The 72,089-nt window shown below is 38.0% G+C and overlaps 1 long non-coding RNA gene across 1 annotated transcript; it reads right to left on the minus strand.

Moving 5' to 3' along the window:
• Positions 1-1,818: 1,818 nt before the first annotated feature.
• LOC113631191 (uncharacterized) lies at positions 1,819-37,341 on the minus strand. Its single transcript, XR_003437211.1, has 3 exons — positions 36,416-37,341; positions 36,119-36,177; positions 1,819-2,245 (listed from the first exon to the last, which is right to left on the minus strand). It is a non-coding gene; the product is annotated as an uncharacterized LOC113631191 (long non-coding RNA).
• Positions 37,342-72,089: the final 34,748 nt, after the last annotated feature.

Raw genomic sequence — 72,089 nt, forward strand, 5'->3', positions numbered from 1 at the left:
GGTGCACCAATGTGATAAGGCTGGTCCCTGGCACAAGTTGCCCTTCTTGCCCTTCCCTGACTGTGACCTTGTGACATTCAAAAGCACCAATTAAACCCCCCACCCTGACCTCCAATAAAGATACATACCCATGGGTCCTCATTCAACCTGAGTCAGATGAGTTCCCTCCTTTGGCACTCCTCCCATATGGTCCCTGTGTGGCATGCGTGCCACCCTCTTATAGGACCCGAGAGTATAACACATCTCTTTCCCTTGTGCCTCTCCATAGTGTTATTCCATGTCTGCACCTCCTAATCATCAAAAATTTTTAAAGTAACATCATTATTCCTTACAACACACATAAAACATCTTATAGTTCTGATGGCATTTAGAGCTAACAACAGCTTGACTTCAGTCACATACAGAAATTCTACACTTTAACTTCCCCACCCCCACCCGAATTTCATGTTATTGATGTTACTAAATAAATAAATAAATAGCTCTTGCAGAATGTACAGGACTCAATTTCAACTGTTAGGACACCTTATGTCTTGGGTAGTGCTTTTATCTGAGGATTGTAGTTGGGGAGATTTCTCCTACCACTTCTGAACCAGCAAAGTAGTACTGGGCAGATTCAGGTGGTGAGGTTCTGAGAACCATTTGTTATTCAATCACTGAGGGAAAATTGGTAGTAAAATTGGACTTGCCATCAGGGCTGAGTATTTACTTATCTGAAAATATTTATTTAATGTCTCTACTGTGTTACCAAATTTTTGTTAACTAATAATAACGAATACCAGAAATACAAAAATAACTAGGGAAGTATCTTTGCTGTTATTGTTGAGTTTTGTTTTTTTTATTTTATTTGTTTTTAAGCACATAGGAAAGTTCTGTCCTCCAGAGATTCTGGTTCTATTGACCTGGGATAGTTCCTTTGCCTACATATTTGAGGCAGTTCTACAAGTGACTCCAATGGCTACCCCTGGATAGACACCACTGATTTAGGAATATATGTATAATTAGGCATACTAGCAAACATAACAATAACAAAAACAACATATAAATCAGATTATTCTAAATCTTCAAAATGTGATCAGTCATACAAAATTTGTGTTAAACAAGTAAAAGTGTCAAGAATATTCTTTAAATACTAATTTAGTCTGATGTTCAAATGAGAATGCTGTGTGAAAAGTTATATGATATGTGCTTCAGCAAACCAAGCCTATTGGAAGCACGTCTAATGGTCCAGCCACAACTACCCATTGGTGAAGTTTTTCCCTTTACAAATTTTAAAGCCTAGGAAGAAAGGGTCTCAGGCCATTAGGGCTGAAATGTCAATAACTGCAAATGTCTAAGGTGGGCCAACTGAAATTTTCAGAAGTTATTAATTTCACAAATTTTTGTTGACAGTAGTCCCTAAAGAGAAAGCTACTATTTTTCTCTTTTGATCTATATTAATTTCCTTTCTTTTTTGAGCTTGAAAGTATCTACAAGCTTAATTAAAAGATAGAGGGCTTCCCTGGTGGCGCAGTAGTTGAGAGTCTGCCGGCCGATGCAGGGGACACGGGTTCGAGCCCTGGTCTGGGAGGATCCCACATGCCGCGGAGCAACTGGGCCCGTGAGCCACAACTACTGAGCCTGCGCACCTGGAGCCATGCTCCACGGCGAGGGGCCGCGACAGTGAGAGGCCCACACACCGCAATCAATAGTGGCCCCTGCTCGCCGCAACTGGAGAAAGCCCTCGCACAGAAACGAAGACCCAACACAGCCAAAAATAAATTAATTAATTAATTTTAAAAAAAGAAAGTTAGAATTAAAAGGTACACATTTGGATAGAATTATTTATTTTCTACCACTTTCACGCTTCACAATATAGTAAAAATCACTCAGACTACTAATGTTGGGTGTTTTTATTTACAAGATAAGGATAATATTTGCCTTACATAAATCACAGAGATTATATGAAAAAAATTACATGTGAAGGTTATTTTCAAATTGCAACATATTAATACAAATACACAGTTTTAAGAAAAACATGATACGTTGATGCTATTACATTATAAGACAAAAAGGAAATTTCCAAGTTCAGCTGGTGTACATGTTTTCTTCTCAGATAAGAGCAATTGTCCTTATATCAGAAGAAAATTTTCTCTAATAAAAGTAGATACTTTACTCCATATGGTCTAATCATTACTGCAAATTTTCTCAATTTTCATCATTCACTTGTTTTTCAGCAGTAAGTCTGTTCATTCTCTATATTTTAGAGCTGTAGGAAAAGGAAAGACAAAGATTGCCAAGTGACATTAGGGAAAAAAAAACTTAATTAGAAAGAGAGGCAAGGACTTGCAAAATTGTAACCTCACAATCCAGAGATTTGGATTTTCTTAAGCTTTGGGGGAAGAAAATATGCAAAAAGTTGCTCAGAGCTGACCAAATCCCAAACTTCCTCCTCTAGACAAAATATTTCCTGTATATTAACATATTTCAAATCCTCTTTTTTGAGGTTTTCCATTTCAATGCAAGCTTTAAAAAAGAATCTCATTTTATCAGTCAAGATTAAGTCAGGAAAGAAGAACTACTTGGAGGGTTATGGGATTAAGGGATATATTACAATAAGCAGATATTACATGATTCTAGGATGAGATGGTGATGTGTAAGTCCCCAGAATTCCAACAGAATTGGAAGATCAAAGCAAAGATAACACTAACTAACCTTACTGAAAGAGAACAATTGGAGTGAACAATTGGAGCTTGCAGGGAAATTCTGAGAAGCCAAAGAATCTCAGCCTCCAAAGTGGGACCATGACCAGGAAATTGTGGAGAGGTCTATCGGAAGCTGTTACCTTTGTGTAGCTACCGTTTCTGTGGGTTTGTTGCCAAGTATCTGAGGATGGGCATGGGGCTGCCATTTGCCAAGCACATGCAAGGAAAGGCAAGGCCAAGGCCATGGCCAGTAAAGGTACAGTGAATCACTTTTAGATTAAGATAGTTTATTACTGGCATAGACTGTAAAAGGAAGACTAGCCAAAAGCACCAGCTCCCTTGTCCCCACACACCCACAAGGATAACGTGAAACAGAAGGACCCAGATGACTGCAGTGCAGGTTGTGGGATATATCACTACCCAGGAACCAATAAAGAATGGCCATCATCAAAAAATCTACAAATGATAGGGACTTCCCTGGTGGTCCAGTGGTTAAGAATCCACCTGCCAATGCAGGGGACGCAGGTTTAAGCCCTGGTCTGGGAAGATCCCACATGCCATGGAGCAACTAAACTAGTGCACCACAACTACTGAGCCTGCGCTCTAGAGCACTCAAGACACAACTACTGAGCCCGCATGCCACAACTATTGAAGCGCACGCACCTAGAGCCCATGCTCCGCAACGAGAGAAGCCACCACAATGAGAAGCCCGCGCACTGCAACGAAGAGTAGCCCCCACTCGCCGCAACTAGAGAAAGCCCACATGCAGCAACAAAGACCCAAAGCAGCCATAAATAAATAAACAAATTTTAAAAAAAGAAATGAGAGGAAAAGGCAAACCTACTTTGCGAAGTTTTGGTAAAATAAAAAACGACAGTATTCTGTAAAGCCAGCATGAACAGTGGGGGAGAGAAGAAGGTGAATGCTAGAAGCAGCCAGAGGGAATGTATTCAACTTAAAATTAGTTTCTAGAGACTTTCTGAACAAATGTGGAGTTTTCTTAGCAAGCTGACCACCCCCCTCTCCCAACTGTGATGACTGAGATTAGGAGAATGATAGAGGTGTTATTTTGTGACTTTTGTGTCCTCGGGCTAGTGTAATGTAGGAATTATCCAAGCTTTTCTTTTTCAAAAAGAATAAATTAGGCCTTAGAAATGTTAAACATTGAAAGTAGCACTTGAAAGCTTAAGTAGACATTTTTATTCAATGTTTACATTATCCATGTAAATTTATGATTATTAATGAGTGGATAAAAATAAGGGCATAGTTGGTGAACATGAGTACAACGTGTAAATGTGTGTTTGTGGTGTAAGTAGGTGCCAACATAGTTCTTTAATTTGAACAAAAAGCTGTGAAGATTAAATAAGCATAAAGTTTAGAGTTCAAACCAAATAATTGTCTCAAAGTTAATTAGCTTGAATTTTAACACAGAGCTCAACTTTAAAAGAATTTTAGGCATTAGCAAATGGATTTTGTAGTAACAGCTTTAGCTCGTCCTGACCAGATACTTAACCACTGCTACTTAGGATTAGTCTTTGTTTACTACAACCTTCCCTACTCCTTACGCTGAAAGACTGGATATACAACCAGACAGTGCCCACAACTCTGACCCGCAGCCTGCAACAACCAGCAGGGGAAGTCAACCTAAAATCTGTGGCGACCAGCTCAGGAAGTCAAACCACAACCTCTGTAGGACCTGATCCCAAATGGCCAGGACTTGATCAATAACTGACAGCTTCTCCTAATTTTTCCCTACTTCCAACTAAACCAACCAGAGAAAGCCAAATGCACATTAATGAATCACACAGGATGACTCACTTCTAGTCAGCTTGCCTCCAGCTTCTCCCTATCAACAGCCTCCAATCAGAAAATACCTGAATCTTTCCTTTTGACCACTCTACAGCTCAGATGTTTGCACACCCATGTTCACAGCAGCATCTTGACTACAGCCAGTGGAAGGTTCTGAAACAGAGGGTCTGGTTAGCTGTGTGCAGATTACTGTCCAACAGAAACGGCGAGATGATAATTGCGTATTTTTTTTTTTTTTACTCCTCAATTTGTTAATATGGTGTATCACATTGATTGATTTGCATATATTGAAGAATCCTTGCATCCCTGGGATAAATCCCACTTGATCATGGTGTATGATCCTTTTAATGTGTTGTTGGATTCTGTTTGCTAGTATTTTGTTGAGGATTTTTGCATCTATATTCATCAGTGATATTGGTCTGTAATTTTCTTTTTTTGTAGTATCTTTATCTGGTTTTGGTATCAGGGTGATGGTGGCCTCATAGAATGAGTTTGGGAGTGTTCCTTCCTCTGCAATTTTTTGGAAGAGTTTGAGAAGGATGGGTGTTAGCTCTTCTCTAAATGTTTGATAGAATTCACCTGTGAAGCCGTCTAGTCCTGGACTTTTGTTTGTTGGAAGAATTTTAATCACAGTTTCAATTTCATTACTTGTGATTGGTCTGTCCATATTTTCTGTTTCTTCCTTGTTCAGTCTTGGAAGGTTATACCTTTCTAAGAATTTGTCCACTTTTTCCACATTGTCCATTTTATTGGCATAGAGTTGCTTGTAGTAGTCTCTTAGGTTGCTTTGTATTTCTGCGGTGTCTGTTGTAACTTCTCCTTTTTCATTTCTAATTTTATTGATATGAGTCCTCTCCCTCTTTTTCTTGGTGATTCTGGCCTATGGTTTATCAATTTTGTTTATCTTCTCAAAGAACCAGCTTTTAGTTTTATTGATCTTGGCTATTGTTTTCTTTGTTTCTCTTCCATTTATTTCTGCTCTGATCTTTATGATTCCTTTCCTTCTACTAACTTTGGGTTTTGTTTGTTCTTCTTTCTCTAGTTCCTTTATGTGTAAGGTTAGATTGTTTACTTGAGATTTTTCTTGTTTCTTGAGGTAGGCTTGTATTGCTATAAACTTCCCTCTTAGAACTGCTTTTGCTGCATCCCATAGGTTTTGGATCATCGTGTTTTCGTTGTAATTTGTCTCTAGGTATTTTTTGATTTCCTCTTTGATTTCTTCAGTGATCTCTTGGTTATTTAGGAATGTATTGTTTAGCCTCCATGTGTTTGTGTTTTTTATGTTTTCTTCCCTGTAATTGATTTCTAATCCCATAGCATTATGGTCAGAAAAGATGCTGGATATGATTTCAGTTTTCTTAAATTTACTGAAGCTTGGTTTGTGACCCAAAATGTGATCTATCCTGGAGAATGTTCTGTGTGCACTTGAGAAGAAAGTGTAATCTGCTGTTTTTGGATGGAATGTCCTATAAATATCAATTAATTCTATCTGGTCTATTGTGTCATTTAAAGCTTGTGTTTCCTTATTAATTTTCTGTTTGGATGATCTGTCCATTGGTGTAAGTGAGGTGTTAAAATCCCCCACTATTATTATGTTACTGTCGATTTCCTCTTTCTTAACTGTTAGCAGTTGCCTTATGTATTGAGGTGCTCCTATGTTGGGTGCATATACATTTATAATTGCTATATCTTCTTGGATTTGATCCCTTGATCATTATGTAGTGTCCTTCCTTGTCTTTTGTAACATTATTTATTTTAAAGTCTATTTTTTCTGATATGAGTATTGCTACTCCAGCTTTCTTTTGATTTCTATTTGCATGGAATATCTTTTTCCATCCCCTCACTTTCAGTCTGTCTGTGTCCCTAGGTCTGAAGTGGGTCTCTTGTAGACAGCATATCTATGGGTCTTATTTTTGTATCCATTCAGCAAGACTGTGTCTTTTGGCTAGAGCATTTAATCCTGTCACGTTTAAGGTAATTATCGATATGTATGTTCCTATTACCATTTTCTTAATTGTTATGGGTTTGTTTTTGTAGGTCCTTTTCTTCTCTTGTGTTTCCCACTTAGAGAACTTCCTTTAGCATTTGTTTTCTAGCTGGTTTGGTGATGCTGAATTCTCTTAACTTTGGCTTGTCTGTAAAGCTTTTGATTTCTCCATCAAATCTGAATGAGATCCTTGCTGGGTAGAGTAATCTTCTTTGTAGTTTCTTCCCTTTCATCACTTTAAGTATATCATGCCACTCCCTTCTGGCTTGTAGAGTTTCTGCTGAGAAATCAGCTGTTATCCTTATGGGAGTTCCTTTGTATGTTATTTGTTGTTTTTCCCTTGTTGCTTTCAGTAATTTTTCTTTGTCTTTAATTTTTGTCAGTTTGATTACTATATGTCTTGGCATGTTTCTCCTTGGGTTTGTCCTTCCTGGGACTCTCTGTGCTTCCTGGACCTGGGTGGCTATTTCCTTTCCCATGTTAGGGAAGGTTTTGACTCTAATCTCTTCAGATATTTTCTTGGGTCCTTTCTCTCGCTCTTCTCCTTCTGGGACCTGTATAACGCAAATGTTGTTGCGATTAATGTTGTCCCAGAGGTCACTTAGGCTGTCTTCATTTCTTTTTATTCTTTTTTCTTTATTCTGTTCCACAGCAGTGAATTCCACCATTCTGTCTTCCAGGTCACTTATCCGTTCTTCTGCCTCAGTTATTCTACTATTGATTCCTTCTAGTGTATTTTTCATTTCAGTTAGTGTATTATTCATCTCTATTTGTTTATTCTTTAATTCTTCCAGCTCTTTAACAAAAACATTTCTTGCATCTTCTCAATCTTGGCCTCCATTCTTTTTCCAATGTCCTGGATTATCTTCACTATCATTATTCTGAATTCTTTTTTCTTGAAGGTTTCCTATCTTCACCTCATTTAGTTGTTTTTCTGGGGTTTTATCTTTTTCCTTCATCTGGTACGTAGCTCTCTGCCTTTTCATCTTGTCTCTCTTTCTGTGAATGTGATTTGTGTTCCACAGGCTGCAGGATTGTAGTTGGGTGCTTCTGCTGTCTCTGTATTGTTTAAGCCACTGAATTTTGAAGTTATTTGTTATGTAGTAGTAGGTAACTAACACAAGTCACCTACTCCTACACAGGGTTAAATCTCAACCTGGGATCCTGGGCAGGGAGTGAAGATGGTGTTAGTTTTAACAGGGATTGCTGAACAGGTCATCACTTTGGACAACTGAATAGTACTCTGATCCTCTAAATCGAATATTTAAAGCCAAAGTGAGAAGACACCTAATGTGTCTTCTCAACAGATTCAATAATATTTTTGATCAGGAATATTTTATGTCTTTTCTCCCAACATAGAAATCTTAATAAATGATGTTGCCATTTCTTCATGTTGACGTTTTATGTACCGTTTCTTACCTTGTATGTCAGGTTAAGGAAGAAGAAAAGAGTCGAATGTATAGAATTTTACAAATTCTAAGCCTGTACAAGTTCCTGTTCATAAGGTTTGGAGGGCTGTTTAATAAATTCTACAACAAACACCAAGACCTGAAAGTAAGGGCTATTTTGTTCTCATTCTGTTTTATACAAGGATGATTCAAGGCAGATAACAGAAGACAAACTTTGGCAATTTGGTCAATTACTGATTGACCTTCAAAAAGTTACTCCCATTGGGTTTGTCCTAGGTCTGAATCCCTACTATTGGATTCCACTCCTTTGATTTCTATGATGCTATGTCAGCACAGTGGAAAAAAGAAAGAAAACAAACTGCCAACCACATCAAAGGATTGTGCAGACGAACTGGGGGCCCATCATTGTAGTCTGTTCTTAAAGTGACAGAATGAGTGACTTCCCATGTGACATTGAGAAATCTCTTTGATGTGATTGGAGAAAGAGTCAGAAAAGTCCTTCTGACAAACTTGCATCTGATCTGATCTGATCATCCTCTGCTATTTTGGGTGCTTGTTTTTGAATCCTGAAGCCCTTTATGGCATCTCCTATTAAAATGTAGAGGTACCTGGGAGGAATCTTATTATTATTTGTTATCAATAAAAAGTAGAAAGTAACCGGAATGAGTTATCAGAAAGTCTTCTAGGACATGTCATCAGAAGCAGCAGATACATAAACGTCTCCCTCTAAGTCATGGCCATAGGCAAAGGACTGTCATCAGCTCTAACAGCACACAAAGTGTAATGAGATCTACTAACACAGTTCTGCTGATAGGGATTTTGCAACCACATATAAGGTGAAGCCTACATTCACATTAAATTCACACTTGAATGCGCATGAATGATTCTTTTTGTTGTCTCATTGCTGTGAATTCATTTACTGCCCCAACACAGAGCTGCAGAGTTCTTTAAAGGAATGGGGAAAATTGAAAATATGGCAGCATTGATTGTTGTACCCAGAATCGGGTTCTGAGAACTCAGTAAGGCATCTATGATAGGAAAAGGTGTGTTGCCCCACTTCCAGCTTCTCCATTCTCAAAACTATGGTAAGCAGACAAACTTTGTTACTAATTACTCTTATGGCTGAGAAGTGATCTGTGGCTCTAAAATATAAAATACTAAGTTTGAAAGTGATTCAACTGAGTGGAAAGAAAGTCCACATCATCATTTTTCAACCCCTTAGAGTATCTACCTGTTAGATGAGTCAGGATTTCTATAACCCAAATGTTTATTACGGACTAGTACTCTACTAAAAATTTCCACTGAGTAAGATGACATGTTACAAAAAACAATCTCATAAATGGATTCCCTTGTTTTTTTACTGAAATATAATTGACATACAATATTAGGTTAGTTTCAGGTGTACTGCATGGTGATTTGACATTTGCATAGATTATGAAATGATCACCACAATACATCTAGTAACCATCTGTCCCCATAAAAAGTAATTACGGTATAATTGACCATATTCCTTATGCTGTATATTCCATCCCCGTGACTTATTATATAACTGAAGTTTTGTACCTCTTAATCCCCTTCACCTATTTCATTCACCTACTCCACCCCTTCCCCTCTGGCAACCACCAGTTTGTTGTCTGTTTCTGTGAGTCTGTTTTCATTTTGTTCTGTTTGTTTGTTTTTTTTTAGATTCTACATATAAGTGAGATCATATAGTGTTTGTCTTTCTCTGTCTGACTTGTTTCACTTAGCATAATGCTTTCTAGATCCATCCATATTGCCGCAAATGGCAAGATTTCATTCTTTTTTATGGATGAGTACTATTCCATTGTGTATATATGTAGATCTATGTATACATACATACGTTCATACATACATACATACCACATCTTTATCCATTTTTCTGTCGGTGGGCACTTACATTGCTTTCATATCTTGGCTGTTGTAAATAATGTGACAGTGAACATAAGGGTAAAAAAGCTTTTCAAATTAGTGCTTTGTTTTTTTCAGGTCAATATCCAGAAGTGAAATTCCTGGATCATATGGCAGTTCTATTTTTAATTTTTTGAGCAGGCTCCATACTATTTTTCACAGTGGCTGCACCAATTTATAATCCCACCAACAGTGCACAAAAGTTCCTTTTCTCCATCCTTGCCAACATTTGATATTTGTTGTCATTTTGATTATAGCCATTCTGAAAGATGTGAAGTGATGTCTCAATGTGAATGTGATTTGCATTTCCCTGATGATCAGTGATGTTGAACATCTATTCACGTGTCTGTTGGCCATCTGTATGTCTTCTTCGGGAAAATGTCTGTTCAGGTTCTCTGCCCACTTTTTTTTTTTTTAATTAATTAATTAATTAATTTGGCTGTGTTGGGTCTTCATTTCTGTGCGAGGGCTTTCTCTAGTTGCGGTGAGCGGGGGCCACTCTTCTTCGCGGTGCGTGGGCCTCTCACTGTCGCGGCCTCTCTTGTTGCGGATCACAGGCTCCAGATGCGCAGGCTCAGTAGCTGTGGCTCACGGGCCCAGTTGCTCCGCAGCATGTGGGAACTTCCCAGACCACAGCTCGAACCTGTGTCCCCTGCATTGGCAGGCAGATTCTCAACCACTGCACCACCAGGGAAGCCCTCTGCCCACTTTTTAATTGAGTTGTCTGGTTTTTTTTTTTAACACTGAGTTGTATGAGTTCTTTGTGTATTTTGGTTTTGAACTCCCTATTGGTGATATGATTTGCAAATACCTTCTCCCATTCAGTAGACTGCCTTTTGGTTTTTTTGATAGTTTCCTGCACTGTGCAAAAGCTTGTTAGTGTCATGTAATCCCATTTGTTTATTTTTACTTTTGTTTCCCTCTCCTGAGGAGACAAATCCAATAAAAAAATTGCTAAGATGGATGTCAAAGAGCTTACTGCCTATGTTTTCTTCTAGGAGTTTTATGGTTTCAAGTCTTAAGTTAAAGTCTTTTATCCATATTGAACTTATTTTTGTATATGGTGTGAGAAAGTAGTCTAGTTTCATTCTTTTGCATATAGCTATCCAGTTGTCTCAACACTATTTATCGAAGAAGAGGCTGTCTTTTCCTCATTGTACATTCTTGCCTCCTTTGTCACAGATTAATTGGCCATAAGTGTGTGGGTTTATTTCTGGGCTCTCTATTCTGTTCCATTGATCTCTGTGTGCATTTTTGTGCCAGTACCATACTCTTTTGATTACTGTAGCTTTGTTATTGTTTGAAATCAGAAAGCATAATACCTCCAGCTTTGTTCTTTCTCAAGGTTGCTTGGATTATTCAGGGTCTTTTGTGTTTCCATACAAATTTTAGAATTATTGATATTTGTTCTAATTCTGTGAAAAATGCCATTGTTATTTTGATAGGGATTGCACTGACTCTGTAGATTGCCCTGGGAAGTATGGTCATTTTAACAATCTTAATTCTTCCAATCCATGAGCACAAGATATCTTTCCATTGTTTGTATCTTCAATTTCCTTCTTCAGTGTCTCTTCATTTTCAGAGTACAGGTCTTTCATCTCTTTGGTTAGATTTATTCCTAGGTATTTTATTCTTATTGGCACAATTGTAAATGGGATTGTTTTCTTAATTTCTCTTTTTGAGAGTTTGTTGTTAGTATATGGAAATGCAACAGATCTATATTAATTTTGTATCCTTAAATTTAACTGAATTCATTTATATAAGTTCTCATAGCTTTTGGTGGCGTCTTTAAGGTTTTCTATATATAGTATCATGTGCAAATAGTGACAATTTTACTTTCTTCTTTCCAATTTGGAGGTCTTTTATTTCTTTGCCTTGTCTAATTGCTGTGTCTAGGACGTCCAATACTATGTTGAATAAAAGTGGCAATAGTGGGCATCCTTGCCTTGTTCCTGATCTTAGAGGAAAAGCTTTCAGCTTTTCACCATTGAATGTGATGTTAGCTATGGGTTTGTCATATATGGGCTTTATTCTGTTGAAGTAGGTTCCCTCTCTACCCACTTTGTTGAGAGTTTTTATCATAAAGCAGTGTTGAATTTTGTCAAAAGCTTTCTCTGCATCTATTGAGATGACCATATGATTTTTGTTCCTCAGTTTGTTAATGAGGTATATTGTGCTGGTTGATTTGTGTCATAAATGGATTCTTATGGATCTGTTCTTAATTGGTTTGCTGAGTTAAACTGTGCAATACTTTCTCTGCATAATCAATGAGAAAGCTGTGATTTTTTTTTCCAGCCTGGGGAAGGAGGTCTGGGTGAAGATTCAAAAATTCTGTCTTTACCTTGAGGCTCTTCTACTTTTTATATAGCCAGCCTTCCAGGAAATATTAATATAATCCATTTGGGAAGTCTTTATGAAGAGGGGATTCAGTAGGAAAGAAACATTTATCCTTTTATGGGAAAAAAATTTTTTTAAGTATAGGTAAATTAGGAAAACACTATACTGGGTAGTATAGGAGAAAAAATGTCTGGTTTAAAATAATACAAATTATCATCACAGTGCTAGCAATAGATCAGCAACGGCAAAATGAAATTAAAGCTGCAAACTCGGGAGCTAAAATAATATCAAATTTATCTTTTTTTTTGAGGCTTTCTACTGAACTCCAGAGTTTCTACTTTGATAACTGCTTGGGTAGCTAAGGACAGAAAATAAACCTATGACTCTCCTCAAATGGGCAAGTTATAGAAGAACCCTGCATAATTCTGAGTTCCCAAAGGAGTATACCTCACACACAAAGGTCAGGATACATGTCTAAAAATAAATGATAAAATTTTTTTTAAAAAATTTAACTTTATTAAAAGAAGGCTAAAAAAGGCATTTTGCTTGTCTGTAACTTGTTGGGCAGAATAGAAAAAAAAAAAAATCTCCCATGATAATCTGTCACCCCAAGCTAGCATGTGAGTTTCTGGTGTGAATTAATGTTACTCATGAGATCCAAAATAATCTCAAATGGAAAATTTAATTTAAAGTGGTCTCAGCTTATCAGGGTCCTCGGGTATCTAGGAGGCACAACCTGAATCTTCCCCAGAAGAACTCCCCTTTAACCCAGGTCTGGAAGCAAACCCAAAAATTCCAAGAAAAATTACCTCCCAGATTAAAAGCAAATTCTCAAAAAAGCAAACGAAGAAAAAGAAAAATACTCAAGGAAATAATGCAACGTGAGTGAGAGCTAGCTGAAAAAATCAGAGCAGTAGAATCAGAAATTAAAAGCCTTAAGATATTGAAATTATCAGGCACAGAATATAAATAATCTTATGTAAGTTGTTTAAATAGAGAAAAAAGAAACTTGAAAATATGACCAAGAAACAGAAGTATAAAGAATCAATATGCAGACATCAAAAAATAATAAAACCTGTAGAATTAAATAAAGCAATCTCCTTATAAAGAACCATACGTATAAGTCACTGGATATGAGGCTGCAGTGCAACAGGAAAGGATGGGTTTTTCAATAAATGGGACAATTGGTTAATCGTTTGGAAAAAATACGTATCCAGACTCCTTCCAGACATAATAACAAAACAATTTCAGATATTTAGTAAATCCAAATGTGAAAGGCAGAACGATAAAACTCCATGGCCCCAATTCACAACTGTTTGGGCAGCTTGGCCTCCAGCAAGGCTCAGACTGCATGATCTCTATTGTCCTAACCCCTGGCAATTCTTAGAGTAGGAGGTTGCCTATCATGATTAACACACCATTATAATTTCCTCCACCTCGTAACTTCTAAGTGCACACCTTTACAGCCAGCTTTTGTACAATGTGATTCTGTCCGTAAAATAATTTTCTGCAAGGATCTTTACAAACATGTATTCATTTAATCTCCATTCTGTAAACAAGACGATTGATGTTCAGCAAAAGGCTTCCTCAAGATCATTCATTTGATACGTGTTAGACATTTTCCACTTAGTCAAGGACGTTTTGTAAAAATTCTTAAGTCATATCCACACATCCCCATCGTATTTCCTTAGTTGGACAGGAAAATTCTTAAAAGTGGAGTCCATATTTTTTCTTTAGTTTCTGTCCGCAGTGTGCCATAGAGCTGCCAGTGTGCAATATGTAATTAATAAGTGATGTGTGAGAGATGGAAATATTCTGCAGTCTTGTTAGTATTTGAGCACCTAAAAGCACATCATTCTGAGCAACGACCTGAATGACTCGCATGTCATCTCAACTCCAAAAGATGTCTCATGAGCATTCTGCTTTCTCTGTAAAATAAGCTTTTAACTTATTAAAAAGCCAGTCTTTTGAAGGAAGGACAGGTAACATGTAAGTAGACTCGAGTATAAGTAGACAAATGTTTCTTTGTATTAATGTCCCTGCTTAAAAGAATAGGATAAGTTCCAATGTCTGCTTCTTAGTGACTAGCTGTGATTTTAAAACATCTACACTATACAGCTTCAGTGCAATTACTATACAAACAGGCACAACAGAAAATCAGATACAGCAATTCACCAAGAAAGTATGTTCTCCTTATCTAATCAGATTCATTATCTTTCAGTATGATGCTATCAGTAAAAGATAGGAGCTGAGCAAGGGCAGAGGTGGTCATCATTGACAGGAGATTTTTCCAAAGACAAATTCAAGGTCCCAAAAAACTGAGAAGAAATGCCAGTATTTTCATTACTGGATCTTTTTTCCTCTTGACTATAAAGAGATTTATATGTCCCTGAAAATTATTGTAGTTAAGAGGCTCTTTCTAAGGTGAAATTTAAAGGGAATAATCCAGACATTTTGGTCACTAAATTTCATGTGATGTCTTTCTGAAGGGTAAGAAATTAAAATCTCATTCTCATTAACATAAATATAGTTCATTTTACCCTAAGACCAAGCAGTTACAATTGTCACTGTAAAAAAATTTTAACATCCTTTTACAGTTCTGAGACAGCATCAAAGTAATTATCAGTACAGGCTATTCCAGATCCTCATCTTCAAAGTATCACAGCTCCAACATTCATACATCAGCCATTCTGAGAGTACATAATGTACCTCTATCATGATCATATAGGTTTTTTTTTCAGTGACAGAAACTGGAAAATCTAAAAAATTTCCCCACCATAAAATGTATTATAGAAATACTGTACCCCTGCTTCTTCCCTCTATCGTCTCCCTTGGGGAAAAAATCACTACTCCCAGCTAGAAGCACTTCCAAGTAACAAAGGAACTTAAGAGAATCTTCCAAGAAATACACATACACACACACACAAACATACACAGACACACACATGTACTAGCACTTTCTGTGTAGTATCCTCTGAATTGGTGATCATAAAATGAAATACAAGTGTTTTCACCCATAGATCTCAATCCTAACTGTCCAAGTAAACTTTTTGCATTTGTTTCAGAGAAACCCAACTTGTATAAACAGCCTCAGTTCCCTCCTAAAATTTTATATTTGCAAATTTGTTTCCAGGAAATCAATCTGTCTTCTTTATTTTTTCCCTCCCTTCCTTGTTTTTCTTTTTTATTTCTTTTCTTTCTTTCTCTCTCTCTCCCTTTAAATTATTTTTTCCACCAGGACTCTTTAGAAATAGCATTCATTATTTATGATTTAGTAGACATATCCAAAAAAGACAAGGAGCAGGACATTTTCAAACATTACCTTCTGATGAAGGCTGTTCACGAGAAAATCAGAAATATGATAAGAGCACATCTGGAAGGAATTGAAGAGAGCCCTCATAAAACAGAGAGCCTTCATCTAGTATGAAGTAATGTACAGAATGTAACAGAATGGTTCCCACATCTGAGCTAACTGAAAAGGGCTCTAAGAGGGTGTTGACTTTCTAAATGGATGGAAACTAATATCTCTCTTCCTATCAAAAGATTGCTGAGCTACAGAAACTTAATCCTGCTCTATGCTGACAGTGGGCTTTGGGGCCTCCATAGGTAAAGGGAGGTACCTATTTAAAGCTCAGACAAGACTGACGTCAGGAAGTTGGAAAGACAAGAGAAAAGGGGTGAGAAGAGAGGGATGTAGATTGTTTATCTCCATTTCATTAATATCTTTTTCTGAAGTTTTGTCTTGTTCTTTCAGTTGGCATATATTTCTCTGTCTCCTCATTTTGCATGACTCTCTCTGTTTGTTTCTACGTATTAGGTGAAACACCAGTCTTAAAATGGTAGTCACTGAAAGACGGGGGGTAAGGTTTGGTTATTGTGCAGTGCCCTGTGGTTAGTAGCCTGCCAGATCCTGTCTCTCCGATTTTTTCAGTCCTGTGGGCCCCAGAAATGCAAGCCCCTCTGGCCACCAGTACCAGATATTCAAGGGTCCATGAACATCTGTGTGCTGGTGGCCAGAGGGGCTTGCATTCACCTTCTGCACTTTCTGGATCTGGTTGTACAAGAGCCATGGTAGAGGAGTGCTGGGCTGGAGTGAGGCTGTGTGCCAGGTCTGGCGAGGTGGGGCACAGGGGAACACTGAGGTGGGGGAATAGATTGAGGATGCAAAAAATTGTGCTTGCCCTCACCGGGTTAGTGAGGCAGAAGGAGAGTAAGAAAAATGGTGCCCACCAGTGCCTCTGTCCCTGGAGAGATCTCCGGTAAACCCCTGCCCCTTGGTATATGCTCTAAAATAGTCAACAAATCTCTCTCACATCTGGCCCCGTACTTCTCAAGCTAGCACCTCTGCACTGGGATTCAGAGCAAATGAGTATGTGTGAGCTCTTCCAGAGCAGAGTCTCGATTTCCTACAGACTTTCAGCTCTCCCAGATGGAAGTCCTGGTGGTCTTCAAAGCCAGTCATTTCAGGGGCTTGTCTTTCCACCGAAGGTCCCATAGTCTGGGGTGCCCAGTGTGGGGCTGGAACCCCTTGCTTCCCAGGGAGAAGTTCCGTATTTCTGATGTTTTTCCCACTTGTGGGTTTCTGTACCAGGGGTAGGTGTCCCAGCAAATCCATGTCTCTTGCCCTCCTATCCATCCTGATGTGGCTTTTTATTTCTTATTTCTCCCTTGTTGTGGAAGAGCTGTTCTGCTAGTCTTCAGGTTTTTCCAGAGAGAATTGTTCTATATGTAGTTGTTGTTTTGATGGGTCTGTGGGAGAAGGTGAGCTCAGGATTTCCTATCCGAATAAACTTTTAATTTTACAATATATTTAGATTTCCAGAAAAGTTCCAAAGATAATACAGAGATTTTCATATACTCCACATCCAGTTTCCCCTACTAACATGGTGTATTTGTCATTGTTAATGAATCAATTCTAATATATTATTAACTAAAGTCCATGTTTTATTCACATTTACTTAGTTTTACTAATGTCCCTTTTCTGTTCTAAGATTCCATCCAGGATACCATATTACATTTAGTTGTCATGTCTCCTTAGGCTTTCTTGGGCTATGACATCTTCTAGAATTTCCTTTGGTTTTTATGACCTTAACACTTTGGAGGAGAACTGATCAGGTATTTTGTAAAATCACCCTCAGCTGAAATTTGTCTGACATTTTCTAGTGATTACATTGTGATTATGGGTTTAGGGGGAAACACCCACAGAGGTAGAGTGCCATTTTCATCACATACTGCCGAGGATAGGTACTATCAGCATGACTTATAACTGCCAACATTGACCTTGATCATTCAGCTGAGACAGTGTTTGTCAAGCTTCTCCATGTAACATTATCCTTTGTCCTCTTTTATGTACTCCATTCCTTCAGAATAAAGTCTCTATGTGCGCCCTAAAGGAGTGGGAAGTTACACTCCACTTCCTTGAGGGCAAGTGCTTACACAAATTATTTGGAATTCTTCTCCACAGGAATTATTATTATTTTAGATCAAACAACATTCATGACTCTCAAGCGTAATCTGTGAGACATCATATCTACAATATAGAGTGATTGTGACGCTTCACTTTGGGCCATATTCTCCTCTATAGCAGAAGAATGACATATTTCAATTCCTTCTGTTTCTTTTCCAGGAGCTCCAACACTCGTTTATATGGGGAAGTGGAGAGACGGGCTCTTCTGAACATGACTACACACAAGGTAACGTGATTTATTCTCCTGACATTGAACTATCCCCTAAACCAACACACACAGAATAGTATACTTTGCTTTGTTATTTTTTTAATCTGAGATTGTCTCAAAATCATTCCTTTTAATTCACCTAGAGACTGCTAACCAAGGTAAATTAGGTTTTTACTTAAGTCTAATCTAAAGCTCATGTGCTGTAACACAAGTTATTTTTCCCCTTTTTTACTTTCATGATCAAGTCTAGTTTATTGAATATTATTAGGTATAGTAGCCAAGGTGCTCCAGAGAAACAGAACTAATACAAATGTATATATATCAAATATTATATCTATACATATTTTATATATATTATATATATTATACGTATATCTAATGAATTGGATCACATGATTATGGAGTCTGACAGAGCCCAGGGTCTTCAGGGTGAGTTGGTAAGCTGGAGACCCAGGAAAGCCAATGGTGTAGTTCTAGTTCAAAGGCCAGCAAGCTTGAGGCCCAGGAAGAGACAGTGCTTCAGTTTGAGTTTGAAGAAGGGGAAAAAAAACAATGTCAGAGTTCAAAGACAGTCAAGTGGGGGAATTCTTTCTTATGGGGGAGAATCATACTTCTTGTTCTATTCAGATCTTCAACTGATAAGATGAGGCCCATCCACACTAGGAAGGGCAACCTGGTTTACTCAGTCTACCACTTTAAATGTTAATCTCATCTAAAACCACCCTCACAGAAACAACCAGAATAATGTTTGACCAAATATCTGGACAAGTTGACACATAAAATTAACAATCACACTAGAGTATTAAATTACCAAGATCCCCAGAGAGTCTATATAAACTTAACAAGTATTCTGCAACTTTATAGATTTCAGATTTCAGCTTCTAAGACACATGGGTGATTTTTTTCATTGTAAAGGGCTGCAGTAATAGGTAATGGGACACCTAAAAGAGAGAAAGCTGTGTTATTATTTTGATCCCAAATCTATGCCATGGATAACAGTGCTTTACAACAAAAACAACAAACTAAAGACAAAACAAAACAAAAAACAAAAGGAAAAGACAGACAAGAAAAGTACTATGAAATCAATGACAAGAAAACAAAGAAACTCAAAATACCTCTTATAAATGAAAGAATTTCTCATGTTTTATTTATTAATCTATTCGATAAATTCATGCCAGTCACTCTTCTTGGTGCTTGGGAGACAGCAGTAAATAAAGCAAAGGAAAGACTCCTCAGAGAGCATACATTCTCACAGGGAGAGACTGACAATAAATAATAAAAATGTACTTGCTAGCAGATGACAAGTATTATGGGAAGACAAAGTAGAGCAGAAGAGGAAGGATCACAAACACTGGTAGCTGAAGAGATGCAACTTTAAATAGAGAGTGAAGGTGAGCTTCATTGAGAAAGCAGTGTTTGGACAAAGTCTCAAAGGCAGTGAGTGAAGTAGCCATGTGCATATTTAGAAAGATCGTTCAGGCAGAAGACACTCTCAGAACAAAGGACGGGGCACAATGTACATTTTGATGAAAGAGGTCAGAATGGCTGGACTGGAATGACTATGACTGAGACAGTAGTAGGAGACAAAGCCACAGAGGTGGTGTGGTGATGGTGATAGATGTGCAGGAGAGAGAATAGATGGGGCTCTGTAGGCCACTAAAAGGACTGTGCCTTCTTTCAAATGTCATTCATGCTCAAATGTTTCTGTTTACTTAAGAACATGGAGCTTTGCTTCCCTGGGGTGGTCTTTGAGTATAGCCTGTAAAGATGTTATCACTGTGTTTGATTTGCGGCTAAACTTCCAAATATATTCTACAGATTAATTTATCATACGTAAACTAAGGTATGACAGAAGTCACCAGCAATTGGAGTAGGAAGAAAGAAAGAGGAATAATAGAGTTCTAGAATTTATAGTGAAGTCATGCAAAGCCATAAGGTTGCTCACTTCCGCCTGCATAATACAAAGCTTCTTCCTGTGACTTGCGTGTTTGTAAAGTCAGATGCTGAAATTTAATTTGAATTTTAGAGATTCATTCCACTGCTTTAAATAGCTAGTCTTTATCTTTAAGATTTAGGAGTTAAATTTTTGTGTGTGAGGAATCAACTAGGTGTTGAGGGGGAAAAAGAAACTATCATAATCTAATTTGAAAGTCAGACTGTAAATCAAAAGTAACTACCGTATAGCCATGTAATTTCCAGATAATAATTACATTTTCATAAGATATTTTTCAAGATGAAGCATTTTATATTCTCAACTTCATAGCAACTCTGATTAGCAAATATTATTATTGCACCATTTTATGGTTGAAAAAAATAGAGATTAAACAAAGTAAAGTAAAAAAATCACTCTTACTGTGTCTCTATTTCAAATATAGATCTTGAGATTTTTCTACATCTACAATGAGTATTAATCTTTCTCTCTCACTATGCAGGAGTGTTGTGGTTTAAAGTGTTTGAATACATTTCAAAGAAAACATGGATAAAAATGTGTATATTGCCTATTGTGTGTAAAATTTTTCAGCATACTTTATACTCATTTTTCCTTAAAATGATATAAAATAAATATTAGAGGGTGTGGCCAAGATGGCAGAGTAGGAAGACCCTGACCTCACCTCCTTCCATGGGCACACCAAAATCACAACTACTTACAGAGCAACTGTTGATAAGAAAGACCTGAAGGTTAGCAGAAGAGATCTTCTAGAGCTAAATATATAAAGAAGAAATTGCAACAACATGGGTAGGAAGGAATGTGGTAGAGTTAAGACCCATACCTCCGGATGGGCAACCCACAGACAGGAGAATAATTACAATGGCAGAGGTTCTCCACGAGGAGCAATGGATCCAAGCACCACATCAGGCTCCCCAGCTCATGGACCTGAACCAGGATGATGAGCCCCCAGAACGTTTAGCTTTGATGGCAAGTGGAGCTTACTTATGGGAGAGCTAGAGGGCTGTGGGAAACAGAGACTCCACTCTTAAAGGGTGCACACAAAATTTCACACACTCTAGACCAGGGCAGAAGCAGCAATTTGAAAGGAGCCTGAGTCAGGCGTACCTACTAATGTTGGAGAGCTTCCTGGCGGGACAGGCGGCAACTGGAGCTCACCTAGGTGACATAGGTACTTTGGGGAAGCTCGTTCTACCATAAAGACAGTGGTGCAGGCAAGTGTCAGTTTGGAATCTTCCCTCTACCTTATTAGCGCTGGGACCTGGTCTCACCCACTAGCCTTTAGGCACCGGTACTGGGATGCTTCAGTCCAAGCAGCTAGTCAGGCAGGAATACAGCCCGCCCACCAAGAGGCTGGCAGCATTAACACCCCCCTGAGAACCCATCTGACAGGGAACCATGCCCCAACCACCAGAGGACCCAGGATCCAGCCCTGCCCACCAGTGCCATGGCACTAGCTCCATACCACTAACCAGAGGGCCAAGACCAGTTCAGAGACCTCAGGGACTGGCTCTGCTCACTAGTGGGCCAGCACTAGCCACAAGACCCAGCTTCACCCACCTGTGAGCAGGCACCAGCCCCTGGATCCCCTGGTCTCCAGCCCCGCCCACCAGCAGGTAGTTACCAGCCCCAGGACCACCATAGTCCTGCAGCCTTCCCTATTAGAACCCAGCCCACCTACCAGCAAGACTGCACAGTCCTGGGAGCCACTGGCCCCAGCCCTGCCCACCAGCAGGCCAATACCAGCTATGGGACACCTTAGGCCCCTTAGCCAGCCATGCCAAGATTAGGTCCCTCACATCAGCAGGCTGACACCAGCTCTGAGAATTCCTAGACCCCAGAGCTAGCCATGTCAGGAACTGGCCCGGCCCACTAACATACAGACGCTAGATCTAAGACACCAGACCACAAACCCCAGAACCTGGTTCCATCCAACAGTGGGCCAGCACTAGTCCTGGAACCCCCTTCCCCCAGGGCTCCACAGCCAGAAGCCTTGTGACCTGACCGCATCCACCAGTGGCCGGCAGCCTCGGCACAAGGCAGAGCCCGGTAACCAACCAGATAGGGGGCCACCCATGCCTACCAGACCACCCATAGTAGTCATCTTGCTACAATAAAATGGCCCATGCAACCCACATAGGGAGCACCCCTAGAGCATATAGCCCTGGTCGCCAGAAAGGAGTGCACTGCTGGGACACATAGGACATCTCCTACAAAAGACTATTTCCCTCCAACGCTGGGAAATGTATCCTACCTACCAAATACATAGAAGTAAAAACAGTGAATCAAGCAAAAAGAGGCAACAGAGGAATATGTTTCCAATGAAGGAACAAGATAAAACCCCAGAAGAACTAAGTGAAGTGGAGATAAGGAATCTACCCATTAAAGAGTTCAAGGTAACGATCACAAATTGCTCAAAGAACTCGGTAGAACAGAGTGAACAGAATGAAAGGTTAGAAATTTTTGACAGAGTTAGTTAGAAAATATAAAGAAGAACCAAACAGAGATAAAGAATACAATAACTGAAATAAAAAATACACTAGAGATAAATTAGGAGTTTGGGATTAGCATATACACGCTTCTATATATAAAACAGGTAAACAACAAGGACCTACTGTATAGCACAGGGAACTATACTCAATATCTTGTAATAACCTAGAATGGAAAAGAATCTGAAAAAGAATAGATATACATGTATAACTGAATCACTTTGCTGTACACTTGAGACTAACACAACATTGTAAATTAACTATACTTCAGTAAAAAAAATAATAAAAAATACACTGCAAGGAATTTTCACATTATTAGCCCTATATTACAAAAAGGTTATTCAGTTATTTTTATTATTTGAATACCATCAATAAAATGTGGATGGAAATTTGTTTTCTTACTTATTATATAAGATCTTGTATAATATCCTTGGCAAATCATAAAGCATAAAATAGTTACTATTTGTTCCTTCAAAGGAAATGTTTTTAAACTGGTGAGTTACTGAATTGAAATCCTCACTGAAAACCGAGGACTCTAAGAAAAAGTGTTTATTGTCATAAAGATGACATCAAAGGCCCACTGAGTTTTCACATGGCCTTATTTTAAATCAGAGCACCAGTGCCATCAACTTTTATTAGTATGTAAAAGACAAAAAATAATAAAACTTTAGGTTCTACATTTTTACGGTATTTTTCTTATGCTTGATTATATCACTGAAAAATGCTTTGTATTCAGTCTGGACTACATAAAATTTTTAAAAGATCCAGGTACGTAAACTTTCCTATTGACTAATTAAGAATCCCTAGCAGAGGATATTATGGTAGAGACCCATTCAGCCATCCAGGATTGGCACTGAAGTACCTGCTTTTCATGAACAGCTTTGTTGAAATGAATCCTCTCGTAGCAAACAGTTATCAAACATGATGCCTCTTGTTCAACGTACATGACTACATACAGCAGGGCTGTTACATCATGGCCATTTGTACTTGGGAAGAAACCATAAGAACAAAATCTTCCTGAGCTCCTAATGTGCACCTGAAATTATTAAACAGAGTAATTTGTTTACCAGTGGTGCCACCACTTTACTCTAAACTGGCAAATTAACACAAAAAGGCTCAAAGACCAAGAGTTGAGGGGAAAGAATCATACTGAAACACTGGGCCTTCTGAATGAGTAGCTGTTCGCACGTATTGAAGTTATTTCCAAGTGAATAAAATGAAATTCATATAATTTTAATTTTGTCAAGTGGAAAAATGCAGTGATGGATACACTGTTGATTAATAGTAATTCTCAATGAAAAATTATCATAAATGGAGACTTTTCTAACAGCTGAGATCCCTTGGTAGCACTGGAATAGCATACAGGCACACGTTGTTTTATTGCACTTTGATTTATTGCAATTTGCAGTAAAATCACAGTATTTACTGTATTTTTTTTACAGTTTGAAGGCTTGTGGCAACCTTGCACTGAGCAAGTCTATGGGCACGATTTTGCCTATAGCATTTGCTCACTTTGTGTTTCTGTGTCACATTTTGATAATTCACACAACACTTCAAACTTTTTCATTATCATATTTGTTATGGTGATCTGTGATCAGTGATCTTACACTGTTACTATGGTAATTGTTTTGACACTTTTGGGCAATATTTTTAAATTCAGGTATGTACATTGTCCTTTTAGAATAAATGCTATGGCACATTTAAGACTACAGTGTAGTGTAAACATAACTGTTATATGTACTGAAAAAACAAAAAGTCCATGTAATTCACTTTATTTCAATATTGGCTTTATTAGGGAAGTCTGGAACTGAACTGCCACATCTCTGAGGTATGCCTGTAATTGAAATTCTATTTGAAAGATATTCAGGTTAATCAGATAATGTTTACTACTTTGGTCAAGCAACTGAAAAAGATATATTCTCATGTCCTGTATTTGTCAAGAAGAAGAGGCTGCATTTTTCTTAAAAGGCAAAAGTTACCATGAATAAAATGATCACATCGCTTTCATCTGCATATCATTATCCAATTGACAAGATGCTTTAGGCACATTTTCTCCCCTGAGTCACACCACCTCCCAGGCAAGAAAGATATAATTTCTATTTTACAGATGAATTAACAGAGATTCTGTGATTTTCCCAAAGTTTTGTTCTTTGTAGGAGAATCAGCTCAAAAACAGATCTCAGACATTTAAGCTATTGGTCTTTTTTTCTTTCTAAACAATTATTCTAATAACCACCTGTTTTTGAAAAGGAGAACGTTCCATCTCCATCTGACTCAGACACATTGATTCCTCTCACACCTCTTCCTGGCTCTTGCCTTGGCTAAAACATTTTACAGAGAGCTACTAACATTGTGAACTCATTGCTGAATGTGGTAATTTAGTATAATTTCTCTGATGTGGTTGGCTTTTTTTATATATGCTACGATAAGACATAGCCATCCACGTGTTAATCCTGGACTATGGAATACACGGTATGTTTAGGTTGGTTGAGGGGTGTTTCTTTTTTTCTACAACTGGCATGCCTGTACATACAGAACATCTACCTCAATTGTTAATGATACCATGTATAGGAAAGCAATTTAGACGCAATAAAACACTTCTAGGAAAAACTATCTGCATCAAAATCATCTGTTGATTATAATAAAAATGCAGTTTCTTTGGCAGTATCCCAGAACTGTTGAATTAAAATCTCTCTATGTTGCATCCAGGAATATGGATTTTAAACAAAGTTTCTAAGAAATTCTTACTGAAATTGAAGTTAAAGAATATTGGAAGAGGTAATCTGGCATGAGTATTGAGTATCCATGCCCATTTTTGTTGGATATGACAAGAATGCAAGTCCCTGATCATTCTTTATTCAGGACATTTCTTAGGGCTGTGTCTCTACCAAGACACAGAGGCTCACTATGAAAGCTGTGATTCCCCAAGTTTACAGTATTTGGACTCTGAACTTGGCGCAAGGATAACATCTAACTGGGCCTCGCCCCCTCACCTCATGGAACTTCACTGCATGCTTGCTGTGCTGTAAATAATAAGTCATTGTCTCTGATCATTGAGTTTCAGACCATCTGCCAGCATCCATGCAGCTATAACAAGCTAAGTTATTAGCTCATAAGTAGGGTAAAATCCCAGACCCTGGTAGAAAACCACAGTATCATTCAAATGTGAGTAACAAGACCAAACCTGGTTTCTAGTCGAATGCTTAACTGAAATACAGAGTAAATCCCCAAATGTTTTGTATCAGAAACACGCATGAGCCTGTATGCAAAAGACATCCATCTTTTTGCCCCAACCTCCTACTACAAACTCATTTTATGATATTTAAAGAGAGAGGGCATCACTGAATTTAATTAGCTCTTCTCAATCCCTGTTAAGAACCACAGAAAAGCCAAAAGGCTTTAAAAAAACAGAAAAATAAATAGCGTAGAAAATGAATGAAAACTGAAAAGAATTCTTATAGATGGGTCAATAGTATTTTTATAATGTTTTTTGAAATTAACCCACTAAACAGTAGGAAGAAAACAGAACTCAGGTGGTCTCCTTGCCCATAGTGATAAACTAGCACCAGATCACCAGGGAACAGAAGAACCTCTGCCACAGTCAACAGCATAGCGATTTCAAGGTGTTCAATTATTCAAGTGGAATGTAGTTACACGGAGTCCCGGTGGCTATTGTACTTTTTTCTAAATTTACTTTATTGAAGTGTAGCTGATTTACAATGTTGTGTTAGTTTCTGCTGTACAGCCAAGTGATTCATTTATACGTGTATATACATTCTTTTTCATGTCCTTTTCCATTATGGTTTATTGCAGGATATTGAATATAGTTCCCTGTGCTATACAGTAGGACCTTGTTGTTTATCCTTTCTCTGTATAATAGTTTACATCTGCTAATTCCAAACTCACTCCCAATCCATCCCTCTCCCACTCTTCACCTTCCTTCTTGGCAACCACAAGTCTGTTCTCTATGTTTGTGAGTCTATTTCTTAGATAAGTTTATTTGTGTTATATTTTAGATTCCACATATAAGTGATATCATATGGTATTTGTCTTTCTCTTTCTGACTTACTTAATTTAGTATGCTAATCTCTAGGTTCATCCATGTTACTGCAAATGACATTATTTCATTTTTTATGACTGAGTAGTATTCCATTGTATACATTTACCATATCTTGTTTATTCATTCACCTGTTGATGGACATTTAGGTTGTTTCCATGTCTTGGCTATTGTGAAAAGTGCTGCTGTGAACATGTATCTTTTTGAGTTATAGTTTTATGTGGATATATGCCCAGGAGTGAGATGGCTGGATCATATAGCAACTGTAGTTTTTTGAGGAACCTCCATACTGTTTTCCATAGTGGCTGTACCAATTTAGATTCCCACCACCAGTGTAGGAGGGTTCCCTTTCCTCCACACCCTCTCCAGCATTTATTTGTAGAGTTTTGATGATGGCCATTCTGACTGGTGTGAGGTGACATCTCATTGTAGTTTTGATTTGCATTTCTCTAATGATTAGTGACGTTGAGCATCTTTGTATGTGCCTGTTGGCCATCTGTATGTCTTATTTGGAAAAATGTCTATTTAGGTCTTCTGTGGTGGCTACTGTTCTTGATATTCCAGGTTCCTGTTATTACAGGGAGGAGAAGTAAGCGTAGTCCTTCAGAGCAGGCTCCAGTGATAAAGCAGAAAGAAAACACCAGTGCAAACTGAGGAGCAGAATATAAGGTAGCTTTGAAGAACATGGTGTAGGGGGGAATAAGGAATAAAAAGGGATTTCAGAAGGAAAAATACAGAGACACTCACACCCAGGGAGTACCAGGTTTTATCTGATGAGTCAGAAAGGAGCTCTGCGGTGGACTGGACCACCATGCCCCAGCTCTTGTGGATGACTTGATGCTTCGACTTATCTGATGAGAGGACTGAGGTTAAAGTAATAGTCTCCCCCTGTCTGAAGCTGTAAGAGGGCAAGGTTCTCAAAGTTACCAGGGGTTGGGGAAGGCAAAGGAAAAGACACTAATCAGAGGAAAACTGTCATGTCCAAGAGTCGGTGAAAGCCCTAAAGGAATATTACCGTCTTCTAAATGTTTTCTATTTGTCGTCAAAACGAAATCAGTTCAGACATGTCTTCATTAGGGTGTGAAGAGAAATTTATCTCTCTGACCAGATGAGCTTCCTTTGCCACCTCAATTTGTGCCCTGTAACTTACTGCTGAATCTAAGAGTAGAAGTTTTGGTTTGACAGATTATTCCTCCTCCTTCTTCTTCTTCTTTAGTAACATATAAGAGAGTGAAGGCCTATGACATATTTCACGTTTTATTACCATTCACACTCAAATATAAGAAGTTTGTTTTTTAACAGTTTTTCACTTAGAAAAAAAGCAATATAGAATATTCTGTTTTACTTTAAGTTTTTGTATTTGCTAAAAAAAAGTATCCAATAAAGGCAAGTTAGAATATCATCTTTTATTTACAGTGTTATTTAAAGATAGATGGCAAACTTTGCTTTTGAACTGTTTTCCTCAATATAACGCACCTTCAAGAAGGAAGCATTCCTGCAGTTTTATTTTTAAGTGGCAGTTCCTCACATTCAGCTACTGTATCTCACCTAATGAATGACCTGATGCAGAAGAAAATGTGGAGATCTGCTGTAGAGAGATAAAATGTGGAGATTAGAATTAAAGCAAAGACTGGATAATTTTCCCACTGCTTTTCACTAGCAAACAGGGCTCTTTTCTCGTGGAGGGAGTAAAAATCATATTAGGATATTCCAGTCATGGGACTTTTTTCATGGCACCAAAAGTTACAGGAATTTCAATTACCCAAGCTTGCGTCAAGGCTGTGATTTCACAAGGACACTTTAAAAAATTAAAGCAGTAATAAACCTGCCAGAAAGACTTTACATGGGCTAAGGCTAAAACACTTTATCATCGTTAAGAACAACATCTTTCTACCCATACTGGATGTCAAGCCTTGGTACCCTGGAAATAGAACATCAAGAATAACCTACATTGAGAAGAAAAGATAAACTGTGGTTACTTGCTTAGCTGCTGGATGAAACTAGACCATCTGCGTATAAAGAGAATCTCTGTGCAACTGACTGTATAATATATAAAATGGGCAATGGAAAGGAATCAAGGATACAGCCTCTGTCTTTACATGACTTCTAATTCAGAAATCAAGATTGACAAACAGGAAATCATCATCACCATCAATCGTGATCATATAAGGTAAGGTAGACCTGTAATAGCTTACAAAATAATTGAATATTATAAGCTGTGGTAGTAGAGGCTGCTACTCACTGTTAGAGGGGCTGGTATAGGGCTTTGAGGTAGGTGTCTTGAATAGGCAGAAGGAAGATATTGGAGAACAGTGTAAAAAAGACATCTAGATTAGAATAAGTTTGCAGAAGCGTCGGATGTGCAGAACACATACTGTAATAGTATTTGTAAGGTAAGGCCTGTTTTATGGTATGGGAAGAAATGAGGCTGAGTAGAAGTGAGAAAGGTAAAAATAAAAGGATAAAAATAAATAAAATTTATTTTATTTTATTTATTTTCGGCTGCATTGGGTCCTTGTTGTTGCACATGGGCTTTCTCTAGTTGTGGCAAGCCCGGGCTACTCTTTGTTGTGGTGCACGCGCTTCTCATTGCAGTGGCTTCTCTTGTTGTGGAGCACGGGCTCTAGGCATGCGGGCTTCAGTAGTTGTGGCTCGCGGGCTCTAGAGCATAGGCTCAGTAGTTGTGGCACACGTGCTTAGTTGCTCCACAGCATGTGGGATTTTCCCAGATCAGGGCTCGAACCCGTGTCCCCTGCGTTGGCAGGTGGATTCTTAACCACTGCGCCACCACGGAAGCCCTAAAAGGGTGTCTTTCCTGGACTCCAGACACATGGCTGTAAGTTTGATGTTAGTCAGTGTAGAAATAGTATGACCTCTGAATTAATAGAAGACTGAAAACAGAATCCAGAGTCCTAAGGGATGAGAGTACACTCAGGAAAACAAACTGGCACTAGATATTTCAAGACAGTAGATTCATTCCAGGATATTAGGAACCTATTATCGTGGGGTAGGAGGGTGAAGAAGGAAAAGTGAATGCTGAGGTAGCCAAGGGAAATATCTTTGGGGTAGAAAACATTTCATACTCTGCAGCTAGGAAAACAAAATGGAAAGGATTGGGTTTCAGAAATTTAGAGAGGTCATGTAAGGTGATTTCAAACCACAAAGGAGAGAGCATTAGCCAGCCGCTGCAACACTCTGTGGTGACATCTGATGGGCTTGGCTCCAGGAGTGGTAAAAGAAGCTGGAGTCTGTGACCAACTGCTGGCGTTGGGACAAAGAGACACAGTTGGTGTGATAATACTGGGAACAGCAAGAAAGTAGGAAGGTGGTATCTTCTCTCCTTTTGCCATCCACTCGCCTACTAAAGCCCACTCTTCCTAGAACTGAACAAAACTCTACCTGACAAAAAATACCTGTGAAATGTAGCTCCAGCTTCAGAGAGAAGAATGTAAAATGTGGACCTTGCCTGAAAGACTATGCATGGATAAATAACAGACATGCAGGATGTCTTTCTGGATACAAACTATTATGTATAGAGATACAAACTATTATGTATAAAATAAGCTACAAGGATATACTGTACAAAGCTGAGAATACAGCCAATATTTTATAATAACTATAATTGGAGTGTAACCCTTCAAAATTGTGAATCACTATATAGTACTTACGTTGTACACCTGTAGCTTATATAATATTGTACATAAACTGTATTTCAAGAAAAAAATTCAAGAAAAAGAATGTCTTTCTGTACTTCCTTAATGATTAGATGTTGAGTGATAACCTATGAAAAGCAATAGAAGTGAAATGCATTATCTTCAATTGATATTCATCATACCCTTGAGAACTCAAAAGAAGTGGGCTGTTGCTTCCTGGCCTGGCTAACGTTTCTGATGTGTGTTCAAGTGTTACTTGAGAACAGCAAGGCAACTGTGAGGGAGGTCAATTTTTAAAACTCCCTGACTTAAGGATTTTCACTTGCTTCTGCCATGGATTTTCTCTTCTTGCCTTCCTCAGTTTGGGACTATTTCTCTATCTCTCTGACCCCCTTCCCTGCTCATCGATATAAATGATTGAAGGCATTCTGTTGATTCCCATTTAATAACCAGCAGCATGGATTGATGGCCACATTAAGGCTGTGTGCCTGGGAGGAAAGGAGTGGACATAGTGCTGGGCAATGAGAGCCAAGGAGAAATAGCTTATTACTTTCTCTGTTAGTTTTGTTTCTATAGTAGAAACACATTGGAAAAACAAAGTATTAATATATGAGAATGGTAAACCCATATATCTAGATATTAGTCTTAGACATGTATAACAAACTTCCTTCCTTTTTTCCTTCTTTCTTTCTTTCGTTCCTTCCTATTTTTTCCTTAATACCTGCCTTCCTAGTTTACCTTAGCAATTGTATTTAAAGTCTGCTGCTAGGGAACATGGAAATATAAAAAATAAGAAATGGCCCCTGATGAAAAGAACTTTATAGTATTATTGGGTTAAAAAGGCTTGTAACCAGTAAATGGAGAAAAGTAGTTGCTCATGCTAATTTCTGCAAAGACAGACAATGAGAGAAAATGTCTGGAAGGCAGGCATGAGATGTGGAGGGAAGCAGGGGGAACTGAGGCTGAACGAGTAACAGAATACCGGTTGTGTTGAATTAGCTATTATCCTGAAAGCAACAGGGACTCACTGAGGGATCTTAAGCCAAAGAATGATATGAGATTTGAATTAGAGAAAGACAACTCTAACTGAGGAAGGAATAAACCAGAAGGAATGAGACAGGAAGCAGAGATGTTAGCAAAAAGACCACTGTAAAAATTCAGACGAAAATGTCATTGCGGTGTCTGCAACGGGCCTCAAACAGGACAGTATATAAGCAGCCAGTCACCACTAAGATGTATTTGCTGCCTGATATGTATGGGGGAAAAAGGGAGAAGAGAGTTAAGTTTCCTGCAAGAATATGGGTGATGAGTCAACAGGCAGGGGATTGATAAGGCCGCAGTGCATTCCCTGTTCTGTGCAGAGCATTGTAACACTGGACTCCATTGCAGAGGGAACCACAGAGAAGGCAGGAGTGTTCTACAATCTCAGGGATGTTGGTACTTGGCTTTTTATTGGCCCTTGGGAAACAGTGTTCTGTCAGAGAAGCATCTTCTGAGAGAAGAAATAGAGTCCAGGTGTAGCCAGGATACCCAGCGACAGAGTGGACTCCCGGGGGCACATCAGATGCCTGGTGGTCTCAGCAGGAGAGCACCAGCAGTCAGCAGAGGGGATTTCTCTGAGAGCACATATAAGGTATCCTCTAAAAACTTCCCCAAATATGTGGAGATCGAGGCTCTGTAGTTCTAATAAACAACCAGATGATTCTTATGTGCATTACAATTTGAGAACCATTAACGTAGATCTTGTCTTGCTGTTGAAATATTTACTGTTCTTTAGCTGGTACCTCTCTTGCCTGTTTGTGTTAAAATAGCAGCAACAATAGCCAGACTTTTCTTGATGCTTCATGTTTTAATGTTCTTCTGTCTCTTAATCACCTGTTCCTAATGGGAGAGGCAATTATACCTGACTTCCAATAAAAAAGTCACCAGGGACCATATTAAAGATCCTTACCTCACCTACAGATTCCCAGCCATGCTGCATTTTTTGGGCTTACTTCTTAAGGCCAAAGTCCATATCCAAAGTATCTGGACCCCAGTGACATATGATAAAGCACTAAGGGAGCATAGATAATCTATCAAACTACAGCTAGGACCTACAACCATATGCTTGTTGTTACAAGCATAGCTTTTCATTCAAATAATGTCTCGGTTTTGACGGGTAATCACATCTCATCCTTTTAAGGAGCAAATATATAAATTTGCTGCCTTTACCTTTGGAAAACTCATACTGGAAAAGTCAACTCACGTAGTCCGGAAAGAAGGGCATAGGTGTTAACGGCATGTAGGGCACAGAGCACGGGGCACATCCTTAAAACAGCAGAGTTCCTTAGTAGCTAGGCAGGAAGAGAGAACGCTCACACTTTGAGATTCCTCTGTGTTCTCTAACCAGTTGAGAAGGCAAAATAGGAAAGAGTATCGAGACAGAAGCACCGGTGAAGTGTCAAAAGCTTCAGTGAGTGGAGGATCAGGTCTAAAAAACGCTCAGTTATTCAGCAAATGGCAAGTCGTTACTGAACTGGAATAAAGCAGTTTTCATGAAATGAAAAGAGCCGTAGGAAGAAAGAGATTTGACAGTGTATTAAGGAGTGTGAAAGTAGAAACAGTAATTATTTTAATCTATTATGAAAGTATAGACCTGAATTAATGACAATAATAGATAATAATAGCTAATCCCTGTGTTATGCCATCTCTTCTTTAATCCTCACCACAACCCTAGGACAAGTGTACTAGTATTATCTCCATCTTAAAATGAGGAACAGGAAAATTACAGCTAACTATCTTGCTCATGATCACAAAGCAATTACATGGACTGTTAGGAATTTAAACCAGGGATATTTGAGGGTTTTTTACCGCTATGCTATTAACACCATAAAATCTGGAATTACTCTTGATTTTGAAACACATTTGGAAATTTATTTGCACTTTCTTATTGTGAAGGAACATGTTTGTAATGATTTCTTTCCCTGCAGAATAGCAGTATGACATATAGAAAGATTCCCTAAGTCGTCTTATACATAAACGCACTTGGGATAATAAGAGTACTGCATAAACTCAAAAACGAAATACATTTTCCCCCTGCAAGTCCAATTTTATCTGATAAGAACTTTAATTTGAATGGTGCTTATACATTTATATCCCATCATTGTGTGCCATGTCCATGTTAAAAGCTGCTGCCCACTCGCTAGAAAGCCTTATCTGAAGAGGCTACCCTAAGAGTCGTGTTAACAACAGACAGAAAAGTTTCTGCCAAGGCAGACATTTATAATTGTATGATGAAATATTAATTCCCCCATATCAGAAAGGCTCTGGGGAAGAAAAAGTCTCTTACAGAGGAAAAAATGTATAATATTCAGAAGCAGAGGTGAAGGGAGGCTTCAAGTGGAAAGAAAAATTTTGAATTTCTCATTAATTTATACTAAAAGATGGGGAAATTCTTTTGATATTTCCCCCTCTGATGTGAAAGCATTTCAGTCTTTCTGAAAGCATTGATCTTCAGAAAGCACAGAGTCTTGAGATAAGTCTTTCTCCGAGAAAGACAAGTACTGTATGGTATCACTTATATGTAGAATCTGAGAAGGTCAGATCTGTAAATGCAGAGTAAAATGGTGGTCACCAGAGGATGGGGTGAGGGAACAGGACAGATGTTTAAGGGTACGAATTTGTAAGGAGGAGTAAATAAGCCCTAGAGGTCTAATGCATAGTATAGTGAATACAGACAACAATATTATACTATAATTATCAACTAGAACTTAATCATTCAACCACTAAAAAGAAAGTAATTATGTAACATGATAGAGGAGTTAATTATTACACAATGGCAATGATATTACAATATATAAATGCATCAAATTAACATGTTGTATACCTTAAATTTAAATCTTGTATGTCAAATATTTTTTAATTAAAAAAATTGAAAGATGGGCTTCCCTGGTGGCGCAGTGGTTGAGAGTCCGCCTGCCGATGCAGGGGACATGGGTTCGTGCCCTGGTCCGGGAAGATCCCACATGCCGCGGAGCTGCTGGGCCTGTGAGCCATGGCCGCTGAGCCTGTGCGTCTGGAGCCTGTGCTCCACAACGGGAGACGCCACAACAATGAGAGGCCCGTGTACCGCAAAAAAAAAAAAAAAAAATTGAAAGAGTGAAAGCACAGAGTCTTTTTTGTTCTTTCCAAAATGGAAGTCATTGGGAAAGCCAAAGATACGTATAGCATGATTTCTCAAAACTGCCTATTCTCCATGATGGAGTGTGGGCACACAAACCATTATAAACATTCTCCCTTAAGAGAACACAGAAGCAAAATCTTTCAAATCAAAGAGGAACTAAAGGTGACCTAAAATAACAGGAAACACGAGCCAGAGGGTGAGGGTGCCTTAAAAACCAAACTAGACAAGCAAAAACAGCAGACAAAACATTGTGAGTTCCAACTTGTGATATAAATTTGGATCTTGGAAACACTGTAAATAGATGTATGAAATCATCAACTTGTTTAGTCAGACCATCAAATTATATCAGGATTTAGAGGAGAAAAATTAGATTGTAAAAATATCCCAAAAATGTTATTTCATACTCGTTAATTCTTAAGTTTAACACATCAATGCAGAACTAATCAAAAAAGCAGATTAAAAAATCCCCCCAAAATGCCTTAAGATTTGATTCTGTTTCAAACCATCTGAAGAAGAAAGAACTTTGATTTTTGCTGTGCTTTAGTAAAATATCAAAGAAGGGCTTAAAATATAATAGTGACTTTCCCAAGAAAATCAGAGACAATGGTACTGTTTCTTCTGTCAACTACAAGCTGAGAAGATTGTGTCTCTAATAACTATAGTATATTGTTTAAAATTCACCCAATCTTCAGTCTATTAATTTTAATTGTATCTAATACTGATGGCTTATTTGAAACAAAAAATTTGCCAGATAATTTATTATTTCGGAGTTCTAAAATAGTATATAATATTCATTTCTGAAGATTATTTTATCAGCGGATATTAACTCACTTGTAAATAAATGTAGTTAACCCTTTTGGAATACCTTAAAGGTTCCAATCTACTAAACCACGAAAGAAGGCAAAGAAAAAATAGCCTTTAAAAACATTTTGATGTCTGCGCCTGGGTCCTCCGCCACCCTCGGCGCGGGGGTGGGCCAGGGGTCTCAGCCGGTCGCGACCCCCGTGATCTTCAAAAAAAAAAAATTTTTCTTTTTTGATGAATAAAGTCTACCTTTTATTGAATCTTGAGCTACATTAAATTGCTAGCATTGCCGAGTGCTAGTAAAACGCCTTTGGATCAATGTGAATTCGTTTAACTATGGATGGTGCCTCATAAAATCACCAATGGTGAGGTAAATTGCATCTTTGCTTTCTTTGATCATGTTCATATTGTTACTTAGCAATTTTGAAATTACTTATCTTTTCCATGACCGTCAGTTGCCAATCTCAAAAGATCGTATAACTTGATAACATCACAATGACTGGCCATCCCACGTATCACTAAAACTGATTTACACAAAACATAAGTTGGAGATACATATGAGGATTCTAATTTTTTTTTTTTTTTTCCTTCTTTTTGCTGCACGCGGGCCTCTCACTGCTGTGGCCTCTCCCATTGCGGAGCACAGGCTCCGGACGCGCAGGCTCAGCGGCCATGGCTCACGGGCCCAGCCGCTCCAAGGCACGTGGGAACCTCCCGGACCTGGGCACGAACCCATGTCCCCTGCATTGGCAGGCAACCACTGTGCCACCAGGGAAGCCCTCTTATTTTTCTTTTAATACATGGCAGAGGAGAATGAAGAAATCTGAGTATGTAGGTTACCACAAGAATCTATTTTTTTATATGAGCTGGTCCTACTTCTTTTATTTTAGGAATAGTAACAGAGTTGAGAGATTTGATTTTTTTTTTCAATTTCACCTTGGTTCCCCAGATAACACCTTTAAAATGATCGTTTAATGTATTATAACTGTTTTGTGGGAGTAGAATAGGAGGATTTCAACTCATCATAGCAGAAATAGAACATTTTAGAAATCTAAAACAGAACTCATGTACTATTCTCTGCACTGTTAAGTCACATTAATGATTTAAGTCAGAATCTAACACGTGTGCCTTTCTTGTTCTTATTTTAATCTGTGATATATGAATAAACCTGTACTTACCTGCCCTTTTTTTCATCCTACAGTCTATCCATCTGCACATCTCAATCATCATGTAGATTCTGACAGACAAAAATACATCATTATTTTTTATATACAAAGATGAGACATTTTCCCCCCAATCAACTTTTAAATACTATACACTGGGTATTTACATATAGTCTAATTATCCTCTTACTCAGTCCCTATGTAATTCTACAGATGTCCATACTTGGGCACAGAGTACTTCTGTGATCTTTCAAAGGACTACATAAAACCAATGATACTGAAAATTTGAACACATGTACAGCTTCTGTCTACCTTCCCCCATCTGCTTTCAGCATGAAGTGTGCTCGGAGCTGTTTCTCCTTATGATGAAGATTGCTCATGCGTTCATTCATCCTCTCTTTCTTCCCACCTTATAATCTCCTTGGTGAGCAGCACTTCAAAGGACTAATGGAATAGAAGAGATCTTGTACAAATCAGAAAGCAAATACAGTGCTGAAGAAGATAATTCATTACTTCTTTTGACATGGATGTGGTTAACAATGGCTGAATGACCTTCTCTTTTGTACACATACTCAACACATATACATATACCAACGCATGTCTGCTCACATAGCTTTTTTTCTTTCTTTAGCATTGCTTTCTTGACGTACATCTGTTAAACGTATCAAGTTAATTCTTGGAAAAGAGTAATAAAGAAACTCACTATCTCTACATCCACAGCTCAGCTCTTGCAAACATGTATTGAAAACATTTCATACTTATAAAAAGAATATAAGCTTGAATGCACAGCAACCCTAGTTCAAATCCTAGCTCTGCGCCTTACCTAACTCCCTAACTATGTGCTTGGTAGATGGATGGATAGATGAATGGATAGATGGATGGATGGATGGATGGATGAATATAACATGTATGTTGTTCCTCATTACATTCTCTCTCTCTCTTCCTTCCCTCTTCTAATCAAGCAGGTCTACTAAATGTTTACCACAAAGAGAGAATTATTGTGTACTTTTATTGTATCAGTATTTCTTATTTGGATTCCCTCTACTGCCCCTCCACTTACATTAACCACAGTAATCCTTCAGGACTGAGTTTAAGCCCTGACTCTTCCATGAAGCCTTCCTAGACCATCCTAATCTACAGGACATTTTCCATTTCCTTCTAAATTCTTTTTTTTTTTAAATTATGTATTTACTTATTTGGCTGCGCCGGGTCTTAGTTGCGGCATGCAGGATCTGGTTCCCTGACCAGGGATTGAACTCCGGCCCCCTGAATTGGGAGTGTGGAGTCTTAACCACTGGACCACCAGGGAAGTCCCCTTGTAAATTCTTTACACTTATTTTACCTCTCATTTGACATTAACTACCTCCTACTTTCTGTATGAGTTTTTGTTTTTAGATATATGTTTGTTTCCCACCCCCCCAGTTGTAAACTCTTTCGGAGCAACAGTTGTGATTTCTATTTTTTGTTATCGCCAACATCACTGTGTAGCACAGGCTTCTGTATATGTTGAATTAAAAATAAATATTTCCTGGTCATTATAGCCTATACCTTATTAGGGTTTTAAGATACATCAAGTATGAATAGAATATAGGCTTAATTTGAAATGGTGAAGACACAAAATCTGTATCTATATATTTCTATATCTGTATGTACAATATATCTCTATCTATCTGTAGTTCTAGTTGGTTATATATACGCATATATAAAATTTTTATGAATATAAACTATATTTGCAAAATTTTAATGAATGTAGACTATATATTCTCAGAGGAAAAAACTGGAAATATACAAAATAATACTTAGTGATACAGTTGGGTTTGGAAATACGGATGAATTTATTTTCTAATATATATATTTTTAATACCTCAATTTTTTCCATTTTTAAATTTTCCTTTTTTTATGGGAGCTGGTACTACTTCCAAGATTGTAATCATTTCATCTTTAGAATTGAACTCCTTCTAAATTTTAAGTTTCCTCAGTTCATACCAATTCTCTACTAAAATACAAAACATATTAGGAGAATAACATCAAAGATAGTGATGAAATCTTGTCATAGTTAATCTTTAATTGAATCAACAATTTGCTGTGAGTTTGATGCTGTGGGAACCCAGGATATGTTTCACTGGGACTTGTTACAGGCCTTTTCTTTGCAACTAGCTTTCTCTTTCTCTCACAAGGAATCTAACTCTGCTTCTTGTTTCTGTGTCAAGAGATCTTAACCAGTTATGATTCTGTCCTGTCCCAGGTCACTCACTTCCTTCTTTCTGGTGAATTCCAGTGGTGTCTTTGGGAATAGAAATTAGCACCTGCAGATCAGACCCCTTCCTCTTTCCTTATTTCTAGAAACCAGCTGCCCAGACAGAGCAAGCAGTTTTCATCTGACCAGCTCTGTCCCCTCATGGCTCTCAGTATCCCAACACTGTGAAGCCCAGGGTTCTCTATTGTTACCTGCATCTGGTTCATTTATTCTGAAAAATTCTTGGATTTCGAAACAAGAACATATCGGGACCACGCGCTTAAGATGCAATTAGTAATTAAGTATGAGCTTTATCATTAATACAGGCCATTGTTTCATCTCCATCAATTAAAAGTTCTACCTTTTAAATGATTCAGAGTTGGGAAAAACACAAGAGCTTTACATATGACAACCTCTAATCCAGGGGTCCCCAACCCTCCGTGCCACGGACCAGTGCCAGTCCTTGGCCTGTTAGGAACCTGGCTGCACAACAGGAGGTGAGCAAGCGAAGCTTCATCTGCCTCTCCCCATCGCTCCCCAAGGCTCCTGTTACCACCTGAACCATCCCCCCCCACCCCCGCCTCCCCATGGCTCCCCAAGGCTCCCGTTACCACCTGAACCATCCCCACCCCCACCCCCGCCGTCCATGGAAAAATTGTCGTCCACAAAACGCATCCCTGGTGCCTAAAAGGTTGTGGACTGCTGATCTAATTTAATACCCTTCACTCACCTATAACTTTTATGTATCTTGTTCATTTATTCACACTTGTTTCGCATATTCATTTGTTCTTTTTCTTCCCCTCACCAAACATGTGGAAAACAATTCCATATCCTTTTGTTCTGGCAGAAAAGAGAATTAGGATTGAATTTTCAGGTGATTTTGTGTGTGTGTGGGGGTATTTCTTGAATTATAGAGCAGAACAAGTACCCTCTTAAGCCAATTGCAGAGGATAAATGAGCTATTAAAATATACCACAGAATAGAATTACTAGCAATGTTTTTTTTTTTTTTTTTTGCGGTATGCGGGCCTCTCACCCCTGTGACCTCTCCCGTTGCGGAGCGCAGGCTCCGGACGCGCAGGCTCAGCGGCCATGGCTCACGGGCCCAGCCGCTCTGCGGCATGTGGGATCTTCCCGGACCGGGGCACGAACCCGTGTCCCCTGCTTCGGCAGGCGGACTCTCAACCAGTGCGCCACTGGGGAAGCCCACTAGCAATGTGTTTGCATCCTGATTTTGAGTTTATCCGTATGGTTTCACATAGGAGGAACTGTAAATCCATTTTACCGCGTGGAAGCTACATCAAAGACACGGGCCAAAAATAAATGGACAAAGCAGTCCTTAATATCTTTTGAGAGATTAGAGTTACAAATGATTTTTTTAAACAACAATCTAAAAGAGGAGTAATCAAGAAATTGTTAAATTAATATTTTACATATACTTTTTATCTGAACTACATTGAACCACATATTCACAGCCTCCAATAATATCTTGATAGTTTTAATCCAAATGAAATAAATTTTTTTTCTATTAGCTGGAGGCATTTTTTTTTAAGTGAAAGAAGAGTACCTATAAAAACTCACAATTTGCAGTTTCCTACAATAAAAGTCTCAAAGTCTCTTAATTGAATAAGCCATCAATCTCTCTAGGCCTCAGTTTTCTCATCTGTTAAAGTAGCAAATTGGTTTATCAATCTCTTCTAGTAATAACATTCTCTGATTGCAACTGGAGTTATGATTTTATATTTAAAACCCAATTGTCCTTGGGATTTACATTCTATTGAGCTGAGTAGTAGTATCTCCTTGAAATTTCCTCTTAGTGAAATCTCCCCAACACCTCTATTTTATAGTATGTCTTTTCTTTAATAGCCAAGGTAATTGTATGATTTTAAGTTGTGAATAATAAAGCCTCTGTAGTGGGAAAGCCTGATGATCAAATAAGGCTACAGAGCTAGGTTTTTTAAAAAGGTTGTTATTTCTTTGTCCTTCAATTGTTATTTCATTTAAATAAAAGCACTCAAGTATCAGAAACTAAAATAGTAAACACAGGAGCAGTCTTTCATCAGGGATACAAATAGAAAGGTAAATTAAGATTTAGAGCAAAAATGAAGCAGGACAGTTCTATTTTTCTAGGCACTCATAATTTTCTGGAGTATTGAAAAGATCAGACAGAATAGGATAAATATGGCAGACCTATCCTGCCTTTAATGTATCGAGGAATAATAACTCAGAAAGGTAGGCAGCATTGTATTTCAAGGAAAATCTTCGATATCAACATTGCCTTTCAGAATTTTGAAGTCAGTCTAACAAAGTGTGAAATGGCTGCTAATGTATTCATGCTTTAGAACTTTAATTCCTGTAGACTTCCATAAAGCTGACTGGTGGTAATCAGGAATTTGTTGTCCTAATAATTACTAGCTCCCTTATTATGTGTTTTTTATTAAATGAAGTATTATACCACTGTTTAAGCATTCAAATCCCAAAAGAGAAATTTTAAACATACATTTAAAGAAATATTTTTGGAGCACCACATCATTTATCTTATTATTCATTCACTTAGATTTTCCTTGCTCTCTTCACTATGAATTTATTGAACAAGTGTTCTTTTGAAATCAAGCAACTAGGCAGCTGCTTTCATCTGAATTGAATATTCAGTGGAAAAGAAGAAACCATTTATTTATGTGACATTGAATTGATAGGATTCTACATCTGTGTCCACATTGCTACCACCAAATCTCTTGATGCAGTTGTAAATTTAGCAGCCAGTCTGGGTACCAGGGTAGAATAATATATCCTATATCCATATGTGTTATTATTTGATTAATATGGAAAATACCTGAGAATTCCTAAAATTGCCCCCCAGAGCATTAAATCCACTTCTGTTTTACCCCATCTCTAAGTCCAAAATACTTGGGCTCAAAAACTCAGAAGTTACATCAAATAGACCGACATCACAATCACTTGAACTCATAACATCAGAGGCCAGGCCCAAAGTAGCTGTGTAAGTAGCTGTGTAATTTCTAAATTCATTTAGAAAACTAAATCCCTTGGGATTTGTTGTGGATGGAATTCCGCGCCCCCACCCCCCGCCACTCATATATTGAAGTCCTCATCCCCATTACCTCAGAATGTGACTGTATTTGGACATAGTGCCTTTAAAGAGTTAATTAAGGTAAAATGAGGCCATATATGTGGGCCCTAATTGGATATGACTCATATCCTTTTAGGAAGAGGAGATTAGAAGACAGAAGCACATAGGGAAGACCATGTGACGACAGAGAGAAAAGGCGACCATCTCTAGACCAAAGAATCCCTAAAAATGATCCAACCCAGCTGACACTTTGATCTTGGACTTCTAGCCTTCAGAATCATGAGAAAATTAATTTCTGTAGTTTAAATCACCCAATCTGTGTCACTTTGTTATGGCAGCCCTAGAAAACGGATACAGGCATCAAAGTCTGGAAAGTTCTGGTATTTATCTGCCCTCTTTAAGGGACATACCTTCTGGAGCTTTTCTTAATTAAAACCTGTCCCTCATAACAAGCTCTGTGAACCTTTAAGTACACTTTGTTACAACCTCATTTGCCTACTACATGAAAATCTGGATTTAGTGGAAAATTTTCACTCATACAAATGTTCAGGTCTCAAGGGTCACTAAAATTTTGTGAATGCCTGAAATCTCTATCTACCTTCCACTTAGTGTAGGGACATATAGGAGCTGTAAAAATGGTGAGCTGAGATCATGTAGATCTCATGAGCATTTATCCCCCTCAGAAAGGCACAATATACCTTCTCATAGCTTTGTGAAGAGTAGTCTACGTGAAGCATGTGTAAGTTGATAATAGCTTTCTCCCTCATTTACCATCAGATTATATCCTTGGGACCTAGAGTTTCATTAAAAAGTGAGAGGACAGGCATTTTTTAGTGAAAAAAAAAGTGTTTCACTTAATATTTTCTAATTACTAAAGCAAGAGGAATGAGTGTTTGCATTATGCCTGGAAGATAATAGAATGGGCTGCATCAGACATAAACAGAAAAGCAAGACCACCTTTTGTGTGTGCCCTGTAATATCCAAGTTAATATCCATGGCCTGGTAATTTAGTAACTCATACAATATTTTATAATTCACATACTTCCACATTTTATCATCTCTAAAATCAGGAAGCATTTTACAATTATAAATGGCAACATTTTTTTCTTAGAAATCTCTTAAAGTCAATAGCATCTAGATTCCATGAAATATAAAAATATTTCTAAATAGTAAAACTATTAACTTGGTTTAAAAGTAAACAAACATGTCTGCCTTTTACTTGGTGAAATTATCATACATCTTTTAATTGTAAATCACTTACTCCTTCCCTTTAAGAAATCATGCATTTCCAACACCACCATCTTCAAATACTTCCTGCTGATAGTGGAAGGTGCTTTTTCAATCACTGCCCACTCTGGGTAGCAAAAGAAAAACTAGGATTCAATTCAGCAATGACCAAAGAGAATTATATTTCTAGCCTTACTAATGAAGAACAATTGCTGTATTAAAGATAGAATGTCTCTCCATATCCCTCCTTCCATCTAAGTTCATTTAGAAGACTGAACCCCTTAGGGTTTGGTATGGGCTGAATTGTGTACCTTATCTGAAGCTGGTCATCTGTTAATAATACTTATCTCTCAGTTTCACTTCCCAGCTTCTGAGTACCTTCCAAACTAATAGATGAGCAATCAATCAGCCCGTTCTGAATTTTTGTATAAAAGTGCCTTATAATTAGAAATGGCTCCATACAAAGAGGCATTACATGTTCCACAAATATGAAGGGAATTCATAATGACATAATTAGCTGAAAACTCTCACCAGCCAACACTGTTCTTTGGGCAATCATTTTATCAATACCCCATAAGAACAGGATTTTTTTTTTTAAACATAAAAGCTCTATCTGATAATTTTCAGAGGATGGTTAACTCTTAAAGAATGAATTTTTTAAAATTTTCTATTAGAAACTTAAAACCCTGTTAAACATAATCTTAAATAAATTGCAATTTAATAATTACTTACATTGTATATATTCTAAAAATGTGCTCTAACATCTTCACTCACTTCAAATATATTTACTGAGTATTGACCATATATTGGGACTCAGGAACACAATATTCAAATCTCTTACCATTACCACAATCAAAGTGTTTTCCAGGGCTGGGGTCCCATCTGAAGACTCAGCTGGGGAAGATTCACTCCCAAGCTCACATGGTTGCTGGCAGAGTTCAGTTCCTCATGCATTGGACTGAGGGTCTCAGTTCTTAGCTCACCTTTGGATGGCAGCTGCCCTAAATTTCTTGTTTCTTCAACATGGCAGCTTATTTTATCAAACCATGCAAGCTGACAAAGCCATATGGAGAGTCTCCTAAGAAGATGGAGGCTATAATCTCTTGTACTATAATCACAGAAGTGATATCCCTCATTGTTGCCATCTTTTTTGTTAGAAGCAAGTTACTCAAGAGCAGGGGTTATACCAGGCCATGAATACCAGGAGGCTGGGATCATTGGGAGTCATCTTAGAAGTCTACTAGATGGATTAAATAAATAAGTATATTTATTTATAAATATATTTAAATAAATAAGCATACTATAAAATATTGTTACATGTAAAATATCTAAATTTTTTACATAAAATGTATTTTTGAAAACCTCGTAAATTTACGCTACCAATTAAAATTCAGGACTACAGGGTTTTTTACTTCTTGCATATTACATCTGTATATGTACATTCTTCTACAAAGCTAATCCTGATTTTCAAGGACACAAAGGAATGAAAGGATAAAGGTTATCCTGCTTACTTTATCACACATTAAGCACACAGTAGCATCAGAATAATAATATCATTATTATCAATAATGATAATAATTATCAATGTCAAAATAGTGAAAAAAGTTAAAATTTTTTCACATGCTTTTCTCATTTTCCCTGTATTTTAATAGTTGTACTTTATCTACATTGTCTGAACACGGAACCATTACAAACTAGACTCTTTTTCAACTCTCATGTAGTTTTACTCTACAAGTCCCTTTTATTGAATCTTCACTTCCATGCCTAGAATTTTAAACTGATATTTCTCGAGTTACGTTGGTTGTGTGTGGCTTATTCTGTTGTTGATTTCTCAAGAGGTGCTTATGGGAGTTATATTCCTTGAGTTCTTGGAAGAGTATTCTTAATACTTGAGTGTCAGTTTTGCTGGTGTAAAATTCTTCGCTCACATTTTCTTTCATTTGTATTTTCATTTCATTTTGGCATAAAGTGTTACTGCAAAAATAACTGATGACAGTCTAATTTTCTTTCCCACATAAGTCATTTTCTCTTTTTGCCTACATGACCAAGTGATTTTTTATTTTGTTTAAAGTTCAGGAATTTTGCAAGAATATGTTTGGCTGTTGATCTTTCTGGGTTTATAGTCTCAGTTATGAAGTGCCTTCTTTCAATTTATTGTTTAAATTTTCCAATAGCTTTTTGAAATAACGGCTTTTAGTATTTATTGTTTTACCTTGCTTTGATTTTCTTCTTCAGGGTTTCTTATAATCCATAAGTTGTTTATTGACTGTTCCCCACATTTTTCACTTTTAGAAAAAATCTTTTTTAACTGTATAGTTTTTTTTATTAAAAAAATTTTCCCCTCCTCACCTTCTATTTCTTTTAATGGGTTATCTATTTTAGATGCTCTTTGTTTCTTCTAATTCGGAATTCAACTGGGAATTATTTGTCTTTTATTTTAAATTCGTACCTTAGTCATTTTACATCATTTGTGAGGGTTTTAAAATCTTTTGAAAAACGTTTTCATTTTGTGATCTTGGAGAGGATGCTGGCTGAGGTCCTTCATGCAGGAAAGGCAAAACCATAACTGGAATATAAGTTAATGCAGTCAGAAAGAATTACTGACCGCTCCAGGATATAAAGGATCTAATATTGTCAACTTGTCATCAAGCACCTGATGGTCTCCTCTAGAGATAATATTATATTGGGGACTTAGCTTTGAGTGTTACCTTTTGTGAAGAAGAGTGTTTGCAGATGCAGTTAAGGATCTTGAGATGAGGACATTATCCTGGATTATCTGGATGGGCCCTAAATCTAATGACAAGTATCCTTATAAGAGGTACACAAAGGAGAAGACAGACAGAAGATAAGATATAGGGAGGAGGTGATGTGACCAGAAAGGCAGAGATTGGAGTAGTACAACCACAGCTTGAGGAATTTTGACAGGGACTGGAAGCTGAAAAAGGTGAAGAAATGGGTTCTCCCCTAGAGCCTCCAGAGAGAATGTGGTCATTCTGTGAACACTTTGATTTTGGGCTTCTAGCTTTGTTACTGAAAGCTCGGCCTCTCTGTGCACCGGTGCCGAATCAAATCTCGGAGAAAGAGTTTTGGGTGAAGTAGAGAAGGATAGCTTTATTGCTTTGCCAGGCAGAGGGGGGCACACCAGGCTTCTGCCTTGAAAAATGACGGGTGGGGATATGTCCCCACCCAGGAGGATTTGATTAGGGTTCTATAACATGGTTCAAAGGTGGGATCTCTGACAAGATTGGGGTGTGATCAGGGCTTGTTCTCCCTTAATCTCATCTCCCTAATCTCATCTCAGGTCTCCTGATCTTGATGAGCTTCTCTGGTCCCTTTAATCTGGCCGCAAGTAGTTTTCTGGCTGCTCCTCCCTTAATTAGCAACTGTGGGAATCCGCCCTTTGGAACTCAGGGAAGGTCCTGGAGGCTGGAGTCTTGCCCACAAGAAATGGGGGACAGAAAGGCCTCCATGCCTGGGAGCCCCACAGGGCCCCACTCGGTTTCACCTTCATTATTTTGAAAGAATAAATGCCTACTGTTTTAAGTACCAAGTCTGTGGTAATTTGTTATGGAAATCCTAGGAATCTAATGTACCCCTTTCCCCCAGTCTTCCAATATTTTCTGGGCCCCCGGCCAATCAGTTAAACCATTTGTTTGTTCCATCTTTAGGAGAATTCCTTTTCACTACTGTTTTCAGTCTCATTCCTGAATGGAATGGTAGCACAACTGTAATTCAGTGTCCACGTCACATGGTTCAAGCAGCAGGGCCACTTGCATGGTAGCCTAGTCTTGCAGACCCCTTTCCTATTTAAGGCCTCACTCAAACTGGGTGGTCTTTTTCATAATCTAATTAATGGGCTGCAGCAAGTATGATTTGTCTTTTAGTACCCAAGGAAGCTTGTGTTTCTTTCTTAGTGGTAAAGGTGTGGGATTCAAAGGTGTGTTCCTTATTTGGAGGAGATTCCTTAGTGTTTCACAGATCACTGTCTCCTAAAAACTTCACTGACATTGCAAGCCCTTGAATCTTCATGGGTTTTATCTCCTGCTCTCTGGAGTATGTGTGTCTTATTAAAACCTCCAACAGACTTGTCACTGTGGACTCATCTTGTAATAACCTTGTCTCTTCGTTATAGTGTTCCAATTCAGATAGTACAGATCTAGATGTTTCTAGTCCCCTCTGCTAATGTGACAGAGGACAAAAAAGTTCACATAGCTCTGGGACAAAAACTATAAATGTATTTGGTTATCCATCCATTGAGAATGTAAACTGTCCTTTCTGATAAGTATGGAAAGAACGCATGCATCAGCTCAGTGGTCAAATACAATACTCCCGAAGTCATGCCAGTTTACTTTAGCAAAGATAACACATCTGGATTAGTGGCTGCAATGGTAGATACCAGTTGGATGACTTCGTGGTAGTCTGTTATCATTTTACAGCTTCTGCCTCAATTTTGTAATGGCCAGACTAGTGAATTAAATGGAAATGTGATGGAACGTTACCGTCACAAGGCTTGGTCTTAAAGGTTAGCTCTAATCTCTATTATAACCCCCAGGATGTGGTACAATTTTTTATTTAATATGGTTTATTAATACCTTGCTGAGAAGGATGAAGTTTTAGAATTCTTCATTTGTCTTCCTCTAATATAATAGTCCTTACCCCACACACCAGACAACCAAGGTGAGGTTTCTGCCAATTACCAAGTTATGTCCACTCTAATTATACATGTGCAGATGAGATGTGACCAGTAGGTGGGGTCACTGACCCAATGTACCCACTGAGTCTAGGAGTCCATTGATAACGGCTCCTCTTATGCTTCCACTCTAAAAGTGGAGTCTTGATTGTGTTTCTGTTCCCTGGTCATCAACATCAGCTCTGGCTGCATTCCAAACAGTCCTCAGAATGTTTGGGAATTAGCCTTTATCCAGTGTACCCAAGTAAATGGTCATATGTGTCTTTGGGGGAGGGCTGCAGAAATCATTACTCTATCTAAACACTATACACACAGAATCATTACGGGAACTATGTACGATACACAGAGAAATATTACCCTATCTACACAGGTACTGTGATATTGTCCAGACATGCCTCCCAGGGAGCCTGCTTATACTGCAGTCAGTGGTTCCTGGGTCTGAAAGCTGGGCAAGGAATTGTTGTCTTTTTATTGGGGTGGCCGCATTCAGCCTCTTGATTAATCACACATCATTTGTTTGGGATTTGGAGATTAAGCAACGTCCTTGTGGCCCACCTAACTTGCCTCTGCAGATACCATGCTCTCGTAACTACTTCCACAGTTTTCTGTGGGTGAGATCCCTGACTGACTCTTTGGTCTCACTCGTCATCACAATAACTGCGCCTAACTTGCTAAACTAAATGCCACCATCTACCTTCATTATTATTTTTTTAAATTTATTTTTGCTGTGTTGGGTCTTCGTTTCTGTGCAAGGGCTTTCTCCAGTGTGGCAAGCGGGGGCCACTCTTCATCGCGGTGTGTGGGCCTCTCACTATTGCGGCCTCTGTTGTTGCGGAGTACAGGCTCCAGACGTGCGGGCTCAGTAGTTGCGGCTCACGGGCCTAGTTGCTCCGTGGCATGTGGGATCCTCCCAGACCAGGGCTCGAACCCGTGTCCCCTGGATTAGCAGGCAGATTCTTAACCACTGCGCCACCAGGGAAGCCCCTACCTTCATTATTTTTAGCATGGTGTAATAGCTGTTGCAATCAGAGAGCACTTTTATGTAACAACATCACTTTCCATCAGCCCTGTCCTACAGAGACAGCTGCCACTACACTCAGTGATGCCAGTTCCTCTCTCACTGGAGCTTTGCTAAATGAATGTCTCCTAGGAAATCTCAGAAAACATATCATTTTGTGGTTTTTCTGGCCTTAACTCTAAATATTGGTCTGGGGGCCAGGAGGGAAGGTGTCGTAGATCTGAAGGAGACAGCTGTCTTGCATAACAGAAACCTCAGCTTTGTCTTTAAACGGTGAAGAATTCAAGCGTTTACTATGAATGAACGGGACAACTTCTGCAAGACCAAAGGGTCACACTGTAGTTGGTGTCACTGTTCCATGTCTCAGGTTGCCACATTTTCTTAATCAGGGACCCTACCTTGGTCTGGCAGAACTCTGAAAGTTGAGAATTTAAATAGTTCAAGATCCCTGTTACTTTTTTTTTTCTTTTTACATCTTTATTGGACTATAATTGCTTTACAATGGTGTGTTAGTTTCTGCTTTATAACAAAGTGAATCAGCTATACATATACATATATCCCTATATTTCCTCCCTCTTGCATCTCCCTCCCACCCTCCCTATCCCACCCCTCTAGGTGGTCACAAAGCATGAGCTGATCTCCCTGTGCTATGTGGCTGCTTCCCACGAGCTGTTTTACATCTGGTAGTGTATATATGTCCATGCCACTCTCACTTCATCCCAGCTTACCCTTCCCCCCACCCCGTGTCCTGCCCCTAAGTTCATGAGAACCTTTTTTTTTTTCTTTTAGATTCCATATATATATGTTAGCATACGGTATTTGCTTTTCCCTTTCTGACTTACTTCACTCTGTATGACAGACTCTAGGTCCATCCACCTCACTCCAAATAACTCAATTTCGTTTCTTTTTATGGCTGACTAATATTCCTTTGTATACATGTGCCACATCTTCTTTACCAATTCATCTGATGATGGACACTTAGGTTGCTTCCATGTCCTGGCTATTGTAAATAGAGCTGCAATGAACATTTTGGTATATGACTCTTTTTGAATTATGGTTTTCTCAGGGTATATGCCCAGTAGTGGGATTGCTGGGTCATATGGTAGTTCTATTTTTAGTTTTTTAAGGAACCTGCATACTGTTCTCCATAGTGGCTGTATCAATTTACATTCCCACCAACAGTGCAAGAGGGTTCCCTTTTCTCCACACCCTCTCCAGTATTTATTGTTTGTAGATTTTTTGATGATGGCCATTCTGACCTGTGTGAGGTGGTACCTCACTGTTGCTTTGATTTGCATTTCTCTAATGATTAGTGATGTTGAGTATGGGGCTACATCCCAAACCTTTTCAGTTTTCTGATTGCAGCAGCCTGTTTATATGCTGTGCAGAAGACCCTTAGCCTTTCATTTGTTATGTATCCTGGGACTTTTATTGTAGGTCTCTAATATATACAATGCTCAAGATCCGCATGCTTTATCATTACAGTTTATCGCATGTTTCTCAAATATCTGATACATTTCATGTACCAGTTCATTCTTGCCAGTGGATATATCATCCCAGTAAACTTCTGTGTGAGGAGATAGGATAGCAGCACTACCAACTGCTATGGAATATTCCTGTTCCCCCTGTCACCAGAGGTGGGGTTCTCATTGCTGATGTGTTGTTGGTTGATCAACTTCAATATCCTATCTTCAGGGCTGCTTTCCTGGACTATTTCTGGTGCCATTTGTCCGCTAAGAGTTGTCCTAGGTTTCCTAGGAGGCAGACTCTTAGCTAAACATTTGTAAATAGGACGTTTATTAGTGAGCACTCTTGAGATCAACACATTTGAGGGAGTGAAAAAAGCAGGACCCTGAAGAGGTGAACGTTGGACTGTGATAAAGTTGAAACAAAATCCTCAGTGGATTCTATGGGGATGACTGGAGCTGAGATGGCTCTTTGGAATTGTACAAAATTGGAGAAATGGGACTGAGACTTTATTCCTCTGCAGCTACCAATTATAACCTTGATTGAAACAACTCTGTTCAACCAAGTTCAAGTACCAGAGAAAGACTCAGCTGACAGATATCAGCTACCGTCACTCTTGCAGCTGTGGCAATGAATATTTCAATGTTGGGGAGGGAGTGTAGAGGAGCAAAACATCCACTGCACCCACAGTTTACAATCATAATCATTCCATTTTCTTTGTATTCTCTCTCTCTCTCTCTTACACGCACACACGCACACACACACGTGCTTGCTCACCTGCTATAATCCCTGAATACAACCTGAAGTTTAGAGTCACACATCATCTATTATCCAAATGTGGTATTTTACCATCATTTTAAAAATATATGACAGTTTTAAGTCATGATATAAGCAGTGTGGATTATGGAAGTCAGATTGTGAGACAAGAAAGGAAGTTGGACCACGGGTGTAATACACACCCCCACTGACCCAGCAACAAATGGCACAAATTTCACTCCCAGACTTACACTCCTCACTGCTGTGCTTAATAGTATAATTGGGCGGCATCTCTGAGGAAAAACTGAATGGTCTATTATGTTTAAAATATTATCTCTGTCTGGGAAAGAGGAAGAAGCCTGCCTGTTTTATGTGAGTTACCTTTGGAAGGCTAGCCATCGGATCAACCTATAACAATTATTTTCTCAAATAACTGGGAGAAACCAGAGTCCTTTATTTCTCTCTTTTGATGACGTTGTTACTTCTGAGTGTAGTTTATTTATTCTCCTTCTATCATTCCTCACACTGAAATGTCAGAGATCTCAATGTCAAACCAAAGAAAAATATAAAAAAATAATCTGATTGCATTTATTACATGCATCTGTAATGTGATTTATCTTCAGATGCCTTTTCCATGACATTTTTTTTTTCTCGTTCCTTTGGTAAAATTCTAAACTCCGTCCTCTTTGCTATTTATGCACCTACCTTTACCTTGACCTTATTTTATCCTGTAACTTGCTTATGTTTCCTGCTTTCTCATTTTTTTCCCTTCCATGCCTCCTACTTATTAATTTCTGTTAAAAAAAAATTGTCTCCATACTGCTGTGGCTCATATATTGACTTAAAAAATGTTGATGATACAGTCTGTATGATTGATAGAAACATACATAATATAAGAACACAAATTTGTAGGTTTACCTAAGTATTATTGATTCCTTGGACTGGATAATTTTTTCAGAGTCCTTTAGCTCTTCTGAAAGGGCAGTGTCTCAGACTGGATCATTTTCAAAACAGAATCTTAGGTGTACCTGCTAAAACTAAAACAACAGTAACATTGAAAACAACAAAATCCTTCCACTGCCTTTCGAATGAGTTCATATCTTTCCAAGGGGCCAACTGTGAAAAAATAATTTTTCCTTCTTTCCTCTGTTTTTTTTAAACTGTGAAATATTTCATAAATTTTAATAAGCACATATAAACTCTCTATATATACTTTATTTGTAACTTCTTTATCTAGGCAATATTTTCCTTTTTTTAGTGTTAAAAAACCCACAATTTGTTTTATATTCTCTATTGTAGTTTTACTCTTGAATAAATTAACATTTGCATTAAGTTTCCTTTCTTATACTTTCTTCAGATATATATTTTTTTCTAATTTCTTTATTTAGAAGCCTGTTCATTTACTTTCAGATTTTCTTTCCTTCTTTCTTTTTTTCTTCTTTTTTTTTTTTTGCATAGGAATATCTATCCCATTACCATTTGTTAAAAAGACAATTCTATTATGCATATTGAATTAATATGGGTTCTGTTGTTGAAAAATCATTTGACCTTAAATGTGAGGGCTTATTTCTAGACTCTCATTTCTGTTCCCCAATCATGTCTGTTCTTATCACAATACCTTGATCACTGTTACTTTATAGTAAATTTTTAAATCAGGGAGTTTAAGACCTTAACCTTTGTTCTTCTTTTTCAAAATTGAGCTTGTTATTCTAGGTCTTTTTCATTTTCATATATTATTTATGTCAATTTATAGGAGGGGAAAAAGCCTTCTGTGATATTGATAGAAATTGCATTGACTCTCTATGTATTTTTGGTGAAAATTGGCATTTTAACAGTTCTGAATCATGAATGTATTTTCTCTGTCCATTTATTTTAATCTTCAGTTTCTTTTAACATGATTCTGTAGTTATCTTTTGTTAAATTTATCACTAGTTTATCCTTCTCCATGCTTATTCTGCTTTGCAAATTTCATATTACGTTTTTACTTGGTAGGTCATAAAAGTATAATTGATTTTTGTAGATTGCTCTTTAATTCTGAGACCTTGCTAAACAGACTTTTTAGCTCAAAGAATTATTTTTGTCAAAACATAGATTGCTTAGGATTTTCTTCATGCAAGATTAGGTCATCTGTGAATAAAAATAGCTTTACATCTTCAGTTCTAATGCATGTCTTTCACTTATTTTCCTTCCTTTCTGCAACTAAAATTACAGGTTCAAAGCCCTAGGTTTTCCCCCCTAGTAATGAATTCACAATTTTAGCTGACAAGACTTTGAGTTCTCGCTCTTCCCTCTCCTGATTATGCTGCTACCTCCAGCTAAAGAACAAAATATGTAAAGAATATTCACCAAACTCTTCAGAAATCTCTTCCACTTGGGAAATCATTCTTCTAACCAAATTTAAAATCTTAAGACAACCTTGAATTTCTAGGATAAACTCCTTTTATTCATAATATATTAATTATCTGTTATACATATACTGTGGAATTTGGCTTGTTAACATTTTGCTGAGGAATTTTGCCTGGAGCTACCACGGATGCTCCCATGCTCTGAACAAATCAGGCCACAGTGGGAAGTGTGGGTGGGTATCGTGGTTTGCTATTCTTCACGTCCAGGTGTAGGACTGTGAGTGGATGAGTCTTCAGATGAGAACATTGCCATGCCATTGAATCGCCCCTGCCTTTAAGCCCTGTGAGCTGGAATCTTAGACATTCTGGAGCAGAGACAAGAGACCCTGTGTGCTGTTTCTGATTGTCTGAATAATAGAATTCATGACATAATAAAATGATTATTTTACACTACCACAATAACTGGTTCAAAGGAAAGCAATGATAACAAAACAAGAAAAGCAAGGACAACAAGGTGTAAACCATCAAGTTTCTCAATGTATGTGGTTCCAAATAACCTATTTGATAGTTTGGGATATTTTTTTTCCAATGAGTTTGTGGATTTGGCCGATTACAAAGAAAATGATACAGTCTGAATGAAATCAAGTCAGCTAAGTCAGCGGTCCCCAACCTTTTTGGCACCAGGGCCTGGTTTTGTGGAAGAGGATTCTTCCACGGACTGGGGAAGGGGGCGGGAGGGATGGTTCAGGCGGTAATGCGAGCAATGGGGAGCGCAGATGAAGCTTCGCTGGCTCACCCGCCGCTCACCTCCTGCTGTGCGGCCCGGTTCCTAACAGGCCACAGAAGGACGGTACCAGGGGTTGGGGACCCCTGAGCTAAGTAATATCCCACCTCAAGCGCCAGGCACTAAAGAAATATTCAGGAATCAGTTAAGACTTCACAATCAGTGTTTTGATTCTGTACGTCCAGACATACGTAGAAGCTGTGTAACTGGAGATACTTTTTAATAAGAAGGGTGTGCTTACTTTTCCAGGTAGGATATAAAAAGTGGATGCCCTTTTAACAACAACAGTAATTTAGGCAATCCTTTAATACCCCTGAGCTTCCTTCCCTTTCCATAAGTTATTGTGATAAAAAAAAAAATCAGATGGTGTATGAAAAACACCTTGATGGGGTTTGGTACACAATAGTGCGTATTTGTCATTCCCTTATAAATGTTATTTTCAGACACCTAGAAAATAAAAAAAATACCAAAATGATCAGCTGAATGATTTCAGAAGCAGAGGGTCAAACCTCCCTATAACTAAAAAATAAGAAGATAATGTATTAAAAAATACATAAGCATACCAAAGGAGCATACCCAAAAAAAGTTATTTCAGTTAATGCCTTTTTTATCACCTTCTTTGGGAAATCATAACCACATCTGACATTCAAGCATAAATAAGCCTCTTCTTTCCTAGAATTGGCTTAGCCTTTCTAGATCCAGTACAAAGCACAGTATAATAACCAGTATGCACTTAAATGTTTTCAGATAATTTCCTATTAAATATGAAAGAGAAAATATAGTTTACCTTAGAACGGTTTGAAGGAGATGGCAAAATTGCTCTCTATCAACAGCATCTAACTTTGTGACGAATCAATATCTTACTTGATGACACTAAAGAAATAGCTTCTGCTATTCTTTAGGGAGAAATTATTCTAGATGCCTGTCATTTCCTTTTACAAGTGTGCTGGAGATCTTCCAGAGGCATAGGACTGAACTTCTGCAAAGTCTTTTTAAAAGAGAAAACTAAACAAAATAGGGACAGCATTCACAATGCATTTGTTTCTTTGGTGTATGTGAAAAAAAATAAAATTTTTACTTTCCATTGCCTTTTGGGCAGGGGGTTTTATATGTCCAGAAGACAAATTATCAACTCAGAGAAAGGTGTTCAAAGTTGGTTAGCTACCCTGACTTTGATCATTGGTAGGAAGCAATGCCAGGCCAAGGTTCAATGAAGAACTAGAGTTTTGTGTTGATGACATTATGGAATTTAGTCTCCAGTGCTCCAAATTGTGTTTAGACTAACTCCTTAATGAATTTAGGAGTGTTAGCTAATCTGTCTAAGTCAAGTGGATGTCTTACAGTGTGGCCCACAATCCCGTATACAGACTTGTAAGACTCCCCTGGGAAAATCCATTTCAGAAATTCTCAGTTCACTTAACACCACTAACCAATGAATCTCTCTTGACTGTGATTTATTTTTACTTTTTTTGGTAGTGGCAATAATACTTTTCTTAATATCTGAGTAACCCTGACAGCCTTTTCAATTAAAAAAAAAAAAAAGGCAGGCAAAATGTAAAAGCTGGTATCATGGCACTTTTTCTAAAACAAAACTCGAACTACATCTGAACAAAAATATCATCTTGGAAAGGCCCATGAAGCCTACAGGGTTTAAATAGGAGAGCTAACCACAAAACTGGTGGAAAAACAGAAGTTTATATGACTGCAGTCAATACTTTATCTCCTACATAACTCCTACAAAATGTATGGATTTCTACACACACCTCATGGTGAATTCTATTTAAATCTCCATTTGTAAACTTTGATAAAATTTGAGTGTTTTAAAGTTTTTTGGGGGTTAACTTAGATGATAACAAGGGACTCTCTGGTGGAATCAGCTTGAGGCATAAGAAAACTTGTGCATAGGATCACTTCTGTAGAGATCAGCCTATGTGCTGTTCTTGCATCCATTAACCTACACACTTGGAGCCTCCAAGGTGTGCCAAGCCCTTTGTCAAGCTGTGGAATCATTCTTTCCCTTTGTCAGAGAGAATATAAGGAGCTTTAGTCCTACCATCCGGTGACTCATTTATCATCATCTTTGCCGTAGTTCCCTTTTTGACCTTCAACATAGTTCCTGCACCTGGATCCTTACCTTAATCCTCATGGCAGTAGACTCAGCCACTGGCTAATGTTTGTGCTTCTATCTTGGTTCCCGGAGGCTATTTTAAGCCCTTGCCTCTAGGTCTTTTCACTAGTCCTTCCTGATGTTGGCTGACAGCTTGAGTGGGTTTGTTCCTTCTTCCTGTGAATAAGATGTTCACAAATTCACGACACTCCAATGTGTTCTAATGTCTCAAGTAGAAGTTACCTTTAATTATGTATAAGCCACTATAAACCTCACTCCACATACAAAATTTTTTAATAATGGTTATAATTTACTGATAATCATTAAACCTAAATCCAAAATTCAAAGACAGAGGTAAATCAAAGTGAAATTAGTCTCATTACTGTGTTTCATATCATTTGTATTCATATTTTGAATACATACTATACCTCTCTCTCTTCCTCTCAATCTTTCTTCTTCTCCTCATTCCTTTGTCCTCCTCAACCCGCTCCTATTCTTCCTCCGTCAATGCCTTTTTCTTGCAAAGCCAAAGGAAAATATGTAGAAATTCATAGGACTCAAGATAACTACATAGTCTTCCCACAAAACATGCTGTCATGGAAAAAGCAGGGGATCTGGATTCAGAAGGACCTAGGTTTAAATTTCAGATGAGTCTCTAACACACTTTCAGCAAATTACATAATATTTCATAGTTATTTTTCTTACCTGTGAAGTAGAGACAGGCATATCCATCACTCAGGAATTTTGCAAAGATCAAGTGACACAAAGGCCATAATCTGTATTACACAGTATTTGGCATAGTGTAGGCGCTCGGCCAACTTTTATTTTCTCCTTTTGTAAATTTCCTTCTCTTTGATAACTAGGTATAGTAATAAACCATGATATGCATACCTCATTTATTAATGCTAACCACTTGGCATTTATATTTTTCTGATAGACCCAAACACACACATAAGGGAAAAAAATCCATTACTGTATTACTGCATATTGTTAAGTATATTTTATGGTGGTAAAAGGGGGCTATCATGAGCTTTCAGCCACTAAGAATGTGTAAAGCAGGTGGTGTTCTCCACTCTCTATTGATGAGCATTACCAGAGCACCATAGGGTCAATATTTTCAGCCAAAATTTTGGCTACTCTACTTATCCAAGATAAGTACGGTCAGCAATGTATAGTGTTCATTCAATACAGGGTCCCCTCTTTCTTACATTTATTTGGTATTCTACTAGTATTATTGATCCATAATGGTTGATTCATAATTTATGAATAATAATGCTAAAGAAGAAATGCCCAAAATGATACTAAGACTAATATGTTTAATGTTAAAAACACACGCAACAATATTTAGAGATTCTCAAGGTGCATTCAATAGACTGTCCTAGGAAATAGAGGACAAAAATCAGCAGGTGCATTGAGATTGTTGAAGGTTATTTGATGCTGTGAAGGTTAGGATGAACATCACTGAGATCTCTTAGGACAGGTCGACTATTCAATGAATGTTAGTTGGAAGAAACTACAGCCCAAGTACGTCAAAAATCCACAGAATTAAAGATGAGGGACTTCTAGTTTTCAGTACTGGAAATACATCTAAAAAATGAGACTTGAAGAACAACCCCATGTAGTTCTGATTCACTTAATGCTCTGTTCCCTGGAATGCATCCAATTTATATGCACAGTCTTAAAACTGGAAAAATAAGCAGGGAAGGTTACAGATGAAGTTTGTCTTGGGCCATCACGACGAGTAGACCCCGACACCTGTCCACCAGAATCCTAGAAGTTTATGTAGAGGCCTTGCCTGGGTTTAGTCACACACACCATCCAGATGGTCTCAGCAATACAGTGCTCCTCAAAACTTCGTCTTTGAAAAGGGCTCCCACTGTGGGGACCGTGGGCAGAATGTGCATCCCAAGGACGGGGGTGGGGGTGGGTGGGTGAGGAGCCTCTCATTTCCCGGGTCTAGCTCTTGGGTCAACCACTGGTCACATCCTCTCGATGACCTTCTCCAACAGCACCTCAGGATTCAGTCTTAATCCTTTCTTCTCCTCTGTGTAAACTCACTATCTTTGCACTCACATCCACTTTTATACCTCTAAATGCTCTCTAAATAGTGGTAAGTCCCATATTTGTATTTTTAGTTCAGAACTCTCTTCTGAAATGTAGGTACTTACATCCACTGCATCCCTAAAGCCACCACTCTGAAATTAACAGATATCGCAAACCTCAGTAACTCCAGGACTGAATTCTTTATTTATTCCCATCAAATGCATTGAATTTGCTGCTTTATCCTTCCAGGTGTGAAACACAGAAACATGGAGTCATATTTTTCTCTTTTCTTTCTCTCACACGCCACATTCATTTTTTCATGAAATACTGTGGATTCTATACTCAAAATGCAAAAATATAATCCAACAATTTCTCAGCATCTCCACTGCAATCATCTCTTGCCTGCAAATAGCTGCATAAATGATCTGCCTGCTTCCAACTTTGCCCTTCCAGTGTTTCCTCTTGACACAACAGCCAGAGTGATCTTTTCAAAATTTAAGACAGAAAGTGTCACTCCTCTGCTTAAAGCATTTTAATGGGCCTCAATATCATTAAGAGTAAATGTCAAGTTCTTACAATAGATCCAAAGACCTTATGGGATCTGCTTCCTGTTTCTCTACTTAAGTCCTTACAAACTACTGCCCTCCTTGCTTAGTCCACACCAGACACACCAACCATCCTAGCATTCCTTTTCTATAGGCACAATCTCTCCTTAAGGCGTCTGCCCCACTGCTCCCTCTCCCTGGAATACTCTTTCCCATATACCCACATACCTCCCTCCCTTGCCTTTTTCAAAGCTTTGTTTAAATGTCACTTTCTCAGTGAGGCTTAGTCTTACCATTGCCATTTACAATTTCATCGTGTCCCACCATACACACATTCTTCAGCCTCCTTACCTTACTCTCCATTTCCTTTTTTCCGCAGCACTTACATAACATAATATAAAATTTACTTATTTAGTATGCTTTGCTCATTGTCTCTCTCTCCTTCTTGAAAGAAATATCCATGGGGACAGAAATTGTAATGTTCTATTTACTGATGTGACCCAGATAACTAGAGGAGCCCGCACACAGTAGGGACTCAATATTGTTGAATGACTAAATGACTCTTAGAATACCTGTGAGTAGATGACTATAAAAGCATCTCCTAACTTTTATGGATCAGTGAGAAAGATAATGAGGAGAGGACTGGCTTGCCTTTGGGGGAAGCAGAGAGGCAATTGCTTACAGAGTTTGAAGAAGGAGACCTTATATAGACCATATAGCTATCAGATCTTGAAAACCTGACCTAAGGGATCCCTGCATATGTAAATGTTTCCAGAGATTACAGTTTGATAAAATTGGAGGTTCCTAAGAAATACTATTTACCTATTCAAGCAAAGTCTCTGAGTCGGGACCCAGGAATCTGTACCTTAACAGTGCTCTTTAGTGATGCTTATGTACAATAACCTTTTAGAAATACTGCCTTCGGTCCTTATAAATAATACCTCACTGTCAAATATTATCTTAAAAGTTTGAGGACTGGTACAGAGGAGGCATCTGCTTGGGCATGGGATAATGAGCGAGAGGAAAACAATGCCTGGTCACAAAGGGCAATCAAACAGTAAGAGCAGCAAAGGCAAACTATTGACATTTTACAGGTTTGTCCTTCCCCACCAGGGGGCACTAGTGAGTGCAGTGGAGAGAGGAATTTGGGGAGAATCAGTATCTTAGGAAACAATCATATTACTATAGTAAATTTTATCCATTTGCACACACAGTAACGAAACATGCTAACATTCCACATTTTGCAGGAGGTGTAATTCATAATTTTCAGGAGATGACTGGGAAAACGTAATCATCTCCAATGTTTCTATACCTATCAGAAACATAGTTACACTGGAACTCACAGTTGAGAAATCGATAAAAGATCAGATAGTTATTTTTCCTATTCCTCTGGCTACATATCACATAGACATGCTTACATGCACAGCAGTATCCCTGGGGATTTCTACTAAAAATGAGCATTATGTCATTGTCTCGAGTCACTCTTCCAAAGCCAAACTGTCCTATTTCAACTGATCACCATTCAACAGAGAGGGCTCTAAATAAGGTTGCCATCTGACAGTTTGGCAAGTTAGGGAAGGGATTTTCCACTGAAGACAGAGAACTCACATGGGGTTAATCAGGAAGTTTTTAACAAATTTCATTCTCTATCCTTTAGTCAAAATCCATAGTTCCATATCTGAAAAGAAAGAAAAACTCACATGGCCTCTGAAAATACATCACCAATGATATTCTGAACGTCTAACGTAAGGTTATGAAAGTGCTTTTAAGCTGCCATCCTGGGGAATTCAAGGTGATACTGACATTGTGACATTCTTTTTTATTTTTTCCCCAAATCTAGTGGGAAAAATAGACAAAAGGTAAAAAAAAAAGGAGCAGAAGATAAAAATTGTCGTATCTAAACCAAGGGCTCCCCAAAATGTTCAACTCAAAGTGCTTAAATCACTATATATTTTGCACCCAAGTTGGAAAATAATGTTCCATATTCTGTTGTATTATTTCTGAATGTATCTTAAAAGACAATTCTTCTGTCACAAAAGGCATGATTCTTTTAAACAGTTTTTGTCAATTTATTGTTAATCCAAAGGGGAGAAAGCAGAGGGGTCCCATGAAGCCTCTTTTCAGTAAGTGCTAATTAATCAGCAAGTCAAGAATCTCCTAGGAGAAACTGATGAGGTTAAGAAAGTTTATGAAAAAATTAAAATGTCCTCTTTAAGTGTGAAAGTAAGGATAGTTAACAGGGAATGTTTATCTCCTGGGTATAGATTGGGAGGAAAAGTTTAAAATTGGGGTCCTTGGCATACTGTGAGGGAATGACTCCTGCATTTAATGTTTCTGGGTTTCAGTGTTCTTATTAGTACAGCAAAAGGATTTAACCCAAATCAGGGTACTCTTCTATTGACAGAGCCATAGGAAACCAGAGGAGCACTTGAGGCCAGTGATGGGAAGGACTGAGGAAAAGAGAAGCCAAGATTTTTGTTTGTTTTTCTTCTCTCTCTCAAGTTGTTCTATTATTTTTTTACTTCAAACAATATTTAAATTTTTCTTAAAATTTAGTATTAAAAAATATACAATTAAGCGTACAGAGTTTAAGCATCAGAGTAGTAAATTTCACAAAATCGACGCACCCAACTGATGTCTACTTAGATCCTGAATCTCTCATGATGTAACCCTATCCTTAACTTCCCTCCAAAATCACATTGTTCTGACTTCTGTCATCATGTTTTTTCCTATTTTTGAACTTTATAAAAGTGGACAAATATAATAATAATTGCATTATTCAGTCAATGATATGACTATGAGATCCATCCATGTTTTTCATTAGTCATAATTGAATTTTTTACTGTTATAGACTGCTTATCCCACTGCATAAATATATCAAGATATATCTTTTTTCTTTGCTAAAATATTGAGGTGCATTTGGGTTGTTTTCAATTTTCAATTTTTATGAATAATGTTGCTAGACACCTTGTTTATAAGTCTAGTGGTGCCCATGGTTACGCCTTACTGTTGAGGTTATGACTAAGAGTGGAATTACTGGTATATACTTAAGAGAGTGCTAAACAGTTTTCCAAAGTGTTTGCACAAATGTATATACCCTCCAGCAGTGTATGAGAATTCCACTTATTCTACTTTCTTGCAAATAATGTGGTACTGTCATTTAAAATTTTTTTAGATATTCTGATGAAAGTTTATTGGTATTTTATTGTGATTTTAAGGTTAATTTCCTTAATGACTAATGCCATTGACATTGAGTTTTTTTTGTTTTGTTTTTAGTTTTTCATAAGCCTCATGGCAATTCAGTTTTCCTCTTTTATGAAGTTATTGTTCAGGTCTTTGGACAATATAATTGGATGCCCTTATTAATCATTTGTAGGAGTTCTTGTATATTCTTTGCATGAGTTTTTAATTAGATATATGTTCTGCAAATATCTTCTCTAATTGTCTCCCATTTGCCCTATTATTCCTTTTGATAAACAAAAGATTTACTTTTAATGTAGTTCTGTTTGTCGATATTTACCTATGTGACTAATGCTTTTGTATCTCTCAAGAAATATTAACTCTCCCGGGGCCGTGAAGATAATCTCTTAGTATTCTTCTAAATTTTTAATTATTTTTTTCACATTTAGGTGTATGATTCACTTGACATTGACTTAGTTTGACATAGGGAATCAAGTTGGGTTTTTTTAAACATATTGATAGCCAATTATTAAACACCATTTTTGAAAGGCTCACCTTTCCCCCCACTGGACTTCAATGGCACCTTTACCAGACTAGGTGACCATATATGTGTAGTTCTGTTTCTGCCTTCTCTATACTTCTTCACTGAACTATCTGTAGTTTCATAAAAGTCTTTATATATCAAATCTTGATATATTTTTCCTCAAGAGTGTCCTAGCTGTTCCTGGACCTTTGCATTTCTATGTAAAATTTAAAAGTGATTTTCCCAACCAAAAAATGTTAGAATATAATTAGTTTTTCATTTACAGTAATGATCAGTTGGGGAAAATTGACGTCTTTATAACATTGAGTCTTTGTTATAATGACCGTGGCATATTGGAACCATTCACTGCAATTTTACTTAATTATTTTAGGGTTATGTTTAGTTTATAAACATAGAGGCCTTAAAGTCTTTGTATTTATTCCTAGACATGTAATATTATACCACCATTTCATTGTAGAGATTTTAATTTTATTTTTCTAATTTGTTTTTTACTAGATCTAAAAACACAGTGTTTTGTGGTGGTGTTTCTTTGTTTTTGTTGTGATATATTTACCTTGTATTTGAGATCTTTTGAAATCCATCTATCAATTGTAGTTTAGATCGAGCCACATGAAATTGTTTTTGTTGTTTTTTAATTTTTTTTTTATATCGGGGTATAGTTGATTAACACGTGACATTGTTAGCAAAGGTGCCGCCAACGCCCGTGGGACTTCAGCTCACTGTCTGGCACACCAGGCCTAGAGGGTTCCCGTCTCCACGCTCTGGTGCCTGCGATCTTCAGCTGCCCTGGGTACAGCTTCAGCGGGCCCCAGCGCAACGCAGGCCACGGGACCCACCCTATGAGGGACACAGGCAGGAAACACTGGCGGTGTCCACACAGTCCACCTCTGCCAGCGTGCAGAGCGCACAAGCTGTGGGTGTGTGGCTGCCTCCGCCTAAACTTAAAAGGACGCCTAAGCCCCTGTGTTGCTGCCCAGCAAAGCAGCAGGAGCAGGACCACGCATCAAGCTGAAGAGGATTATTCTCAAGCCTTAAGGTCTGATAGCATTTGCCCTGCTGAGTTTTAGACTTCCTCAGGACGTACTCCTCCTTTCTTCTTTCCTATTTCTCCCGTTTGGAAAGAGAATGTCTATCTTATACTTATGCTACCATTACATTTTGGAAGCATGTGACATGTTTAATCTCACAAGTTCACAGCTGGAGAGGATTTTGTTTCAGGATGAATCATCCCTGGAGTCTCAGCCATATCTGCCTTTGATGATATTTAAGTGAGACTTTGGACTTAGACTTTAATGCTGGAATGAGTTAATACTTCTGGAGCTATTAGGGTGGAATGAATGTATTTTGCATGCAAGGAAGACATGAATTTTCAGGGGCTGGGGCGCAATACTATACACTGGATGTTTGCATCCCCTCAAAATTCGTATCTAATCCTCAGTGTGATGTTATTTGGAGATGGGGCCTTTAGGAGATGATTAGGTCATGAGTGTGGCAGCCTCACAAATGTGGTTAGTGTCCATATAAAAGAAGCCCCGGGGAGCTCTCTGCTGCTTCCGTCCTGTGAGGACACAGGGAGAAGATGGCCACCTACATCGCCCTCAAGTATCAGTAGCAGCCCCTTAGACTGCTTCCCACTGAGATCTGGTAGTGTTTTGTAGTCTGAAACTGTGGTAATTTCAAGTGAACTTCCAGTGAAGCTTCTAAGTGTGCCAGTGGTTGATTCCCAGCTTCATATTGCCCGAAATCTAAAAGCACCTTTCCTGTTTGTCAGTACTTGCAATGGTTTTCTTCTCCTGCATCCTGAAGGGGTTTTTCCTGCTTGCTCAACAACTGTGGACATGCTCTAAAGTGAGTTATCCCATTCACCTTTTCTGCCATCACAGGTCTGCAATCATACCTTCTCCAATGAGGTCCAAATCCAAGCCTTGAGATTTATCTCTCCCTTGGGTACTCTCCCTCAGTCCCAGTGTAGGTGTTCTTTAGAGCACTCTTTACTCCTTTAGAGAAAATACTCTGTTATAGTTAACAATTCTTTATATTAAACATTCCCTTTACAAATTGCTTTGTGATTTCTATCCCCTGATTGGATCCTGATGGATAGAGAAAGGAAAAAATATCAAAACACTTCCCAAGTCCTCTGTATTACTAAGTGGACTTTCTGCGAGTGGATTATATCAATCTGGAAAGTTTGTCTCTTAATATACTCTTCCCAAAGGAATTCATCAAGCAATGAAAGTTAAAGGATGAACATGTAATTGTATAGTTAATGTCCAGAGCAATTATATTGACAATTGAACTAAAAGGGGGTTAAAATCGGACTTTTCTCTTTAGATTTAGAATACAAGACAAAGTACACACCAGCTGAAATTTTAAATGGTTATAAATGATAGAAATGATTTTTCAGCCAAGGAAAAATAGCTTTGATGAGCATTGATCATATAGCAAATTGTGAATGTTGGTTAATGGTATTTAATGTAATTTTCTTGGTTGTACAATTTTATCACATATGTTTGGCAGTGCCATTAAGTATATTATCTATCATACTTTTCATGGAAAATGATTCTTTTTCTGGAAATGGTTCCCTAAAGAGATTTTATATGTGTTATGTTTTATTTATTAGATGAGACGTGTTTCTCCAACAGGAACACTGCTGACTTCTTGAGGTGTAGGAAAAGAATGTTTTAAGCCACCCAAGAATATCAAAATGGTATGCATACTTTGGGGATGCAAGGTAGCAATAGTACTGGTGTTAATAAAAATAGAAAAAGAATGTACCTTTCAGAGTTTCTCAGCTTCTTTCATGGCTGAAGTTCTGGACACTAAGTCAGTTGGGAGTCTCTGGAAAAAATACTTTTTATTATATGCAACCTCTTCTACCTGCTTGGTAATTCTTCTAATTCTTTCCTGAAAAAAACAGCAGGGGATGAACGTAAAACCCAGTCTATTGTTTAAAAAAAAAAAAAAAAAAAAAGTTAAAGGAAACTATGGCATTTGATTAGCTTGGGCAGTGGCTAATTTAGTCCTTGACCTTTGGAGTTCTTGTTAGCCGAGGATATTTGCTTCATTTCTGTTGCATGAAACTTGGAGCAATTCCAAATCAATACAGTTATCAAATGCCATACCAAAAATCACTGTAAACTATAGTTCAGGGGGAAATTAACTAATGCTGAACAGTATACATTAGTGTTTTTCAAACTTCCTTGCACATTAAACCATCTGGGGAGTTTAAAAAACAGAAACAGCAGCAACCACTAATGTGTGCATCTAAACCACAATTTTTTTTTCACAATTTTTTTAATTGGTTTGTGGCAGAGTTCATTAATAGATATTTTTTAAAAGCTCTCCAGGGAGTCTAATATTTAGTCAATATATGGCCCCACTTGTGTTAATATTCTGAATGAATAGTTGTGGATTTATTGATTATTATTGCTTCTGAATATTAGCTTGAGATTCAGAGATTAAGGTGCATTCGTAAATTATTTTAGAAAAATTTCTTTTCAACACAACTTTAAAACTTTAGTATTATTATATGTGTTTAATCAAGAAACAAGAATATGTATTCAGTGGAGAACAAATAATCTTATATATCTATCATCTCAACTTTTTAAATTTATCTGGCATATTCTTTTTTTCATAATGGTGTAGAGAGTCAAGCTTCTGGTTGGTTTATTTTACGTCCTAAATCCATGGTAGTGGAAAAACAAAACAAAACTATTCCTGTAATGGAAATGCCAGCCCAGCCCCTGAATTGCTGTTTCCCTGTGGTTTCTGGATTTGGAATCATATAATGGTATAGAATCCATTATTGGATGATGACTAATATTGAGTTTTCTAACATACAATGAGTAGGTACCTCCTGATAGATATCTGAACATATTTACTACAGAGACAAAGAGATGAAAAGGTACTTTCTTTGGTCATAGCTGACTTTCTTTACATACTTTTCAATGAATAGCAACTTCAGTTAAATTTTCGCCCCATCTCAATACACACCTGAGCACATATTTAGATTTCAGCTGCTTTTTTAATCTTTCTTTTCATTAGCAATGCAAATGCTTCTTAGAAATCCTAGAGGAGTTGGTTGTAGGCAATGACAGCTAAAAGGTGGGGAGCCAGGTGGATTGATAGTCAGATGGTCTTGACATGGTCTATTTATCAGCCAGACGGAGATCGACAAGGTTTAATTATAAAGGCAATGTCTCCTAAGTTATTAAGAATATTGTGCTTTTTACATAGTAAACTTAAGAGTTCTGCACCCAATTCCACTGGGGATGGGGGCTGTTTCCCCACACCACCAAGCAATTCTCCAGATACCAGTAGGGAGTTCTACAGTTCAACTCAATTCTGACACTGTCTACCTGGAGATAGCATCAGATCTCACAGGTTAAGGGCTCAGTCCCACAAGACTGCTCTGGGTTATCACCTGTGCTTCTGATCCATCAACTATAGATCAGAGGTTCCAGTGACCCCCTCCTTGGGTTCAACATTTTACTTACTAGATTACCAGTTTATTATAAAATGATATAATTCAGAAACAGCCAGATGGAAGACATGCATAGGACCAGGTATGTGGAAAGGGTCACAGAGTTTCCATGCCCTCTAAGTGTGCAGCTCTCCCCAGATCTCTGTGTTCACCCCTCTCTTTTTGGATTTTTACAGGGGCTTTATTACATAGGCATGGTTGATTAAATCTTTAGCCACTGGTGATTGAATCAACCTCCAGCCCCTCTCCCCTCTCCAGAAATCAGGGGGTGGGAATGAGGGTTCCAACCCTCTATTCATGCTTGTTTCCCCTGGCAACCAGCCCTCATCAGTAGGTGCCTTCCAAAGGTCACTTCATTATAAACCCAGTTACGGTAGAAAGGTGCTTGTTATGAATAACAAGACACCCATTTCACCTTTAAGGCTCTGAATTGATATCAGGAACTGAGGACAAGAGACCAAGTATTATGACAAAAAAAAAAAAAGCTTCCAATGCTCTTATCCCTCAGGAAATTCCAATGATTTTGGGATCTGTGAGCCAGGAACTGCGGATAAAGACCACATATGTATTTCTTATTATAAATCACAATTATGTACCATACTGATGCTCAAAGATAATGTTATTTTACAATAACTAAACATTTAGAGAAAGGGATACCTACCTTTGAATTATCACAAGAGCCTTACAGAAATTCTGGGTAACATATAGGGTTATCCAAAGTCAACCAAAGTATCAATACATATGGGAAGAGTGTCATCATTCATGTAATATCGAATTATGTTGACACTGTATTCACAAGCTAATTAATAAAATAATGAGCCTCATATATTTGACAGACATTCAGTCTATGGGGATCTTGCTTTGAATATTATAGAGGCAGACATCCTACTTTTTATTTAAGCACAAGCTTTAATGAATCAAATTATAGTCATACTGTATAAAAGATTTAAAACATACTACTATATACATAGATTAACAGGGATTTTTTCAACTGATTTATTACAAAACCATCACTATAGCCTCCTGAAACACAGAATATTTATCAGAACTGGTGTTTCAAATGAATTAATTTAAGGGTTGGGTAAAAAAATCTCTTTCTCTCTCTCTCTCTGACACACATACACACACACACACACACACACATACACATGTGCATACACACACATGCAAATCAAAACTTGAACCAAAATGATACCCTTTAAAAAGAATAGTCATGAAATACAGGAAAGGGATTAAAGGAAAAAAGATTTCTAGGTCCAGGCAGAGGATGAGAGGCAGTAAGTTTCCTGAGCAGGGAGAGTAACGTAAGCATTCACTGTTGGGTGGAAAGAACTGAAATAAACCAATCTAGAAGGTGCAGTTAAGAGGAGCAAATGGTGAGATGATGAATCGGGGGAGGAGACTGAAGATGAATTTGTGAAAAATGAAAGATGCAGAATGACAGGAACTGGGCTCAGAGATGTGGAGTGAGGTTTGCAGAGGAAGGAGAGCGCAAGGTTGAAAATACTCTTCTAATTTACTGAAAAACATGAAGTAATAGGAAATGAAGGTATTTCATCTAGAGCCCCAGGTTCTGAGGTGGAAGAAGAGAGCATCTGCTGGATAAGGGGTGTGAGGTAAGGAACCTCAGCACGAAGGTGCCAAAGACACTCTTCCTCATAGTGAAAGCTCAGGGTTGGGGTGTGGCAGCTCTTCTGCCCTTTTGATAGATACAGGTTTTCTGTACTGGGACTAGGTTTTCTATACTGGGACATCTCTTTGAGCCGGTCATCGTGCATCATCAGAAGTCCAGGGAGAAAAGAGGCACCTGCCTAATGGGTCAGAACAACTGAACCAACCCTAGTGGTCTGTGAGGACAGTAGAATGAAGGAAACAATTAACACATGACTCTCTCAGTGGATGACATTCACTGAGAGACTAGAGCCGGCATAGTGCTCTATATTTTATGTCCCTCACCTTGGCAACACACACAACCTTATGGGGTAGGTGTTAGTGGCACCCCTTTACCTATGTGAGATAATAGAAAATATCTATTGGTCTCTTCCCCAATACCTGGCACAGAGCTCCTAAAACCCCGGTAATTTCCTAAGTGGTAAGAGTATCTCTTATTCCAATATTTAGTCTTTGACCCCTTCCCTAGCACAGAGGTGCTAAAAGCCTTGTAATTTTCTGAGTCATAAGAGCAGTAGGAGTGTCTTTTGTTCTAATGAGGTGACTCTGGCTGGGCTCCTGGCTGCGGGCTGGTCACCAGGAAGACAAAGTCATGATTAGAAGCTGGGGACTTGCAGCCCTACCCTCCCATCCTCCAGAGAGGTGAGAAGGCTGTAAATGCAGTTAATAATTGATCATGCCTACATAAGAAAGCCCCCATAAAATCCCAATAGTAGGGGATACAGAGCCCTTCTAGACTGGAGAACACCTCCATGGACGGGGAGGGTGACATACCCCAACTCTACGAGGATGGAGGCTCTTGGACTAGGGGTTTGCCCAGACCTTGCCCTGTGTATCTACCTCTTCATCTGGGTATTAACCTGATTCCTTTATCAGATCCTTTAAGAAACTGATAAACGTAAGTGTTTTTTTGAGTTCTGCAAGCCACTCAAGCAAATAATTAAATCCAAGTGGGGAGAGGTCATAGGAACCTCTGATTTGTAGGCAAGCCAGATGGAAGTTGTGGGTAAACTGGGGACCTACTACTTACGACTGGCATCTGAAGTGGAGGCAGTCTCATGGGACTGAGCCCTTAACCCTTGGGATCTGATGCTACCTCCAGTTAGATAGGGTGAGAACTGAGTTAAATTGTAAAACACCCAGCTGGTGTCAGAGAATCGCTTGGTGTGGGGAAAAACTCCCACAAATCTGGTAACTAGAAGTGTCAAAAGTGGAGAGTTCTGTTTGAAAGTAAGGGAGACACACAGGAGGAGAAATGTAGTTTTTTCCAGTACAACCTATTAGGGAACAAAAGTTTTTGCATGTTATGGTAATTACCCAGTGAATTCATATCATGAAAGTGTCACATTTGGGGTCCAAATTAGGTACTTCTGATTCTGGCATTCATACAGATTTTCCAGACAGCTATCTTCATCCAGGTTGGCTTACCTTACCGCTCGGTCAGAGGCTGCCTTTGGCTACAGTCATAAAATCCATTCCGCGAGAAGTTTTTTTTCACATTCACATGTTTGCAGGCCCAGGGAAAACTAAAACAGTGAGAAGTCAAAGGAGATATTTTAAAACACAGCTAAGCTAGATTTGGAAAAGTAACTGTTCTACTTTGCCCACTAAAACTATGACAGTTTTCAAAGCCTCATGAACCCAGTACTTCATGAATATTACAGATGGCCTTCCAGTGTAAGCCAGAAATACCTTTAAAGAAAATTAGAAATAATCTTTAAGCTCATGGCCAACAGATATGTCACTACTTATAGCCTTGCTGGATACTGTAAGAACAAAGGGGGGAATTTTGCCACTCTAAAAAATGTGTTTATATGTATATTTAGAGAGAGAGATTTTCTTTTTAAATAACAAAACACCCTGCTTTATCATTCAGTTTAATGACAATCCAATTAATATAACAAAGACTTGCCACTGAAAATATATAGTTAAATGTCTACAAAAAAAATATGTTTTTTAGATAAAACATTTCAGTTATACAAGTTTTAGCAATATTTCATATGAAAGGAACAGATAGGTAGTAGGAGATAGAGTGAAAGCCTAAAATTCATGGTTTCGCTGGAGAGGTAAAGTACTTTTTAAAAGCTGGGATGCTGCAATAAACCACATATTTTACGTGAAAACAGCAAAAAAAAAAAAAAAAAAAAAGGTCAAATTTCTTACAAATGCTTTACCTTTTATCATTCTGACTCTGACTGTGATAAATGACTTTTCCACAGAGTGTGAAATAACTCACCCCATGCTAAGGTAACAGAGTGATTCTCTTACACCTTAGTCCTTAAAATAGGATCCTCACATGTGGTTCTCTGAGTCTATGAGCTGACAAGGGCCGACCTTGACAATACATGCAAGAGACAGACTCTGCTACTGGGGGAATTGTGAAGCCTGCACCTGACTGTCTTCTCCCTGGTGGTTTCTTCCTTAGAGCAAGACCTTTAACAGATGGTCCTCAAGACACAATTTTCCTTTATTTGGAAACAGAGTATTTTCAAAAAAGTATAAATTTAAATATCTAATGTAGCAAGGCATGTCCTTTCCAATTTGCCAAGCTCCATGCCACTGTATTCTTTTTTTTAGTCTGATTCAAAAATACATTTATTTGCTTGATTCTGAAAGATCTTTGAATTTGAGCCCTTATATTTATCTAATGGAAGAAAATATCTCAAGATTTATAGAATCATCTGTCAACAATGTAAAATCGGAAAATGTCTACTGCCAGTAAGGGTGTGAGAAACTAGCCAGTAGTATAACTGCTGGGAATATGACACATTTGTAAAACATTTGCTCGAGGGGAATTTGATGGGCAGTACATATCAAAATAAAATGTACATGTATTTGATACAATGCTTCTAATTCCACCTTAAAGAAATACTCGTATTAGAATGCAAAGGTTTATTTTTAAGGACGTTCATTGCAACTTTGTTCATAATAGAAAAATTTGAAATTGATATAAATAACCATCTCTGAAAGCGTTAGTGGAAGAATAATAAAGCTATACTATGGAAAATTATGCAGGTATTAAAGGCTTATATGTACTTTCTTGGAAAATGCTCCAAGATACACAGTTAGGTAAAAAAATCACCAGACTAAGTGTATAACATGAGCCCATTTATTTAAAATACATATATGTGTGTATTTATATGTATCTGAATGTGCTTACATAGAACATTAACTAGAGAAATGAAATGACACATACCAAACTTTTAAGTCTTATCTATAAACTGGGGAGTAAAGTAAGTGAACATTTTCCATATTTCTATCCTAGTACTTATTTTTCTTGAAACTTTTACAATGATAATTTACTTATATATTGATATGTAATGATTTTAAAATAAAAAATAATGGTAATAATAATTTTAAAAGGTAAGAAATAGCAATATACATAACTATTAATTCCTATTTTAACGTATCCCCTTTTCTTAGAATACTCTCCCGAAATCCCACGCCCCGACACTGCCTCCCCCAACAAGTTAATGCTTTTCATCCATCTTTCAGACTTGAACATAGTTCACTCCTTCAGGCACTTTCTGGTAACACCCCTGAAATAACAGCATCCTGTATTTTTTACTATAACCATTTTCTATATTAGACTGAAAGTTCAGTAAGGTCTGGAGTTATGTCTTTATGCTTTTCCCATTATTTGCCTGAAGAAACAAAATCCTCAAGTGACCATATCCCATTGGCAGGAAGAGCTGGCACACACAGTGGATGCACGGGTGGGCTCCATTAGCAAAGCAGGAAGGGTCCAGGCGGACGCTGACTTCACATGGTGAGAACAGGCCCTGATACATTTCAGCTGGTAG

This window comes from Aethalodelphis obliquidens, unplaced genomic scaffold (assembly GCF_003676395.1).
Source record: "Aethalodelphis obliquidens isolate GAN/ISIS:26980383/991018 unplaced genomic scaffold, ASM367639v1 scaffold31, whole genome shotgun sequence".
NCBI lineage: Eukaryota > Metazoa > Chordata > Mammalia > Artiodactyla > Delphinidae > Aethalodelphis > Aethalodelphis obliquidens.